General features: G+C 38.9%; 1 long non-coding RNA gene across 1 annotated transcript; it reads left to right on the top strand.

The window, feature by feature from the left end:
- Positions 1 to 15,157: 15,157 nt before the first annotated feature.
- Positions 15,158 to 57,483, top strand: LOC311599465. Its single transcript, XR_014779903.1, has 3 exons — positions 15,158 to 15,220; positions 17,831 to 18,100; positions 57,167 to 57,483. It is a non-coding gene; the product is annotated as an uncharacterized lncRNA (long non-coding RNA).
- Positions 57,484 to 63,908: the final 6,425 nt, after the last annotated feature.

Genomic DNA, 63,908 nt, shown 5'->3' with positions numbered 1-63,908 from the left:
GGTATAGTTACTAACTCACTCTATGGTATTACATGTGGCACCCAAAGCCAATACTTCTCCTCCTGGGTATCATTTCTCTGGGTTAGGTCTGTAGGTTGCTCTTCTAAGCCAAACCAGAGAACCCATGCCCCCAGGAGCTTCCTCAGCTTCCTCACTTGCATAGTCTGTTTCTTCCCCTGTCGACAAGGGAACAGGATACTCAGGCTTTTGAAAAAGCAAGTATATCAGACTTAACGCAGGGACCGTTTCCTGCCATTTTCCAAGTGCTGACATCAGTTGGAGTTAGTGAGAGCGGAGGGATAATTTTAGCTCAAAGCACCATGTACCTTGGAGGGTGTGTCAGAGGGGGGGCAGGGTTAGGAGTATTGGGGAAATATTTTATCCAAGCACCATGGAACAGCAGATAACTGGGGTGTGTTTCTGCTATTTATCACTTAACATTTTTTTTCATGAAATAGAGCAATATTTTATTTTTATACTTGTATCTTCTAAGAGAAATCATTTATTTTATTTTACTATTTTAACAGTTTTTTCTTTTTGTTATTTTTCCTTTTTAAATATACATTTATATTATTACACATAAATACAATAAACCACCAACAGCAAGAAAACCCATCAAACAATCAGGAATTATAAAAATGTCACTACATTTAATGTGACATGTGATTTTAGTTCTTGGTGCTTATTAAGTTTTATTCTAATAAGCTGGCTTATTTCTTATAGTTGCCTATCAGGTTTTCTTTTTTTGCATAAGGAAGCAAAGTGTATTCTGGTTACTCATACTAAATAATTACAGAGGTTAAAACAGAGCCTTCTTTTCCTAACTGCTTGAGAGCATTGTATACCAAGCAGTATATACAAGGTATGCCAATACATACCTGTTTGCTCATCCATACATCCAGCCACATCCTACACTTTATTTCTAATGTCTCTTTCAATCATACAACAAATTATTCAGTCAACTTCTGTCTTCCCAATAAATAACCAAGCTTGTAGGTGTTTTTACTAAATTCGTTTTTGCTCTGTTTCAGCATTGTAATCTAGCCAATGCAGAGAAACATAATATCTTGTGTTTCAAGTGATAAATGATAACTTGCAATGGGAAAATATGAAAAAATACTTATTTGAATATATTATAGAAGAACATTTAGCAAGTAAGAATTTATTAAGTAGAATTTAAATCATGCGTTCAGTTCCTTTCAACTATACAATTGTGTAATCAATCAGCATTAGACCACAAATGGTTCCCATGTTTTATGCACTGTCTTAAAATTCATGGACTCAAGACAATTTATTAATTTCTCCTCTTATGGATCAAAATTTTGGTGTCAAGGCTAACAATTAAATGCATGTTCCTAGCCTCAAATATTTTCTTCTACATGTCTTCTAAAAGTTTTATGCTATAAGTGTGTGAGTCATTTTGAGACAGTTTCCATGTAAATTGCACTGTTCCAATAGAGGTTTCACCTATCTATGGATTTCTGAGTGGATAACTCCATGCTCTAACACCCTTTATTGAAAAGCTTATCAATCCTTCTCTAAATGGCTTTTGTATTTTTCAAAATTCACTGGTAATATCTCTGTGTTCATTTCTAACTCATTTGTTTTTGTGTTTGTTTTTGTCAGTACTGTGTTCTCTTCCTTTGCACAGCAGCAGCAGGGAGAGAGAAGCCTCACGCTATCACCCGTTGTTCTTAAATTTTGAACAAAGACATTGGAAAAGAACATAGATTATTGGCTATAGGTAAAATCCTTACCAAATGAACACACATAGTTTGCCAGAATATAAAGTGGTGTATTCCTCAATCTCAGGACCTGAGGGGACAGAAGCAACAGGGTTAGGGCCTTAAAGCTTTTGCTACGTACAGAGGCCAAGTCCAGTGAGGCCATCTTTAGCTTCTTGCAACTGAAAGAAAGAGTAAATAGATAGATAGATAGATAGATAGTGTGTGTCTGTGTGTGTGTGTGTGTGTGTGTGTGAGAGAGAGAGAGAGAGAGAGAGAGAGAGAGAGAGAGAGAGAGAGAGAGAGAATGCATTGTTCTTGTTCTAGAATCTGACAACCAAAACCACACCACTTGGGAAAATAGCACAGGAACAACAGGATCCTTTCATACAAACTAAAATGTTCTTAAAATTGTTAGCATAAGAATTCCAGCAAACCTGTAATTTGATTGTGATAAGATAATCAGCTAATGTCAATTACAGTGGGATTCAAATGTTAGAATTGCATCCTAAGAATCGTAAAGGATGCCAGGCGGTAGTGGCACAGGCCTTTAATCCCAGTACTCAGAGGCAGAGGTAGGTCAATCATTGGGAGTTAGAGGTCAGTTTGGTCTACTGAGACTGTTCAGGACAACCAGAGCTATACAGAAAAACCTTACTTCAAAAAACAAAAACACTCAGAGGAAGGGTAGCAGGCTACCAAGAAGAGACTTGATACCCTATGAGTATATCCAGGGGGAGGAGGTCCCCCTCAGTCAGCGTCATAAGGGAGGGGAGTAAGGGAAAAATGGGAGGGAGGGAGGAATGAGAGGATACAAGGGATGAAATAACAATTGAGATATAATATGAATAAATTAATAAAATATATTTAAAAACACAACAAAACAACAATAAAAAAAGAAACAACCCCCCCAAAATTGTAAAGCAAACATCATGATAAAGTTTTAACATCAATTATAAAGTTTCTTATAGTTTAAAAAAAAGATGAAAGGGGGGGAAGACAATTTGACTTAAGTAGTAAAAGTTATATGAAAGTCCTTAGTAGACATTGTAATGTGTCACCCTCGTTGGGTAGGTATCAACAGGAGTCAGGGATGACAGCATGGAAGGAGTGGGCTTAAAGATAGGCCTTCCTCATGCTGCAGTACGAAAGATAAATTAAAAAACAAATTTACAAAACAATAACAAAGGACTAAATTGATATCAAAGCAGTAGAAACAGAAAGAAAAGTGTAGAACTGACTAATCAGTAAGAAAAAAGCATAGTAAATGAAAGTTTCCAGAAATTTGCCAAAGATAGAAATTACAAGTTAAAGAAGTTGGTCAAAGCAGGTATAGATAATGCTATAGAAATTTACACTAGGATGTGTCATAATCAAATAGCTTAAAACTAAGAAGACAATACTTTTTTTTAAAAGGAGACAATACTTTTTAAAATATTCATACTTATTCTATGTGTGTGAGTGTTTTGCCTGCATGACCTTTTGTGCACCATGTGAATGCCTGAAGTCCAAGGAACCAGAAAAAAAGCTTTGGATCCCCAAGAGGAAAAGATGGTTTTAAGCCTCTGTATTGGTGTTAAAAACTGAACCTAGATCCCCTGTAAGACCAGAAAGTGCTCTTAACCATGGAACCATCTCACCAGCCCCCATGAAACAGTATTTGTAAAACCACAGGTAAGTATTACATTTTGTATTAAGGAAGAAAATATTGAATTAAATAAACTTATCCTTAGAAACAACTGAGGCCAGAATGAAGATATAATCTTTTCAATGCTAAATTAAAAAAAAAAATACTGATAACATTAAGGCCAAAACCTGTGAAATCATCCTTCAGGTTTCTTCCAGTTGATTTAGGACAAATAATATCTTTGTAGGGGCCCAAATAAAATGGGGGGGGGGGGAAATGGTTAAACAAGCTAGGAATAGCATTTGCGGTCCAGTTTCTAAATGTTGAGTAATTTCAGGCTTAATAGAAGTCCTGCTTGTGATGTCTGAAATGCTGGACCAGCTGGGAATGGAAGCTTTCTTCGAAGCTGTCTTGGGCGCTGTCCTGTTCTGATGGAGAATGGAACTGCTGTACTGTCTTCTCCAGTGTGTCGCCCAGATTAGTCCATTGGCACCAGATCTGACCTCCAGTGACTTAAGTTAACTTGACATGCTTTTAGATTATTTTTTTTTTTTTGTGAAGTTTGTGCAATTTGTGAGCTGGTATCCACTACAGTTTTAACCTATTACCTTTAACTTTTCTCTTCTTTTTCATACTGGGTAGGCCTTTCTGTCTGTTTGTTTGTTTGTTTTAATTCATTTACTTTACATCCCGATTGTAGCCCCTTCCCACTCTTCTCTTCCTGTCACACCCTCTCTCCTTTATCCTCTCCCCTCTCTTGCCTCCTCTAGTCCTCAGAAAAGGGGAGGCCTCCTCCTCTATTGTCTGACCTCAGCTTATCAAGTCTCATCTGGACTGCCTGCATCCTCTCTCTCTCTGCGCTCTGGGAAGGCCGCCCCACCAGGGGGAAGTGACCAATGACTGGGCACCAGAGTCCATGTCAGAGGTAACCTCTACTGCCCATACTATGAGACTACAAGAAACTATGTTGTCTAAAACAAGTTAAGTCAGAAAGTAGTTTGGGGTATTTTGAATGATGAGCATGTTACCTTATCCATATAAGTAATTTTTTTCCCTCAGAATTATAATAATTTTATTACACTGAATATTTCATTTAGTTCTTGAAAGTATTTTGTGGGATATGATGCATACTTTGCTTAGTCATGTAGCAATTAGAAGCAGCAACCTATTCTGTAGACACTTTGCAAGATTGTTTTCCTTGCAGGAGCCAACACAGTTGAGGCATGAACAGAACTGTAAGATAACTGACCTTCTGCTCTGTCTTCCAGCATAGTTAAAACCGGTTACTACAGCCTAGAAAAGCTTGACCTTGATGTTTGCTGTAACGTTTTAAAGGACCTCATTTTAGTGCTCTTGGTTGGTCGGCTCATTGGGTGTCTGTAATCACAGTCTAATACAATTATAGTAATTTTAGCTGTGTCAATTGTATGAATTTGGCTTTCATAAAAAATCACAACTCTAAATTACTTTGACAGTGATGAATTCTAATTATACATCAAATAGCTTTTGCTCACTTGTTGAGTAGTATAATCTCTTATGTTAACACCAGACGTTATCTGACGAAAGCTACATGAATTATGTAGATTGCCTATAGTGATTTTCTTGAAAATGGCCAATTATTAAGGGGTATTTAGCCACCTCTAGGGAGCTGTTTACAAGTGCCACAAAATCTCTTCTGCAAAAACTTGATTTTGCTTCACCAAAGTAACTATGGGCTTTAGCGTGGCTCACTTCAGCCTAGTCCTATAGCAGTCTGAGACAGACAGATGCCAAGTGATAGATTTTATAGTCTTCATTCGGGAATGAATGAGTCTAATGCCCTGGACTGTAACTAGAAATGTTAAGCCCTATAAAACACCCACAGACTAATGCTCATAGCTATTTATCAGTAAGCAGCATCAAATTTCTTCAGAAGTAATCAGAGTACATGTAAGTATATATCAGTGATTTCATAGCAATGACAAAACACCTAAACTTTCACAGATCTAATACTGTGTAGGAAAAATAAGAAGAAGAAGTTTGGTCTTGTTTCATTGAGTATTTTCAAATAGCACAAAACTTACATGTATCTCAATCCAAAAAGAGAGAAATATTTAAATGTATATTCAACACTGTAAATATACTGAGAAAATTCTGATATCTGCTGTAGTTCAATGCCTGCTTCAGAGATGCTTCAGATCCACTCTTGTTTAAATGCTTCCTTTGGCGACGGGGTTTTGTACTGATGCAGAGCTTCCTATCAGGGATGGCTTGCTCTCTAATTACCAGTCTCCAGACCTGATTTTCTGTGTTCTTCTTTTCATAAATGTAAAAAAGAATTTCATGTTAATTTCTGCCGCATACGCACGCGCACACACACACACACACACACACACACACTTGGAATAAGATTGTAAATGTGAGCCAATGAATTCATACGTTTTAATATTCAGGTGTTTCAGCATGGTAGTGTAATGGTTAATTTTAACTGTCAAATTAATGAGGTTTAGAATTACTATGGAAACAGATCTGTGGGGATCTGTGTGAAAATTGTCCGGCATAATGTTACAGGAAGACCTACGCTAGGTGTTGGCTGTAGCATTCCCTGAGGTAGCATCCCAGACTGAATAAAAAGGAGAAGAGAGGAGCTAGTGAGCATCACGGCCCTCTGCTTCCTGACTACGAAGGGATGCGACCAGCGTGTAGCTGCCACAGCTCTCTGACAGGATGCATACCACTCTTGGACCTGGGAGCCAAAACAAACCCTTCCTTTTTAAAGTTGCTATTGTCATAGAACTAGACAAGTAACCAACATAAGTGAAGAACAAAGTTAAAAAAAAAAACTTAAAGCCATTCACTTAAATTTCATTTAACAAATGAATAATGAGTGAAAAGTCTATAAATATAACACTTTGTCATCGAGTTCATGAAGCATTGTTCACATGCTCTCAGAACAGACAGTTGCAACAAATGACAGTGACATTTATCAAATACTAAACTAATTTTATTGTAGATTGTGCTTGGGAGGAATAATAAATAAATTATTAGACTAGGACATTCTTGACTTTTTCTGGTAATAGTTCATGAAAGAGACAGTAAGTTGCTTAAGCAAAGGAGAAAAATGTGCATTAAACTAAAAAGAAATGTTAATTTATTGAATATAGATTGGCAAACTAAGAAGCCATTTCATCCAATTTATATAAAAACAGAAATAATCACTTACTTAATTGAGTGTGCCACCACTAATTGTACATTTTTGAAGTACCTTTTTAGCTACTGTGGGTAAAAGACTATTTCAACTGTGACTTAAAACAGGATACTTAGTATTGCTTGCAATCACACCAGTAGCTTCTCTGGCTCTGTCTCTGTTGGTTTTGGCTGGTTTTACTGGGACATCTGTGTTAAGCTATTGGATGAGATGGAGATTGCTGATTATTGGATATTGGCTAGAAGTTGACTGAGGCAAGGCAGGTGACTAGGTCAGATGACATTTATGTTCCCACAGGCTTCCCTGGGCTTCTAAGACTGAGAGATCAGAAGGTAAAATGTAGCTAAGAACTAGGAAAAGAACTGGACACCATCACTTACCCTGTACTAAGTTCTCCAATGCAACACATTAGAATACATCAGATTCCAGAAGAATGAAAAGAGACGCTCCTTCTAGAGAGGGAAAGCTGCAGAGACACATGATAAGAGGCACAGACTCGAGGGGTGGTAGCAAGCTAAAGCCATTTTGCAATCAGTCTGCCTAAAGGCCAAGGGTTACAGGTGCACTCCTGGTCTGTGGAAGCCAATCAAAATAAACCCAGGGAATGTGTGGGACAAAAAAAACTGTATCTGGATAATTCATGAGGTTTGACGATGAAAAGAAAACACGGGGACAAGATCAAAACAGTAAAATGAATACAACGAAACATAAGGAAAAGGAGGGCTTCAGCGGTGGTGTGAGAGAAGGCGCAATACAAATTTGAGTTTTAGAACTTATCAATCCTCATACCTCATGTGGTGTTGTAAGTGTGCTTTGTCAGAAATGTAGGCATTCATATGTTGCCTTTCCAAAATGTCAGAATTTATTGAATAAGGTTAAATTCACAAGCTATATTGGCTTGCTTGGGTGAAATTTGCCAAAGATTTCCAGATTTCCCTTGATAGCTGGCAGTTGGCAAACACGGCTTCTCTTATTCCAGTCTTAACGACTAATACTGACTGTCAGAGCGCAATATCACACAGAAATATCAATATATGTATATTTGTAAGTTACATCATTTTCATAACAGGCTTTTAAAGGCCATATAGAGGTAAAGGGGTTTAAAGAGGCTTACACTGAAAACAGAGGCAAAAGGCAGATGAAGACATACAATCTCTGCATGGGTTAGATATAGAATATTATTGAGCCCAGTCTCAGGGGTGAATCAAGCTATGTAAAGGAGGCTTAGGATCATGGAGGCAGCAGAGGTAAAGTGTAGAATCTAACCCAAATGGACAAATGGGTGGCCTGCAATTTGAATAGGCCACATCGTTAACGTGGAACAAACAGAGCTGAGTCTTTTGGGACAGTCAGGAGTTCTGTGCCTGTCTGTCCCTTGGCATATACACTGAGTTATGTAAGATGACAAAAGACTGTAGCCGCAGTGTTAGGTTTCTTCCTCTTTGTAGGGTTCGGATCACTCTTTCCCTGGTGTGATCTGTTTTTATGAATTCTTGTGCCTGATTTTCATGCTATGATTTTAATACATCCAGGGGTCCATGTAGAAATAGATACATTTATAGTATGACACTTTTAACTTTTAGGAACAAGTTATTTGTCAAGTCTATGCATCATGGGTGATGCTGGACAGGCGTTGTGTATCTGTGAAAATGCCTCTGTATTGTCAAAATGCTGATTGTAAAATAGTTCTCCCTGCACGGTTGAGGCCCCATGAGATTTCTCTTTATTTAACGTGTCTATTAGTGTGGCCCTTGTTCAGGTCTTGTTTATAACAATAATTAAAGAAATATGAGATCATGAATTTGAAAGAAAAAAAGGGGAGAAAATACAAGGGAAAGGTTGAGGGAAGAAAGGAAAGAGAAAATGATATAATTATATTTAAATTCAAAACTAAGAAATGGAGTCATCTAGTGAAAGACACTGCACTGTTCTGTCCAGTATAAAGAACTAACAATAGGGTAAAGCTTGATATCAACATGTGACAAAACAGAATTAAACCTATTATCAGAGTAAAGGGCAAACATCCTGACTCTAGCAGCACCTACAGACTAGATATGGCCACTTACGCCCAGTATGGCAAGCACAACAGTAAGTACTGGTGAAATCAGAGAAAAGAAGTTTAATCAATGTGCATCCTGGAAAGAGAAAGCAATAAAGAGAACTAAGTGGCATCAAGTCCGTTTGAGTTATAAACATTAGCAATAAGTTTAAGAGGAGGATTTGGGGCAATGAGCAAGAGATTAAAAATAATAATTCAGTCCTTGTCAAGTATGCTTGCTGTCTCAGTTCTGGTTTTGAGAGCTGATCAACCAGCAGTCATTACTGCTGGAGAAGAGAAATTGACTTTAATCATTCAAAGTGCAGCCTCTCTTCCTGGACAATTGTCCTTGGCTAGGTGTGGTCTGTTCTGTGTTGTGCTACTGCTCCTGAAATGGAAGTGGCTGCAAGTTAAGGATTGTGACTGTAGAACTTTGGGGTGCTTTATATGTGTGTTGGGGGATAGCGGTTCTGGAGGAAGACATTGTAGAGTTGACAGTATGATGTCTTGGTTACTCTCATCATTTTATCTTCTACCACAAAAAGAAAGGATATAGGCTAAGTATCAACAGTTTCCGGGTGGATATTTCTTCAATGATTAATACTCATATGTGCGGGGGGGTAAGCAGGTGACTGCAAAGTAAAGTAAACAAATACGAATTCATGGTTTAGATGCAAACTTTACTCTGCTTTTTGTTATCTTATGGGCCCAACTGAGGAGTCAGTGCTTTGTAGCAAATTAGTTTATAAGTGCTTATTATGTGTATATGAGAAAATGAGTGGCCTCTCGAAAATCAACTTTACATGATTGTTAGGCTTATTAATTTCGAGGAAGCAGAAAACTAGAGGATCTGATTATGTCCTTCTGGAATGTTCTAAAGTTGAAAAAACAAACAAACAAACAAAAAAATACCCCTGTATTGTGGTCATCTCTTCACGCACAGGGATTCATCTTTAATAGAGCGATCAGAGGAAGTCCATAACTTCTATTTCTTTCCCCGCCACTGGTCACACAACTAACGGTCATGGTAGGCAAATTTTAACCAATAGTTTGGAAGCCAATATGCCAGGCTCCTCTGTCTTCATTCCCCGCTAGTTTGACCTCTATGGCAACCTGGATTGCTTTCTATGTCTTTCTTCACACACAGTAGCAGAGACATTCCCACTGAATTCAAGCTGACCACATTTGTACTCCCCATTTTCTGTATTTGCTCACATATGAATTCTTCTGCTAATTGATGCAGATTTCGATTCCAAGGAGGTCTTTGTTAGTATGTCTGAACAAAAAGACTTGGCTTATGTCTGTCCAGAAATAACATTTGCTCTCGTTAAACTCAAACTTAAGGTTCATCAACGATTTCACGGCCCCCATATTCTGCTGTAGCTGAAAGGCTATGTCAAAAGGAAAAGTACTTCCTAATATAGTTACAAGTTTGGAGACACATGTCTTGAGCTTAAAGCATTACAGCTTAGGCATCTCCATTGACTTGGAAGCTGACTTAGGAAATGTACACTTCATGTACACTGTAACACTTTGCTTCTGAGAAAGGAGGCTGTTCACCTTTTCCCTGGGATAGAACAGGTGAAAGCTAGTGTTTAGATGTTTCTTGGACTCTGACCCAGGCACCACTTTGCTCGGCAACTTCTTTTTGGTATTCTTTAGTTTTAATAAACTGTAGCTGCAAGTCTATGAACTTTCACTGCGTTGTGAGTCCTGTGAATTTGGAACTCTAAGGGTGCCATGAGAGAATGCTGAACTTGTAATTGGCACCAGAAGCAAAGTCAGTCTTGCAGACTGTGTACACTCAAACTTCTACAATAAAGGAGGAAACCAGGAGATGGTGACCTTTATAAAGGTCACGCAGCAAATTAATGGCAAAGCCACAATGAGAAACGGGGCTTGTCTTCTCCATGTTTAAAGGTTTCTTCCTGCGTCTGTGGCTCTTCGTTCTGCTTCCCAACATTTGCCCAGCGGATCCCACTGAGTGCCCAGAGCCCAGTCCACATTAACTTACTTTAGCCTCACAAAGTCCATATACAATTTGTGCAAGGATTATCCTCCTTTTATAATGACAAAACTGAGGCCGGAAAAACTTAAGTCAACTTTCCTGGGTATGGGTTTAAAATGACGGAGCAAAGATCCATATTCAGGGGTTTGATTCAACATGAAGTCTTCTATAATTCACCAATTGTATTATTTTCAATTATAATAGTTCACTCTTGAAGTGGGTCAATTTAATTTCTTTCACTTCACAGGGTTGTTCATATAGATAATGTGACAAACAGTTACATTATTAGGTCTTTTGTACACGACAAAGTCTTTATAAAGAGGTTATATTAATCAGCAAAGAAGAGATTTCAAGTATAGGTGAAAAGCATTATAGGTCTTCCACATGACTGAGATCACAGGTTTTCTTCATTTGTTTTGTGTTGTTTCCTCATCTTTCTGCTCCTCTTTTGTATCTCATCTTCACCTGTCCTGCTTTGTCTTAGTCTCATTCCTCATTTCCATCATCACTTTCAATATTACTCAAATTGATTAGACTAATCTATATGTCCTGTATTTCCTAAGAACTGAGTTAAGGCCCAGTTTCTGTGAATGGACAGTTGGTTGGGATTTTCTTACATAGAACTTATTATGTGTTCTTTATAAGCATGACACGTTGTACAGAAAGCATGGATATTTTGGCTAAGGATATTTGGAATACTAAGTCTGGAAATAAGAAAACAATGAAAAAAGTCAGTACAAATATAATTTTGGTAAGTATCATTTATCATTGACTTCAATCTGAAATCAAAGGGTAGATTTGACTACAGAATTCTTTATATTGTTTAAATTTTCTATATGAAACCTCTCTTTTGCTTGAAAATACTTATTTTCCTTTTTAAAAGTCTTGATTATGTGTTAGACATAAAGAGATTGACATTTAATGGGGTTGGGGGAAGAACACATTTCCTTGCTACTCATTTGCTTTATCTAGAAATAGCAGGATTCTTAGGGATGAATAAGACATAAGCAATAGGGAATGTATAATGATGTGGTTTTTACTTGTTATATTTTTATTTCATTGCAAAGTCACATTCATCTGACACCAAGAAGAAAGTACAATAAGAGTAAGGTTCCTTCTAGTTTGTTTCTGCTTTAGGAATGAAAAAATTAAGCATTAGAGTTCATGCTTTCTCACATCATAAATCTATTTGGTACTTCAAAATTCAAATGCAGTTCTTTCCTTCTGACACAATGTCCCAGTGTTTCAGTAAGATCCTCAGTGGGCATGCTGTTCTTCAAATGTATTTTTTCTTAAATCCAGACTCCTTGACTATACTATCCTTGGATAGATGTGAGTTTGAGGAGTCAGATGACTTTCTGAAATACAATGTATGATATATTGTGTATATACTCACTCCCAAAATGCACTCATAAGATAATCTACCATATATATATATATATATATATATATATATATATATATATATATATATATATTACTACTACTACTACTACTACTACTACTACTACTACTACTAATAATAATAATAATAATAATAATAGCGGTCTGAATCTTCTACCTTAAGAGGAAGTGTGCCTGTGGCCTTTTCTAGTTGGCCAGGTATTGATTGCTATGGGCCATTAGTTTGGATAGTTGCTGTTTCACTGTTAATCTTTGTTGTCAACTTGATGAACACTAGGGTCATTTAAGAGATGGGCTTCTGGGCATACTGCTCAGAGATTATCATGGCTAGGTTAATAGAGGTGGGTAGACCAATCCACTGTAGGTGGCACCATCTCCTGGGCTTGGATCTGGGACTGTAGAAAGAAAGAGCTAGCTAAGCACAGGCATCAACCACTCTGCTTCTGGACTGCGGAAGACCAGCTGCTTAGGTCCCTGTCATAATGGACTGTGCCCTTGATCTGAGCAGCAGAATAATTCTTCACTTTTTTAAAAAAATTACTTTTCTTTTTTAATATATTTTATTAATTTATTCGTATTACATCTCAATTGTTTTCCCATCCCTTGTATCCTCGCATTCCTCCCTCCCTCTGATTTTCCCCTTACTCCCTTCCCCTATGACTGTGAATGAGGGGGACTTCTTCCCCCTGTGTATGCTCATAGGTATAAAGTCTCTTCCTGGTAGCCTGCTATCCTTCCTTTGAGTGCCACCAGACCTCCCCATCCAGGGGATGTGGTCAAATATGGGGCAAATGGATTGAACTAGAAATGATCATAATGAGTGCGTTAACTCAGAAGCAAAAAGAGTCAAATGGTGTATACTCACTTATATCTGGACACTAGCCCAAGGGGCATGTCCCATGAAAGTCTTCACTTACCAGGAAAGTGGGAGAGAGGGGAGGACTCTAAATTCACTTTTCATCATGCTCTTCTCCCCATCCCTCCTAACCTCTCAGTCCCACCCTCCCTCCTTCTCCCCCCACCCTATCCCTCAAAAAAGGGAGACCCCTCCTTCCCATCCATCCCAGCTCATTTAGTCACATCTGGACTGGGTGTGTCCTCTTCCCCTGTGGCCTGGCAGGGCAGTCCTTCAGGTTGAAGTGATCAAAAAACAGCTAACTGAGTCCATGTCAGAGACAGTACCTGCTCCCCTTACTAGGGGATCCACATGAAATCTGAGCTGCCCATTAGCCCTGTGAAGCGGGGGACTAGGTCCTGTCAAATTGGTGCTTCAGTCTCCATGAGACCTTTTGGCTCTGGTTAGTTGGCTCTGATGGTCTTCTTATGAAGCTCCTGTCACTTCCAGGTTCTTTTCTCCTTCCCCCAACTTTTGCACAAGACTCCCTATGCACTGCCCAATGTTTGGCTGTGAGTCTCGGCATCTGTTTCGATCTGCTGCTGTGTAGAGCTACTCAGAGGAAAACTCTGCTAGGTTCCTGTCTGCAAGCCTAGTGTCAGGGGTTGGGCTTCTCCCATGGGGTAGGCCTTAGTTTGAGCCAGGCATTGGTTGGACATTCCCTCAATCTCCGCTCTATCTGCTGTACGTTATCCCTGCACATCTTGTAGGCAGGGTAAGTTTTGCTTTGAAGTTTTTGTGAGTGGGTTGGTGTTCCCCTCCCTCTACTAGGAGTCTCGTCTTGTTAGGGAGTTCCCTCTTCAGACTCTACAGCTCCTGCTACTAGGAGTATTTGCTAGAACCCCCCTCATGTCCTCTCAGGAGCCTACTCTGACTTAGGTCTTCCCTCTCCCCACTCGCACTTCCTCTTTTCTCTACAGGTTTTTTGGCTTACTGCTCCCGTTCTCCCCGGGCCTGATCTCTACCCTCATGCCTCTCTGGATTCCCTCTCCTACCTTGTTCCCTCTCTTCCACCATTACCTCTGTCTATTCTATTTCCCATTCTGAGTGGGATTTAAGTAAGATCCTCCCTTGGATCCTCCTTTTTAACTTATATTCTTTGGGTGTATGATCGTAGTATATTTATCCTGAACCATATGGCTAATATCCACTTATATGTGAGTACATACCATGTGTTTCTTTCTAGTTCTGGGTTATCTCAGTTGAGATGATATTTTCTAGTTCTATCCATTTGTCTGCAAATTTCATAATTTCTTTATTTTTGATAGCTGAGTAGTCTTCCATTATGTAGATGTACCACAGTTTCTTTGTCTATTCTTCAGTTGAGGGACAACTAGGTTGTTTGCTGATCCTGGCGTGTGTGTGTGTGTGTGTGTGTGTGTGTGTGTGTGTGTGTGTGTGTGTATCCCTTTGTCAGATACAGGGTTGGTGAAGATCATTTCCCAATCTGTAGACTGTCATTTTGTTTTATTGATAGTGTCCCTGGCTTTACAGAGACTTTTCAGTATCAAAGGGTCTCATTCTTTAATTGTTCATCTTAGAGCCTGAGCTGTTCTGTTCAGAAATTTGTCTCCTGTGCCAATGAGTTCAAGGCTCTTCCCCACTTTCTCTTCTAATAAAAGAGAAGTTCTTCACTCTTAAATTGCTTTTGTTGGATATTACATTTCAGGCACTGGAAGGGAAACCAAAGCAGCTGTGCTCAGGACTAGAGAGGATTCGAAGTCCATAGCTTAGTGTTTTCTCCACACTGCCTAAATCTCTGTCTCATTCTTCAGTGGCCAGTCTGACCCTCTTCTCAACCATTCCTTTCCACCAAAATTTCCTGTCATAACAGCCAGAGAATGTTGTTTCTCTGCACACTTCATTTTACGAGTGAGCTGTTGAGTTTTGGCCTTCACCTGTGAACACTGCCCACCCCTGCTTCTTTACTGAGCATTCCCATGCTTAGCTCAGAGATTTCTGCTCTTCCTTGCTACTTATCCCAGGTCAACTTGAAAGTCTAAGGGTGTTGCTGGGACCCAGGCCCAGGACCCTTGGGGCAGTGGTGAGCTGACACAGACTCAACCACACAGACTCTGGGAGTCAGGCAAGAGGCAAAAGCAGACTAATTTATTGCGGAAATAGGACATTCCTTTATTCCCGCTGCTCCCCTGCCCCCGCCCCCAGTGTCCCATTGGCTCCCAAACTTTGAGCTGCTGCTGTGACTCCTCCTCCTTGGTTCCTATCTTGAGGTCACTAGTCTCTGGGCAGTCAGACTCTGGGCATGCCTGGGCATGGCCAGGCAGGTCTCAGGCCGACTTTCCATGAAAGGCTCTCTTCTATGCATGTGTGTGCCAGGTAGGCCTTATTCCTGCTCAGGGCAGATCTCTTGCCTCCTATATAAGGGGACAATCCTTTTACAATTTAACCTTTAATTTTTCTATCTTATTAACTCAAGTAAATAAGTAACTACAGTACTAGCTGTGTCCTTCTCATTACTCCATCACGGTGTATTACCAGAAAGCATCAAACTGCTAGTATTTTTAGAGTTGGTCAAAAGATGGCAAAAAATGACTAACTTTTGAGTGTGACATCTGGGCTGCCACAAATAAAGATTGTAGTTACATTGTAATATGACTGAGAAGGAAATCTGAAGTGGATTCTATGATATAGATAATGTTTTGGCATTGGGTGGGTAAGTCCTTGAGAATATAGTTGTAAAAATCTTTTATCCTTAATGTTGTAATATTTATGTATTTAATGTCTTTTGAAAATATTTTGACCTCACTTCTCCATTTTTAGTTATTTAAGAGCCCTTTGAGGTTTTAAATTTGATTTCCCTGGTTAATGGTGCAGTCAGTATCCTTTCTTTCTAACATTTTAACCATTTGAATTCCTCAAAGCCAGTTTGTACTCTGTGTGCTATGGTCCATGATAGAATCTTCTTTAAAACTGTGGGAGGAAGGGCACTAAGGAGTTTGGGAGATTGCATGATAGGGGATTGTGGGAATACAAGGAGTCACCCAGGGTGGGAGGTCATTGCCTTGTCCCATTCCCATGCCATCTCTGTAGACTGATTAATGATGCATTTCTCTCTTATTCCAAGCCTGACAATTGTCAGGGGCCTGACCCCTTGTGCTCCTGGATGATTTATTTAAAGCATGACTTTTCTTTATCAATCATCAGAGCCAGAAGGTCAAAGAGATTGCAGGCCTAGACCCTGACCCCTTTCCAGAGGGAGCAGCACCTTGGGCAGAATATTGAGTATGACGATAACCTCATCTTGCTTAAATTATTAACACAAATATCAAAATGGAATTAGTGTTCTTTTATTCCTCTGTACAGATGCACTTGGTTTCTTTCATCTTCCCTTCCTGTCTAGCACTGCCAGCACTGGCCTGTCTTAAACTTCTTAGATTAAGCTTGCTAATTCTAAGTCTCCATTTTTTTCTTTCTCTTATACAAGTTTTTCTACTTCTCCAAGTCTCTCCCTATTTATTTATTTATTTATTTATTTATTTATTTATTTATTTATTTATTTTGTACCACACCATCCCCATGAGGTGTTCAAGCCATTTTAACATAATACTTACATCACACTGAAGTCATTCACAGTGAGATTGACATTCCTAGTTCCCTTCTTGTTCAGAATTTTATTCACATCAACCCTCTACCCACTTACATCTTACCTCTCATGTCTGTTCTCCTGTGGTTCATCCTTGATTTCCCAATCCTATTTGCACAAGGAGTTTCTATATGTCATAGATAGTTTCCCTGATTTTGATGAAAAGGAGCTTATAAGAAAAAAGAATATATAAAGCAGACTGAATATGAGATGTCTCCATCTTGTATTTACTGTCTTCCAAGCCCTGCTAACCATTCCTGATATGAGTTTCTCTTCCCATCCTCTATTTTGTACTGTTTAACCTCCCAATTAGAGTTTATTTCTAATGTAAATCAATTATCTGAAGTAACTTTTTGACTTCTCTATTCATCTAAATCCGTGAAGCCATTTTTTTGGAGACAACTCTTCCTTAATATGAACTTCTCAGCCTTTCTTACATACTTATTACTGTTGTTTTTAATAATAATTTATTTTCTTCAATAAACCATCTTTATTTTTCCTTAAATCTTTCAGTGCTACAAATGTATCTCCCCAAGAAGCCTGGATCAGACAAACTGTTAGGAAATCTAATATTATATATTTATCTAGAATGAATATCTGCATTCAATTATATATATCCCCTTCTTTTAAGATAATTTATGTCTCTACTTTTATATTTCACTGGAACTCCACTACTCAGCTAGTAAAAACAAAGTTATCATGCAATTTTTAGGCAAATATATGGAACTAGAAAAAGTCATCCTGAGTGAGGTAACATAAACCCAGAAAGACATACCTGATATATGCTCACTTATAAGAGGATATTAGCCATAATGTACAGGATAACTATGCTACAATCCATAGACCCAAAGAAGTCAAGGAGGGCCCAAGGGAGGATGCTTGAGTCTCACTCAGAAGAGGAAATAAAGCAGTCCTCTGAAGTAGACGGAGGGAGGGAACTGGGTGTGAGAGGCGGTGGGGAGGGTAATGGGGTGGAGATCAGGTGTGGAGAGAGGGGAGAGGACTGGGAGAGAGAATAATTGGTGAGGGGGCATCTTTGGAAGAGGGGAGGATCCTGAGAGGCTATGGGGGTAGCCTTGGCTGAGACTCCTAGCAGCAGGGGGTAAAGAGCCTGAAGTCACTGACTCCTGTAGCCAGATGGGACTTCCAATGGTGGGAAGGGGACACCAACCCACCCATAAAAACCTTCGACCTAAAATTTGTCTTGTCTAAAAGAAGTGTAGGAATTAAGCTGGGGCAAATATTGAGGGAATGGCAAATCAATGACTGGCCCAACTTGAGACCCACTTCATGAGAGAGAGTCAACCCCTGACACTATTAATGATGCTCTGCTTTGCTTGCAGATAGGTGCCTAGCATAACTGTCTTCTGAGAGGTGTCATCCAGCAGCTGATGGAAACGGATGCAGAGGCCCACAGCCAAACAACAGGAGGAGCTTGGGTAGTTTTGTGGAAGAGTGGGAGGAAGGATAAAGGGATCTGGAGAGGTCAAGGATACCAAACAACACAAAAAGACCTCCAGAGTAAACTAACATGGGTCCATGGGGACACCATCAACCAAAGAGCAAGCATGAACTGGACCTAGACCTCCTACACATGTGTAACAGATGAGCAGGTTGGTCAACATGTGGGTCACGTAACAATGGGAGTAGGGACTGTCTCTGACTCTGTTGTCTGCCTTTGGATCCCTTTCCCCTAGCTGGGCTGTCTTGCCTGGCCTCAGTGGGAAAGGATGCACTTAACCCTACTGTGACTTGATGTGCCAGGGTGGAGAGAGGGGAATTGTGGGAGGGCTGTATGAGGGTAGGACTGAGAAGAGAGGAGGGAGGGGCACGGCATCAGATCATAAAGTGATTTTTAAAATGAACATATGTTTAAAAAAATAAAAATAAAAAACCTTATAAGTGATACACTAATTTTTTCTCTCTAGAACTCTATACCACTAAGATTGCCTCACCTTGGCTTTGTTTCCTAAGCCTTCATCTCAGCTTTGTATCCTGGAGTTTTTCTCTGGATACTGCTTCTTCTTCAATAGCAAGTCCTTGACACCAATTCCCTTCTGATTGCTGGCATTTGTTCTATGGCATTAAGCGGTATTTCACTTCTTGGACTGCCAGCCTTTGTTGCATCCTGTCCTCATCTTTGCTTCTTTTGAGATCAGTTCATGGCTAAGAGATTGTCTCTGATAAATTTTACAACAGCTCTTCCACAGAATCTGTTTATTATGTCCCATGTCTCCTGCTTCTCCATATATCTACTCTCCATTCTGCAAGTTAAAATATACTGAATGTGAATCAGAAATGCTAAATTATCAATGATCGCAAGATGATTAAAAACACATCTACTTCCTTTGACCTCACAGTCCAGTGGAAAAGATCTCTAGATAGGTGAGTGACAGAACTGAAAGGAAGTCTTCACTGGTTCTGGATAGTGCTGTACTAGTTCCCTTTTCCTCCAATACATTTTGCAATGTCTTATGCTATTATAGTAAACATATGTAATATATATACTATATACATGTATATATGTATACCTGTCTTTGAGGGAATATTCTCCTGTGACTGCTTCCTGTAAGTGTGATATGTTTCATGCTTCTATTTCTTTTCATACTCCTTAGAACATTGCCTGTGTCATTCATTGAGTTCTCTCATTACTAACAAGTCTTTGAATCTGGTCTTTGAAATCTTAGAATCTGTTTCCATTCTCTCTACCAACTTTCTCCCTCTGACTCTCAATCTGCCAAGTTCAGTACACTCTCTCACCAGTTGGTTTGGAATTCTTTCCAGGGTCTTATAGGGTGGGTATGCCATGGCCCCTGATACTTATGCTTCTATTTTAAGGGATATCTCCAACCATCCAGTAATACACTTCCTTTTCCAAAAACACATAATAGGCTTATCTTTTCCCCACATAGTGAGGCTGCATGGTCAACACAAAACAGTTTGAACCTACTATGTTAGAATTTTCTCCCTTGTTATTCTGTGCATGCATGTCTTGGGGGAAAGTAGGGTGCTGCTGAACAATAGCCAAGGAAGCTAATTAAAACTTCCAAGCCTGCCAACAATACTGTCCAGTCAGTCAGAAACCCTGTCTTTTTTCCTCTCATCATTACTTGTCCTGGTGGTCCTGAGGCCAGAATACAGACCAAATCAGGGCATGGTAAGCCCTTGCAGATTAATCTAATATGAAACTTACTTAGACGCTTTGATAGTTATTTGTCAATCAGACACATTAAGGTTATCTGAGAAGGAGAAACCTCAATTGAGAACACAACATTAGATCCAGACGGCTTAGGAGCCCCACAAAGACACCATCAAGGCTGGCAGATCTGGACCCAGGGGGACCTGCACAAACTGTTGTACCAACCAAGGACAATGCATGCAGTAAACCTAGACCCCTGATCTGATCTAGCCAATGGACAGCTCATTTTCCACGCTTATGGGGAGAGAGGGGACTGCCTCTGACATGAACTCTGGTGTCCCCAACCATCAGATTGTCCTTGAAGCACGTCTGTGGAGTATTTTCATGACTAACAACTGATGTGGGAGAGTCCAGCCTACTATGGGCAGTGACACTCGTAGATATATGGTCCTGGGTTGTATGAAAAACGAAAGTTTAGCAAGCCATGAGGACAAATCCTTCTGAATGGCCTCTGCTTCAATTTCTGCCTCTACATCCCCACCATGCGAGACTATAAGCTATAAGCTAAAATAAACCCTTTCTGCCCCAAGTTGTTGCTGGCTATGGTGTTTAGCACAGCAACACAAAGCACACTGGGCCAGCAGCTATGATTTCTTGATACGCTATTCTTAAGTTGACTTTTTTCTCTTTAATCCTTCTAATAAATTAACCTTGTTTTTCAGAAGAGAAGCATTTAAATTCTAATTTGTAGAGATACTATATGATTTTAGAAACAAAGAAATTAAAAAAGGCTACTGCGTGGTCTAGCCTTTGTGTGTATGTGTGTTGGGGTCAGGGATGATTAAACCTGTGTTCGACTGGTGCCCCTCACTTCCTGTCTTCTTTTGTTTTTTGTTTGGATTGCAGGCTTTGCTGTGTTCTGAAGTGCTATGCTCTGCATTAGGAAGCCTGTGGGTGGTAGGCTGTTCATGACTGTGGCAGTGAAGGCTCCATCATGCTGTTGACTGCTTTGGCTTAGACAGTAGGAAACATCTGGTCCTTTTCTGATATTTATCAAGACAAGACCACGTTTCCTTTAAAAACAGTTTAGCATGAACAATACATTACGCAATAGCAGAGGAATTTTATAGCGCATATAGAAAACAATAATGTGATTCTTACAGATAGAAATTACTTCGGAAAATGTTCATTAGAAAGTTACTTACATTCTTAAAACATCCGTGTGTCTATTTATAGTATGTTTACTAAGATTACAGGCCACCTGATTTTTGTTTTATTTTACTTTTGTCATACAGCCAACTTCTCTCTCCAGTGAATATTTATGCGTTGAAGCAAAGGTAGAAGCCAACTGTCTCCAGCCACATACCCTGCCATCTTTATAGATGACCGATATTGGTCCTATTGATGAGGCTGGATGCTTTGAAGGATGTTCCCTGTGTTGACCTTGTGTGCTCTGCCTCTGCTGTACAGGCTCCTTTAAGTAGAGAGATATTCTCACTCTCCTTCCACTCTACCATTATATTCCATTTTAACCTACTTGAAAATAATATTCCAAGAGCATTAAAATCTAGACTGATCTAGACTGCAGTACTTGTTTCTCTTATATGAGTCAGAAAAGCATTCTGGGATGGTGAGGGTGTTAGTATTGGCTTTTTAACCTTTAAAGTTCAAGTGTATTCACAAGCCAGACTCAAATGAACTTGGGTAAAAAGACTTTGAAACCTAAAAAAAGATTAATGAATAGAATCTACTTTTTCTACTTCAAAACTCAACTCCCATCAGTCCCAGTCTTTCATATAAACAGTTTTTAAGGGGGATAGTTCTTTCAGGCTTTCCACTGTCATATAAGCCTGTGATGGATGTCTAGATGCTGCCTTGCTTCCGACCTGTATATCAGAAAATTGAACTCAATAAGTTATAGTTATGGTTTCAGAGTTAGCAAATATATCAACCCCTTATGCTTGGACCAAAGTAAGACATTACTAATCAATCTTGAGGTTCTCTCCTGCTGTGCTAGAAGGGTTTTATAATCCTTCCCAATGGCCCTGCAGATTTCTTATTGATTGAGTTGATATGACATTAAATCTATTTGCTTTCCTAGGTTTAGGCTTTTCTGAATATAACAGATAGAACAATCACTCGGGTAAAGCAAACCATTAGTCACTTTCTAAAAGGAAAGCTGAAAACCTCCTTTGTGTAATACATGACTCCTTGAGGAGGGCATGCCTGCGTGTGTGTGTGTGTGTGTGTGTGTGTGTGGTCTGAGACTTCCCTTATCTCTCTTTTGCAGCAGTGGCTACAAACATTATCTCACCTGGTTTGAATAAACTTGAATAGACTTCTCAACGGACCTTGGTCAGATCTTTACAACTGATCTATTTCCAACCATTATGTAACCTCCACTGTCCAGGAAAAGCCACCTCTCTCCTCTTGGTATTTCCCTGATCCTTCAGTGTCTTGATCCTTGAGTATGTCAATCATTTAATCATCTAATCTCGTGTTTCCTCTCTCTGGTGATTACCATCCTCACTTTCTCAGGTTGTTGTCTTTTTTTTTTTCTTCTGCATAAACAACAAATAAAGTTTTCCACCGATTCTGCTCCTGACTTATTTTAGCATGCCCTCTAGCCATAGCACTTCTTAAAAGACTGTGGCCTTTTCATCCATTTCTTCTTAGTGCCTTACAAAGATTTAGAACTGCTCAGAATCTGCCAAATGTTTTCCTCCCCACTTGGTTTACTCAGGAGTGGTCTAGACACATTCCCTTTCTTTGGCTTACCTGGTGTTATCTGAATGAAAATGGCTTCTCTGCTGCTTTTCTTTGTGTTTCCATGGGTGACAGTTTATTTACCTCCTGGGTTCTTATTCTTGACATGCTTCTCCTTAGGAACTTAAATTTTAAAAATCTCTCTTCTTTCTTTATGACTTTTAAAATAATTTCAGCCCCACAGGCTTCTCTCCTTAATGCTGGTTTTGTGTTTTCAGGTGATTTTGTGGGTGGATGTGTGTGCACAAGTGTGCGTGGAAGCATGTGTGCATGTGTTTATATGTGTGCATGTGCTTATATGTGTGTTATTCCTTAGTAACATACTCCCTATGCTTTTGAGATAGGTTCTTTCACTAGCCTCAGGCTCCTGAATGCAGCTAGACTGACTGGACAGCAAGTGCTGGAATAACCACCTGTCTATACCTCTTTAAAGCTGTCACTACAACCACATGCAAGTACAGCTTTTATTAAATGTGAGGTTTGGGGGAAGTTCAATCTCAGGTCTTTGTGCTTGCAAGGTGAACACAATGGCAGTGGAGCTATCTTTTTAGCCCCCAAGGAAACATTTTTCAGTCTGAATTTTCATCTACTAGATGTCTTCATACCAAATCTAGGTGCTATTTTTAAAGTATGTTTCTTGGGGCCATTTCGTCTAATCCACAGTTCTATGTAATCTTGTAAAACTATTACCATCTCAAAACAAAAATTTTAGGTTCTTATATTCTAATTTTGTATCCATCTTTTATAGTCTTTCTTTTTTATTTTATTTTATTTTATTAATTTATTCTTGTTACATCTCAGTGGACATAGTCTTTCTTAATAAAGCCATTATGAGCAATGTTTGTAATCTTAAAACATGTGTCCTTGTTGAAAACTACTGTAATGTTTGTTATTCTTTTTTCTTTGATGAGAAACTGAGTCTCTGATCTGACAGCTCAGTTTATTTAGGAGGCAAGCTAAACCTACCTGCAAAGCAAATGTCACCAGGTAATTAGTAAATCTCAAGATTTATTGCTTTTCTTTCTTCTGACGCTTTATTTTACTGCTTTAATTTCTGTACTGATTCTCTCTCCTTTTATTTCTGCCCTTTATGTTTCTATTTAACTTTTATCGGCCAAATAAAACAATTCTAGCACTTAAGTTAAAGCAAAGGTGTGGCCAAATAAGGAACTAAGCCAAAAGAAGAAGGAGGAGGAGGAGGAGGAGGAGGAGGAGGAGGAGGAGAAGGAGGAGAAGAAGAAGAAGAAGGAGAAGAAGGAGAAGAAGAAGTTGTTCTTGTTGTTGTTGAAGGATGCCTTGGAAGATGCCTAAGGGATGTACAAAAGAACAAGAATGACAGTTAAAGTCATGGGATGCTAAAAGAAGGATGCAAGAAGAGAGATGCTATAAGTGCAAGAGAGACAGTGCATAAAGAGCATCAAGAAGTTGTGCTCAAGTGTAGGAAGAAAGTCAGGAAAAAGTTGTTGTAGTGCAATATCAAGAAGGAAGGTTTTATAGAAAGAAATTAAATGAAAGAAAAAGAAGTCACCAATAGTCCCAAGTATTCCCGAGTGTGACATGGTTTTCACTGTGACCTTGGTGAGTGTTCTTTTGTTGGTGTGCTGAAGTTTCAATACAGATTAGCACATTGGTTGGAGATTAGAATTGAAAGGATAGAGATGAATAAATATGAAAGATGCTTTTGGCAGTTTGTCTGGGCTGCAGGGGATGAGAGGATATCTTCTTCTTTAGACAGCTTCAAGGCTGTTGAAAGCATTCATGTTCAATGGAGAAAGAAGTAAAATTATCCTTGTGTAAAGTTCTCCAATAGACAGTAGAGGAGGAGGTGAAAAAGTACAACCGAGAGCTTTGACCATAGCAAGGAGAAGGACCACAAATTCTGATTGGAAAGTAGAGCATAGGGGTGGGTGAGGAGAGAGGGAGAGTGTATTTGGTGACATAGTACACACATGTAGAGATTTAAATGTCAAGTACTGACAACAGGGAAGAATGAAAAATAGGAAATGCAGAGTAACATGAAACTCTAAAGCCATAACTGTCCAGTGAATATTCTAAAAAAAAAAAATCATGAAGAATTTGAAAACGATTGTTGGCATGCTGGAATAGCAAACAAGCAAGGAGAAAAACCAATAATGAATTTATTTATGACTAGTGTTCCAAAAGACTTGGGTAATCAAAGTATAGGAGTATACATATGTTTAGAATGCTGCTAAAGCACTATTTGAATGTTTGGCTTGTTAAAAGTAAAATGAAAAGAACAAAATAAAAAAAAGGAAGTGGGGGAGGATCTGTAAATGAAAGGCACATCCTGGGAGACTCAAGGCTGGACTCAATACTGGTCCCTACCCGAGAGGACAGCCCTCTCCATCTGGACCCACTTTCCAAAATTATTGGAGGTGTAGACCATCCAAATGTCATCTACCACATACTGCCATATTTCTACACAAAACCCTAGTTTCCTCAGCTGGTTTGGTAACACAGTACGCATGTTCGTATGTATAGCCTTGCTTGTCCTAGGCATTAAGAAAGCTCAGAAAGCATTTGTTAAATGAATAAAAGAAAACAGGAAGGACAGACAGGATAAAAACAAGGACACTTAAGGACAGTGCACTAGTTTTTTTTCTGATCACAGATTGTCCAAAATACGTCTTGCTGAGTCCATTTCCTTTTCTTGTTATGTTTAAAAGTTAGTGGAAGGTGTTTTGGTCTTTTATTGATCAAAAGATTGAAACATTAGATTAGGCCATGCAAACTAGCAAAACAAATGTGTTAGCTGCTCATTAAGCATGCATTTGTTCCTTCTTTTTTATTCACAACATGAGGCAGAAATTTGTGAAAATTTTCAGCAATTATGATTCAATTCAGCAGGCCAGTCTGCAAATGAGTCACCCGCTTGTCTGGGCACTGAGAGGCCATTATTCATGTGGCTGTGTCCTGTGGCTCTGCCTGCAGCTGACCATGAATGGTAGCAAACGTCTGATTTTCCAATTCCGTTTTAATTTCCTACTTTAAGAAGAAAACAATTTAAAGTAATAGGGTAAACTGCATTGAACATCAGCGCTGATGGTGGCTTTGCAAGTTAACTGTTATTCCTATTACAGTAATAATTAGTACTTTAATAATTACTAATTGCTACCATCTACTAGAATATGATTTTTTTTCATTCTAGCTCTGAATCTATAAAGAACCAGAACAAATGACTTGCCTATTCTTAATTTTTGCAGCAAGGTCTTAATGCCATCCAGTCAGGTATGCCTCTCAGAGTTTGGACTTTAGCGATCCTTCTGCAGTTTATGGTACTTTGTGATGAGTCAAGCACATGGTGAAAAGTTGAGAAGTAAGAGAAGTAAGCAACCATGAACTAGGTCTTGAAGTGTTGCTTCAAGGGCTGCACCAAATCAATATGTGTTGTTTTGTAAGTGAATTGAGTGAGTTTTCACACGAGAGGCTAATGGCACAATGGAGCCAAGGAACATCATGTCCTGTGAGCAAAAATTGAGTTTCTTCTTTTTTGTCCTCTTTGAGAACCAGTCATCATAAAAATCATCCTCACTCATCAGTCGTCATCTTCCTCCTCCTCCCCATCCTTACTGTGATCCACTCAGGTACTTCAGATCATGGCTGACACCAAGAGATGATGTTATATATCTCCTTACCTATACAGAGATTAAAATATATTGCAATATACTTTTTAAAAATTCTTTGAGAATGTTGTACACTGGATCTTGGTATCTTGGTCAAGTTTATTCTCCCTCCTTTCCACAATTTCTCCTAGACCCTCTCTGTCTTCTCTACCCAGCCATCAACTTCACGTCTTCCTTGAGAAGGGACTATTCCAAGCAGCTGTCCTGGTCCTTTGATTCTTGGAAAATTATAATTTTTTTTGTTTACTTAGAAAGTACTCTGTAAAGGCCTTGTAACAAATATATTTTGATATGTAATCCCGAAGGGACAAAAATTTCCCATTGCTCTCTTTTTCTCCTTGGATTTGTTTTGAGAGAGAGTCTTGTCTTTCAGCTTGGCTTTCCAGCAGCCATGTAGCCCAGGCTGGCCTCCAAGTCCTGCATTAACAAACAGGTGGACAGCAACACACTTGTCCCTCTCTTCTTCTTACCTTCTTCCTTATTGGTTTTCTCAAATTGGGTTTAAATAATGTGATGTAATAAAGAGAGAAGTCGTTTGAATTCCAAGTGCTCCATTTTAAACCCTGTATACACTGCCTCTTCTCCTGATTCTCCAGAAGGAATAGACATCATCTTGTTTAATTCTTCTCAGATTTGGTTTCCTCATCTGTAATGAGTGATGGTTATCAAGCATGATAACTCATTCCATATTTGTGTCTTTGAAATCTGCAGAGCACGTTTAAGGCTTGCCAGCAAGTAAATAATTGGCAAGGCTGGAAAACCTGCACTTTGAGGGCAGCATTAAGCAAATGATATTGAGTTGGGTCAAGGCTTGTACAATGCTCAATCCTTGCAGGACTAGAACTAGTTCATCTTTCTTCATACACCATCCTGCTGCTCAGCAGCAGCACACTCTGCTTTGGCTAATCTCCCTGACATGCAGTCTGCTCATCTGAATGGAGCATATCAGTGTCACCCCACAACACTGTGGTGAAGGCCAGTAAATTGTGATGTACGGTGGCAGCTTTTCTTCTTCCTTCTGTTGAGAAGCCTGGAGCTCAAAGAACTAAAATAAGGATCCTTTTAAAAAGTATTTTAAGACAACTCATAAGGGAGAAAAGTAAGCTGACTTTTCAGAATTCCAAAGAGAAGTTGACACCACAATTATGTTAGTGGAATTTTGAGTTTTAAGGTCTGTAGTGGAAAACATCACTGGACCACAAAAGTACAAGGGGGCCTGCTGACTCTGTGTGACCCAACATGCCACCTGATATTACACAGGGATAGCAAGCGTCCTCTAGATAGTCACACAAATAAGGAAACATAGGAGGCGTGAGCAGATCATTACACAAACACTTATTCTCTCTCTTTCACAGATCACAGAATCACACACGAACTTACATTTGCCATAAATCATTTTAAGTCACAAAAGAAAATAGGAAGACATTTTTGATGTTTTAGATAGGAGTAAAATAATGATTGCTCTAAAAGTAATTTTATTATCCCCTTATACTTTTCCCCTAAATACCAAAGTACCCAAATATCACCAAGTTCTAAAATCAAACATAAAGTAATTTTTATTTAAAAAAAATGGTAATAGGCTAGAAAAATCACTCAGTAGTTAAAAAACACTCACCATTCATGCCTGGTTTACCTGAGAATAATGAGATAACTGACTCCACAATTTTTTTCAAGTCTCCACATAAATGACTTGGCATAAATGATCACAAATGACCACACCACACCACACCACACCACCACTCCAGACCAGTGTAATATGCACAGCGCCACACCACCACACTACCATACTACTACTACTACTACTACTACTACTACTACTACTACACACACACACACACACACACACACTCATCATCATCTGCATCCACATGGAGGAAGCAGAGAAGCTGGTCACACTGCATCTGCATTGAGGATGCTGAGAATGACAAACGGTGTGCTTAGCTCTCACTCTCTTTTTCATTCCTGCAGGACCTCAGCTCAGGGAATGGCACCATCCACAGTGAAGGTGGATCTTCCCACCTCAATTCACCTATCCAGAGAACCCTTTACAAGCATGGTCAGAAGCCGGTCCCTGAGGTGATTCTAGGTTTCCCCAATTTGACAATCAATACTGACCATTATAGGGACATCTTGTGCCGGGGAAAAGAACAATGTTAGAGTTGCACAAAGAATTAAGAGCACAAACAGAGAAAGGGCTAACGCCATTAAGCCAGACCTGCTGGCTGTTCTATACAAGTGAAGCAAACACTAAGGTATGGCCTGGGAAAGAGCTTTAATTTTAGACAGAGAAGGGGGAGGCAAATTCTTTATGAGGCATGCATCCTTCAAAACGTACAGAAATACAACATCAGACAAGCTTTCCTGCATTTATTGCATATAGGAATGGTCAGGTTTTGAAACAGGGAACAGTACTCATGACACAGTACTTAAGTCTAGCTCAGAACTTTGCACTGATCACCAGGAACTCTGTGTACATCTGGAAGGGCAGAGTCAACTGGAGCAGCAGACAACAGCATGCTGCTGATCAACAGTGCATGAGAGGGCCAAACGCCTTCTGTTTGAATACATCTATGAGTTTGAGCATAGGCTAGCCCACACAACTCCAATCCCCTGCAAAGCATCACTGCTCGTCATATGAAATACAAGGAAGTGAACCAGAAATTATGTATCAGCCAGTTACATGCTCAGTCTTTTCCAGTTTCCCATCTGCCTTCATTGTGTCTCTGTAGACTTGAGACCCTTACACTGGACCTCATCCTGTTGTAAGGTCATCTTTGTTTTCATGAAATGCTTGCTTATTTTCCTTTTGTTTCTTGTAAATTATTTCCATCTCATCTGTTGCAAAAGCAAAATAATCCTTGCTAGACCATCCCCATTACAGGCCCGTTAGTGTTTAGGGAGGCGGCCCAGAAGAGGGGCTCTCTTTGCCTCAGGAGTTTTCTAAAAGGTACTTCCTCAAGGACAAAGTTACTCTTTTTTCCTCTGTCCCTGGTAATTCTTTTACAAAAGCACAAGGGAGCCTGCAGTCCTAGCACCAGGGAGGCTGATGCAGGGAGAACTGGTGCGCAAGGCTATCCTTACTTGCACAGTGAATTTGAGGCCAGCCTAGGCTACATGAGACTGTCTCAGAAAGTTAAACATGCTAAACAAACTGACACCACCACCAACAAAGAACATGAGTGAAAGTTGTCGGAAGCATATAGTATGATTTAAACGTACCAGATACTGTATTTTAATGTGAGGTGACTATGGAAGGATGCTACATTAAAAAAACAACAACAACAACAACAAAAAAACAACCAAACAAACAAACAAAAAACCCATAATGTTGCCTCATACCTATACTGGCTGGCTTTGTGTGTCAGCGTGATACAAGCTGCAGTCATCAGAGCAAAAAGAGCCTCAATTGAGAGATTATCTTTATGAGATCCAACTGAAAGGCATTTTCTCAATTAGCGATCAACGGGGGAGGGCCCAGCCTATTGTGGGTGGTTCCATCCCTGGGCTGGTGGTCCTGGCTTCTATAAGAAAGCAGGCTGAGCAAGCCATGTAAAAGCAAGTTAGTGAGCAGCACCCATCCCTTGCTCTGTGTAGCTCCTGCCTCCGGATTCCAGCCCTGACTGTCCAGTGATGAACTGTGATCTGCAAGTGTAAACTAAATAAAACCTTTTTGCCCCAACTTAATCTTTGGTTGTGGTGCTTTTGTTGCAGTTATAGAAACTCTAATGTAGACGATACACAACATAGATTCCCTGAGACTGGGGTGGGTGGAGCTACAGTGGAGAACAGGGCACTCTACAGTGTAGAGAGAATGCATGTAGAAAGTGTTCTCCTGGTGCTCAACAGAAATGAACTAATTTTTTCCTTAAGGTCTCGTTCCCAAAGAAAAACAAGAAATACTCTGTTTGGGATGCAAATACATCTCTAAGGTGCTGTTATTGCTGCTAAAGTTTTAGTGCATTTTAACCTTTTGTTTAGTTATAGACTTTACTCCAAAATTTGCATATGTAGTTTGAAAGACTTTCAGCGTTCCTCTGAATTTTACTGATCGTTTGCCACCTCATAATTTCCTTGTGACTCACATTTTTGGTTCTTAATTCAAATGAGCTTTGCCAGTGTTCCCAGCTTCCTGATAGAATAATTATGTATTCCGCATCTTAGTGTGCTTTCTGGTGATAAATTATATTATAATTGTCCCTGCCAGAGCTGCTTTAGTTAAATGCCCGGTAGCATTTTCATTACCCAAGTCATTTTCCTCCCCAAGGCTTTGCAACTCTACCCTTCTAAAGTCTATTTTTTTGTCATTCAGTGGCTAATAGAATATTCATATTGGAGAAAGGCAAAACAGATCTACCTAATATCTGGACGCAACCCCAGTAGATTCCTTTGATTAAAATTCCTATAAAGAAAAGGGAGAAAGTTTTTTTTTTTTTACCACTTTTAAAGAAAAAACAAAAACAACAAAAGGTTTTGTTGCCCATACAGGTTGTTGATTTGAAAAACAAGGTGAGGCATAGAATGTATTTGACGCAAAGGGAATGTTTTCTCCCTCACATACAAAGGGAAAATCACTAGCCTCCTGTTGGTTGTTTTCAAGATAGTTCAATGGAGTTAGAAAAAGGATTAAGAGACCAAGTTGAGATCTTGGAGGATGGACTGCTCATCAAAGCAGGTTGTGTTAGAGGCTGTCAGCACCGCACGATGAGAGCATGACAGTTTTGTAGAAAACAAAATTGAGCGCACACAAAGGAACACATAGAAGTAGAAGCAGTTCCTGGCATGTTATGAGATAACGGTCGAGAGTGACAGATCTGTATTTATGGGAAATCTATTTGTTTTATATAACATGGACTAGAAAAAATTCTGTCGGTACAGAACGTATAGACACATGCTAACATGTACATATAATAAAGCCAGCAGATTATGCAAAAAACAGAGTCCCTCAAATTCTTTTCATATGTAGAAAGCACCAAATCTATATTTCTATCCACATATAATAACAAAACTTCAAGCTGAAATATATCACAAATAAAGTATGTTTGCTGTCTGACAACTTAAATATCGGTAATTAAAATAAATTAAACTTGAATGAAATAAACACATTAACATAATTTTTTTTAGTGTTTCCATATCACTGAGTCTTTCTTTGGTGACACAATGCTATGATGCATACACTGTTACAGAATTTGAAATAAGGTATTTGTTTTCTATGTAACACAAATCATTCTTTCTTTGGAATTTTGATTTTCTCATCCATAACATGAATGAAGTACCAGCTCTGGAGGGTCATTATGGCAATTACATGTCTATAAAATAATTAATGTCTAGTATGTCCTTAATATAGTTATGTATCATAAATGGAAATGTTTCCCATAAAGTCGAATATTTACTGCTCCAATTTAAGAAGCATGTTGTTTAGAAAGAGAAGGAAAGGCTGTGACTTCTTGGGTGGTATTTCTGACAGTGCAGAGAGTGAAAACGGAGAGTGAGTACTGAGTGCCTAGGCTTGCCTGGATCCACACTGCATGCAGCCCCTGTGAGATTCTTTTAATTTTCTTTTATAATACAGTGTCTTATTTTGTATTCAGAATAAATATCAGTTATAGTCTATTGATATGGTATCAAATATTTTAAAGAATTTGATTTTTTCAAGCCTATAAGTTTTATCTCTTTGATTCTCAAATATTGGTGTCTGTAGGCTTCTCTTCCTGACTTCCCCTGACTTTCAGTGCTTTGAATAGAAAATTGGATCTAATTTCATGATGCAACAAAAATGTCTCATATATGAGTCCATATCAATAGCACACAGGCAGATTTTATACAATATGCTTCACAATGAAATGATTTTCATCTATTATTCCCCTGTGGGTTTCTTCTCTTTCTTTTTCTTTTTCTTTTCTTTCTTTCTTTTTGTTTGTTTGTTTGTTCGTTTGTTTTTTGTCATAGGTCTTTTGCTTAAGCTAGATATACAAAACCTTGAAATTTTCCCTTAAGCATGCAGAAACTGAGCATTGTCCCCTTAAGCGTTCCTAAATATTTTCTCCAGGCTGGCTGATAATTCATTATAGAAAAAGTTTTAACCTCCACTGTAATACTATAGATACAAATTTATAAGCATTTATTTGTGTGGGAGAATGACCATTACTGTGGGTAGAATTAAGTCTGTAAAATAAATTTCAGGAATAGGTGAAGTGAGCTTTCAAATAAGCGTGTGGTTTGGGACTTCAGAGTGGTAAGATAGAACATCATTGCCAAAGGAAGGAGAGACTGTGTAGAGAACTGAGCGACAAGGGTTCAACGTTGTCACGTGGTATAGCAACACTGACTGTGTAGAGAACTGAGAGACAAGGGTTCAACGTTGTCACGTGGTATAGCAACACTGGACTGATGAGAACTGGGGTGAGTCATACGTAGAATGTGGGCTAGAGTCCAAAGTGCTTTGAGTCATTGATGGTGGGAAGGAGACTCAGTTGAAAGGTAAAATCTATATGTATCCATCAATATGTATAAAATCTATATGTATCAATGAAGGAAGAAGGACTCTAGGGAATGAAGATAAAGAGGAAATAGAATTGGTACATGCAGAGGAAATAGAGCACAGAAAATCTTTTCTTCATGGGAAGCTGTTTGAGCAATTATTAGTCTAATGAAAGACGTTTAAATGAGAGAGAATATTGACAAGAGGCTTAGTTTACGTAGGAAAAAGTGTATAGTTACATGCAGGAAGCAAACAAACAGTACCTTGAAGACCAGAAGACAGTTTTCTTCCAAATTCACAGCACTGGAAAAAGGAAACAAAAATAAGAATAATAATGCCAAGGAAATTTGTGTGGAAGAAAACTGAAAGTCAAGAGTACTTTGCTATGTGGCTTTGATCACAGGAGACAGGGGAAGGAGGGTGCAAGTCCATTGGGCAGCCTTTAGAAAGCTCAGTGCAGAGTCATTTCTGGGGTCTAATATAACTGGGCTGCATGAAGCTGGGTCTCTATATGTAGACTTGCAAGCATTTCCAAATGATTGCAATGCTCAGCAGCGATTAGCTGTGTCTACTACTGGGGTTGGCGTACTAGACCAGGCACCTTTTGCACACCTGCTGAGACTGAGCCATTAAGGAGGAACCCTTTCACTTGAAGGTAAAAAGTGCCAATCTTCTCTGCATACTAGCTTGTCTTCCATACTTATTTTAACACATTTTCCCTTTTTATGATTCTATTACTTTTAATGTATTTTCTATAACTTTGAAATTTTTGTCATTTTCACTTTTTCCACTTCAATCTTGCACATTTAAAAACCTCTCTATTTTTCCTGTTCATAAGTTCTTTTTCACTTGCGTTAGCCAAGGTAGCAATGTAACTGATGGCAGAAAACAAGGCAGCTTTCATAAATATTCTTAACCTAAATTTGCAGAAGGATGGGATGGTTCTGGAGGAGGCTTGCCACAGCCACTGCCAAAGAAGTGAATCTTGCAAGATTCCATACAGAACCCCACTTTTTCCTTTACCCTGAGAGCTATTGCTTAGGTTTCTTTTCATATCATCCTGACAAAATACTCAAACAAAGCAGTGTAAAGGAGAAAGGATTTATTGTGGCTCCTATTTCAAGCATATAGCCCATCGTGGCAAGAAGGTCAACGTGGCAGGAACATGAAGCAGGTAGTCACATGGCATTCACAATCAGGAAGCAGGGAACTATTAATCTATGCTGATGCTCAATTTGTTTTCCTCTTTTATATGGCTAGGGAATGGTGCCACCCACAGTGGGCGGGTCTTCCCACCTCTATTGAACCAAACTGGCATGATCAAGAGACACATCTCCAAGAGATTCTAGATCTCATCAATGACAACATTATTCATAACAGACACTAGCTTAGGCTCTTCTCAGAATATGTAGTTATACTTTTTCTAAGAATGAGCAAAGTATTAGCAGTCAGTACATGACTTCTTTTGCCAGTGGAAATATCTGGGATACTCTGTTTGGGGTTCATTTAATCGCATGTGAAAAGGCAACCTTAGGTAGCTTAAAGTGAACAGAAAAGCATTGCAACAATAACAAGTAGCACTAGGACCCTCATAAACGACCAAAGTCTGAAACGGATAATTTCAAAATTCTCTAGACTCCCACTCTCAGGTTTTAACACAACAGAGAATTAATCCAGATGTCTAAATAGGCATTACTTATTAACTTGTGCAGCCTTTTAAATCAAAGGAACAAAACACACAGTATCTGACCCCTCTGACCACTCCACAGGCTTGCTCTGAACCTTGTCTGGCACTTTCCATTCATTCTTTCCAAGATTTTATAAAATAAATAATGGAGAATGTATTTCTTAAAAATCTCTATATTTTGTAGTTAAGTATGTTGATTTTTTTTATTTTGAAATAGAATATATAGTGTGTTTCAAATATCAAATCAAGATACACTCCAGAAAATGCTGCCAGTATACTTTAGGGAAAGAAAAAAGTCCTGTCAGAAAAGTCACAAGAGCAGTAATGCATTCAGTTACATTACTAGTTTTGCATGTATTTTGAATATGAAACAAAGTGTGTTGTGCCCCCACCTCACACAAAAGAGAAAATGTTAGTGACAGAAGGATCTGCAGTGACCATTATCCCAAATTACATACCTCTTCACTTCGTCCACTGTTAACTATAAACCATGATGTTTCATTTCTAAATTAAACCACATATATATGTTCAAAAATATTTTTAATTACAGTAGTCATTAATGTGACATAAAAGAACATTTTTCTTTTTCATGCACTTTACACTTTTTCTGTCTCACTGATTGAAAAATGTGAAATTATAGCTTACAAGACTTTTATCATATGATTTCAGTCTTTAGCAGAACACTAATAACACTAAAACTCAGTACTTTTTGACAATGAAAATGGTGACGAGTTTCATGAAATAAACAGGAAAGATAAGTGCAGATTTTATGAACCTTTATTTTAGGTATGTAATTGTGGTACTGTGGCATGCTGACTCACATATGACACAGGTCCTTTCTAGAAAATGTTGCCAAAGAATGCGTGAAAACCTCATTAACACATTCATCTCTGCGAAGGAGGGTTGCAGGTGTTACAACATAGGGAAGATGCTGAGCAAAAGAAAGAGAGTGAAAACCCATAGTGTAGGAGGCCAACAGCAGCACAGGGAAGACTAGACACTGAGGAGCACACGATGTATAGGCTGACATGTCAACAAGGGACACAAAAATAAAGACTTTAACAGCCTCTTTCTGTCTCTATTTCCTGGCCACCGTGACATAAGCAGCACTCTTTGCCAAGTGTTCCTACCATGCTGTTCTGTCTTGCCACATGACCCAAAGCAATGGAGCCAAGTGGTCATGGGTCTGAACTTCTGAAACCATCTGCCACAGTAAACCTGACATTCCCCACAGTTGACTGATGAACTGAGAGGTTTTCATCACAGTGGGCAAGAGATAACTAGCACGCCAGCAGACAGCTCATTGGGTGAGAACAAGGTTTCTTGGTACCAAAGATGACACTTGGAAGTCAGTGTAGTATGCAACAGGAATGATGCTACTTCTGAGGCAGACACCAAGAATCCCCACAATATGTCTAATCCCACCTAGAAGCATTCCCACACAGACCTAATGCTCTAGATTTAGACTTTCCACAGAAGTATACTTCTAATTTTACTGAATCACCAAAATCATTCTCTCTCTCTCTCTCTCTCTCTCTCTCTCTCTCTCTCTCTCTCTCTCTCTCACACACACACACACACACATACACGTGTGCATGCACGAATCAAAGGGGGATTATGAAAATTCAACCGTGTTACTTGAAAATTCCTAGTCCTTATTTTTGTTTACTTCTATAGTTAATTACAGTCTGAAGAAATAACTAATCTGTCTGCACCAATGATAAGCATGAAAAGACAGTCTCACAAAACAAAGATGAAACTAAGTTAATCCATTTTGAGATGTAATAGGATCTGTCAAGTACTGTTGATAAATGTAAATTGAGAATCCCCATGTACCAATATATGTGCCTAAAAAATGTTAGGTTTTAAATGTATGGTATTGAAAGCTTTCATAAGTTATGACAAAATAAACACTTATTTAAAAAATTAAACTTCAGGCTACATGAAATTTCAAAATATTGAGCTAATGGAATCCCTGCAGTTCACCTCACAGAATATTTAATATATTAATTATAAGTAATTCAAAATAAAACTGGGAATATCAAATTCTTTAACAACCTCACGACTGCAGGGAAATGGAAAGTAAACATCTTTGTATATTAATCTTGGTATTCAAGAGGAAAATCATCTGTAGTTGACTTAATGTGGTATCAGAAAAATATTAAGATCACCTTGTTTTGAAGTCCATTTGGCTATGATTTTTATCCAGCCAGTGTCAGAACATGCTCATTTCTCATAAGCCAAAGAGGCAGATACATCTGTATCTGTAGAATTTAGAAAACTGATAGGGCAATTGTAGCCTCTTTATAGAACTTTGTGACATGAACAACTAAATCGAGCTTTCAGTACTCAACTTTCTAAAAGCTTATTTTGCAAACATAAAAGTTTGACTTAAGGAGTTGGGGAGATAACCTTGTTAATAAAGTGTTGGCTATTCAGATAGCAAGAAGCCAAGTGGGATCATCTCAGAGGCCACTGGAAAGCAGCAGCCTATCTAGAACACAGCACAGAAATGCCCCAGGAGCTTGCTGGCCAGCCAGTTTAACCAAACCAGCAAGGACTAGGTTCAACAAGAGACCCTGCCTCAAACAATAAGATGGAACAAGAGCAAAGAAGACATCCAACATTGACTTCTGGCTTCCACACCTACACATACACACACATACACACACACACACACACACACACACACACACACACACACACACACACGCCACTCCAACACACATACAATACAGAGTTTAACTTAACCTCTCTTCTCAATGGAAAAGGAAAAGCTGCAGGCTGTGATTGCTCTCAGTATCAAGGGGGTTCCTTTGGCTTTCTGTTTCCGTTGCTCTGTGGAGAATTAGCTTAGGAAAGAACTACGCATGGTGAGGACCTAGACCCTCTGCTCAGATGTAGTAGATAAGCAGCACAGTTTCTTTCTGGGACCCTTAATATGGGCAGTAGAGGCTACCTCTGACATGGACTCTGGTGCCCACTCATGGATCACTTCCCCCTGACAGGGTGGCCTTGCCAGGCCACAGAAGAAGAGGATGCAGGCAGTCCAGATGAAACTTGATAGGCTGCCGTCATATGGTGAGGACAGGAGTTCCCTTTCTGTCAGAGGTCTAGAGGAGGGGAATAGGGTAGAAGAGGGAGGGAGGGTAGGAAAGGGAGGATACAAGTGAGGAGATAACAATCAGAATGTAATCTGAGTAAATTATAATAATAAAAAACTTTAATATCAAAACAAAATGCATGTGGAGCCATACATCTCCACTGGTTACCTGTGGGTGGTGGCCATTCTTGGACTCACTACTGCTACCTTATTTCTGGTCTGCTGGAGCCTAAATATAGCTCTATTAATTCAACAAATTAAAGATTTGAAGAGGAAGACTGTGGGATCTTCAGTAATTTTTAAAGTATAGTAAAGTAAATATGTAAAGTAAGAATTTAATGTTCATAGTAATAAAGGTTTACTGTAGACTAGTTCTTTAGAATAAATCTGGATAAGAATTAGTTTTTACCATTTGATGCATGCTATTTCCCCAAAGTAAACATTCAAGTGGTTTTAGTACTGACAGAATTTAACTCACTCAAGTTCTGTTTCTTCATCTTTATAAATGATGTATAATATACATATAACCTATATAACACTCAATTTATGTATTACACCATATATATGTAAATATATATATATATATATATATATATATATATATATATATATATATATATCTCACAAGAATAACGTACTGGAGAGATACGGTCTGCTCTCCTAACAACCTTGAAAACTGACCCAATCACAACTATATTCTTAATGTATTCCTGGATCAAATGTCTATACTTCCCTGTTTAACTAGGTACTCTCTGAATCTATTGTGTCAATTACAGTGTTTATTAAAGGGCAAGTATTAAGATGAGTAACTTTGAAACTTAAAATATACTACTGAAAATCAACAGTAACCCATGCATTTTGGAAAGTGGATTAGTAAGAGACTTTTCCCTAGAAGGAGTAGTTTCAATATTAACATTTTTAAAACTCTAGGGGATAAGATACTAAAACAAGAAAGTCCCTTATTTTGTTTTATTATCATTTCTAAGTTCTTGATAGGCACAGTAAACAGCATCTACTCCCCTAGTTTTCCAAGCCACCGCTGAGTGGCTATTTCACTGTGATACATAAAATCAAGCTACTTTAAGACAATAGTCACAGTCCGAACAGCTCAGGAAAGGTGATCTTGGCTTGAGAACTTACTCACGCCCCCTATAATGTCTAAACTACAGGTAAACCAAATCCTGCATATGATTGCAATATTTGTAAAGATTCTACTCTGCTATGGAGAACACTGACAGATATCAAAAAAAGGCCAGAAAGAATGAGATGCCTTCCAACTCTCTTTCACACACTTTTCCTTCCTGAGTCCTGACATTTGGAGTTCTTATGTAAGTTCAAAATGTAAAACTCTGAAAGAGTATGGATGGAGAGATGGTAATTTGTGTCTTACGTATGTTAATTTTACTTCACCCACAAAAATATTTCTGTTGAACTTTAGGATTTGAAAATAATAGCAATTATTTAGCTGTTCCATCCTGAATCCACATTGCTTCTAGGAGCTTGAACTTCTCTTCACCTGCTGAATGAAGTCTCTATGTTGTTAACTGAATTGTCATATCCGTCCTTTCTGATGCTTGTTTTAGACGTGCTTACATGCTAAGGAATGATGGCAGAAAAATATTAAATCTCTTTTGTTTTCTGTGATTTAATCACTATGTAACTATGAGAGCAGAAGGCAAAATACAGTAAAAACACTACAACTCCTAAGAGAACAAAAATGGCCTTTGATTTGAAGTGTAGGGTTTCAGGAATATTTGTTGGTACCATGGGCTGTACTAACATGCTAAGTAGGAAGAGAAAACATTGTGTGTTCAAACCAACGCTGCAAAAAAAATCAAATGATACAACAGTGAGTTTTGCTAGAGACAACTTTATTTAATGGCATATTTGTTTTAATTAAATTTTCTTGTCGATGCCGCCACCGAGCAGCAGGAAAGACACTAACACCGGGAACTCTTCTTGCCGCAGTTTATTCAGGAACTTTGACTACCGGAGTGACCCCAGGAAAAGCTCCCACAGAACTTTTATAGTGTGCCTGGTCCTATCAGAGACTGCCACGTTGTCGCTCTTAGTTGGTGCGTTCGAATCACGCCACCTCACGCTATGCCTTCAGGCATGTGCATAAGGGGCTTACTCAAAGGCGCATTGCGCATGCGCATAAGGGGCGCATTGTGCCGGGGAAGAGCAGGGGGCGCTGCTATCTGTGGCTTTCCACATTTTCTGTTGTCACTTTTCATATAATCTTCCACATAAGGGGTCATGACTCAGTTTAATGATCCAAGTGCTTTGGTACCAAGTCTGTTACCACTCTTTGATAGTCTCATTATTGTGGGCGCAACCTTCTTTAGGGAACAGTAGTTTTATATAGATACAATAGTTATTAATTCAAGATTTTAGCACTTCAGTAATATGAGAAACAAAACCAGCCACCACCCACAAAATAATATTTGGTTCTTGGTGACACTGATCACTCAAATCAGTGAGTCAACCAAGTTTGGAATTTCTCTGCTCTGCACTTTAAGACTGTTTAGAATTCCCTTTTTCTATTGTATCCAAAAGCATGCAAACTGACATATTTCTTATGATCCTAAATATACCATGTTTAAACATGTTTCATTTTGAGTATGCATGTAAAATGGTAATATTTACAGCTGTAAGACGAATGAATGTACTCATAAATTAGGAAATGCTACTCAGCGGGAAGGACATTGCGCTGAGGACCATCACGGTATGGCAGCAGATCTTCACACAGAATTCTTCCCAGTAATAAGAACTGGTCTAATGGTTCTGTAAGCTACATTTACATTAGTGTCTTCAACCCATAAAGAGACTCTTGAATGCTATCTTCATGGTGCCTTCAGAATTTCCTTCATTAATTCATTCCATATTCCATCAGTTATTCACAGATGCGAAACACTTTTCTCTAGTTGATGCAAAGTGCAAGGATCTATTCATTCTAACAACACAACTGAAAGGTACTTACTATATCCCCCCCACATACACCTCTATTACTTCATCTCTAAGGTTCCTTTACTGGCACTGTGTTGTTGCACATTTACAACAACAGTTCTAAAAATGAAAGAGACAAAACGCAAAGTTAAATATTGCAAGGAAATACTTATGGCTAAATGAGTTATATATATTTATAATAATCATGAAGCTAATGCTAAATTTTAAAAAACCAAATTGGGCTTTGTATAAAAGACTACTATGCCCTCAAATTTTTGCTATTTAACTTAAACAGTTTCTAATAAATTACCTTGCTTTAGAGAATGAAGGAATGAACATTGCTGTTCAGAAATGATGAACTGCTGATCTTTTTTTTGTTTTTGTTTTTGTTTTACTTTAATACATTTCCTTCTACAGAACTTGTTGCAAAAAACCACCAGAATAAACAGCATCAGGTTTCATTTGTGGCACCTTTGTGGTTATCACAGCTTGTTTTTAAGCACCAAATTAAAAGTAGGCATTGCCACAGAGAGTTTCTTTGCCCATGAGAAACACAACAAAATTGAATTCTGGCAGAAAGGCATTTGACGCAAACCGACTAGCAGATGCTAACTGACTTGTTTGTTTTTGGAGGTGCATTGAAATCACAGCCCATCTGATCTTTCTATTTCTGCAGCATTAAAAAAAAAGTGTTTTCTATTCATGAACATTTCAGTTTGGTTACGAGCTCACTTCCTCCATATTACTTTTGCCACATCTACTTTGAATTTAATGTAATTACTCTTGGTGATTCATGGGATCTAAAAATAATAGTAAACACAGCTAGCCAAATATAATTTCCTAATAAGCTTTCATTTGTGTTTATGTAGAACTGCAAATGCAGGCCCATAGTTTTACAGAAATGGTTCTATTATGAAAAACAAGTTATTTTTAACTTATCAAGTGAGAATACGCAAACACATCAGACAGTCTCCCAAACTAACACACCCAAGTGTAGTTTCTGTTTGGACACACTTGGCCATGGCAGCGGAGAGACTGTTCCCTGTCATTTGACATTCTTGTGTGAAGAGTTACCATGAATCCCAACATGGCTGGAGCACAGCTGAGCAGATGTTTTGAGGGGATTATTTTGCTCACGCAGGATGATAATCTTCAAAGTGAGGAACACCCTGTGCACAAGGCCGTCTGGCCTCAGAAGGGTTAGGAATTGGGTAAAGGAACAGAGGTGGTACGTTATAAATCCACACCTTGCACCCATTTCTCTCAGTAACTCATCCCACAGTCTTTCCCTGTCACTATCTGACTTTCTCTTGTAACTTAAAATGTAAAGCCGGGGGCCGAAGGAAGACATGCATATGAAACAGTTGGTCAGAGTGACAAGCCAACCGTGATTGTGTACCTGAACGAAGGGTCTGAGAGAGTGTACATGTATGCATAAGTTCAGAGAACATGCTGAGATGACTAAGCATAGATAAACACAATTAAGGATGTCACTAATATTTTATAGAGGGAGGCTTCACTTTCCTCCATCTTTTCTTCATACTGTGATCCCAATGCCTCCTGTGAAGGAAAAATAGAAGCAGTTCACCTAGGTGGAGTATTAGAAAATAACATGGCCAATTAAAGGCAACATTTTCCAAAGCATGTTAGACTTAGACTCACCAGTTAGTTGCCCTGTGGCTTTACTTTCAATGGAGTAAGTAGTGCAAGGTGGGGAAGAGTTGAGCCACATCAGGACCTTGTCTCTAAGAACTTGCTGTGCTCTCATCTCTGACTACTGAATTTCAGTACCCTGAGCACCACCGGGATCTTAAGCTCATTCCTCATGAAAGTGTGTTCAGAGTTCGTGGAGGAAGATCATGTGACCTGGTAACAGAGGATTCTAACTTTGAACCATTCTTGGCAGGGCTTCTCTCCCTGAAGAAGTTCTTTCTCCCCAAGAGAATGTTCTCTGTCTTACAAAGAATTGTAATGTGGCAGTCACTCTCCAACTATCAGCAATAGATCTGTGTGTTGCCGGGTATGTTATGTATGTGACCTGAAAGAGACATAGATCTGGCTTTTGCAATTTGAATAGGAAAAACAAGGTCATATATGACTGACTTGCCTGTTTCTGGAAAGCAGAAGAAACTCAAATAGTAGATCCTAAGTCACCCAGGGACATGGGACTTTTAGGCGAGCATTTCAGTGCTTCCCCAGTTGATGGCATTCTGTAATCTCATGCAGCAGAAGTTTTGGTGTTTCAGATTTGTAGCCAGTGCAATTATTTACAAGTTTAATTTTCATATTTAAAAATCTGCCCTTGAGTTTTGATTATTATGGAGATGATGGCTCTATTCCTGCCTGATTTCAAATTCACTAGTTGTCCTCACTGAAATTACCTGTACACTTAAACATTGAAGTGGAGAAAAATAATATATGAATAATTTAAGACCACTTTAAGATAAGTAACAATTATCTAAATATTTAATAATTTTGTGTATTTCTACTTCTTTTTTTTTTTTTTTTTTTTGGTCCTCACAGAGAAGCAATCACTAATTATTAAAATTCCTGTAAGTGACTCTTCGGTAAATTAATCTGTGAATTCATAATCAACCGTTATACAAAATTATGTTATCCAAGGGTGCTGTATTAAAAAGAAGTAAGATTTTGTATGATGCAACATTTGTGAGAGAAAAGCCGGCAGCCTTGGGAAAGAATACTCACAAAGCCCTCTGTGTTATGGAAAGAAAGAAGCAAATACTAGCAGATAGCAGGCCGCTCCTTAAAAATGCATTCACCAGGCACTGCGGGGCATCCCATAATTTCCTCCTCCTGGACAAGGTGGCGATGTATAGAGAAGCTAATGAATGCAGAAACAAATTGAACCTCTTTGCTTGGCATATTTTGTTCCACCTCTTTTAGCTCTAAGGGGAAATAAACACAGCTTTTAAACCTTTCACATGATTAGACTTCCAAACAATTTTAGAATTTGTTATTTCTTAAATGAACCCTGAGTATTTGTAGCACAAATGTGCACTGTAGTCATAATTCTCACTGTTATCTTAGTCGAAATACTGAAAACTCCTGTGAGCTCATGAGACATGCCACATGTCTTACGAATTTGAAAACCTAACAGTTACAGTGGTCGTCACCAGGATGTGCTTTAAATACTATTTGTGTTACAAAATGAGTGAATCATGTGAGGAACATGTTGTCTCTGTTTACAAACATGGAAAAAAGAAACTTAACATATTCTATAGCACTTGATTTCACACTTACACATGCATAAAAGATAAATCTATGTGGACGACTATCAGACGAACATAGACAGCTTAGGAAAAACGAAACAGAATGAATTGGCCTCTTCCCTTCTGTCTACAAAATGGGAATTGTTACCAAAACACTGTATAACTGCAAGTTGCTGATAGTCACAACTAATGAAGACATCTACATTATAATTAAGATTACCTACCTGATAATACTATACAATATAAAGACAAGTCCCACTGAACCGCATCAAGATGATCCCAAATGCACCTAACTGATAAATCCAGCATACCACATACATACCCCTGACGCTGGCAGGAATCGGAAGCAGAAAGACTATGGAAAGCTCTTCCTTAGAGTCTTATCCCTTGTATGTCGCATTTCATTTGAATGCCTAGACATGTCTTTAAGTCGCATATTTTCTGCTGAAAACAGTAGGTTCCTTTTGGCTGAGGGATAACACAAAATGAGATCCAAATCTAATAATCATGAAATTACCATATTGTCTGTGTTGCATCAGTAAACATACATCAAGGCCACCAAAGCAGGAATCCTATTCCCATTTTGGCTCTTGAGGATAATATAGACACACAGATATCTTCTTGGAATAACATTAATATTAAAACTGGGATCATGTGAAACTCTGGCAATTCAGGGGGAGATAGAATGGCCATAAACTTTTGCTGAATTGAAACAGCCTATTTTCTGTCCCCAGTCCCCTGGGATCAACTCCCTCAGAAACCATCCATCAGATAAGCAAGCCATTCTGTCTCTGAATTGTCCCACTTATAGCCCCACACTAATCATTAATAAAGTTCACTTTCACACCTCTAAGTATTTCCACCTAGGTAATAAGCTATGGAGCTGTTGTAGATAAAGGCTTAAAAAGTGTGAGATTTTATTAATGATACAGACTCATTGCTAATGAGACTTAACTAAGAAAGTTTTGATGATTTTGAAGCATTCCTTAAAATAAGCTGCCTCCACAGGAGCTAATAACTTCTTTAGCAGCTGAACCAGGTTAATAGTCTGCTATCCTCACTAGTAGCTGGACTTAAATAAAAGGTAAATGGGGTAGAAATAGAAGAGTGCTCTGAAGAAAATTTCCTTTAGGGGCTTTCATTGTGTAGGCCTAGTAGGAAGCATTAAGCTTCCAACAATAAGGTTGTATTTCACTGAATATTTTTGCAAAATTCTTCTGTGGATGCTGCGTGTTGTTCTGCTTGTATGTGACTGCTTGAGAGAGGTTAAGCTCTGAAGGACAACCTGCCATCCATTGGGAACGTGCTGCAGCCGCATCTCCAACAATGCCTATGCAGTCAGACCAACATGTGTAAGATGCTATTGCTGATGTTGGTTTAAATGCAACATGTTGGACCATGGTTAGTGTATGATTCAATTAGCATTTATAGAAAGCCATTATGTGGCAAGCATTTTCATGCAAACTTTTTTATTTGATTGTAATAGCAATCTGTGAGGAATGGATGGGTTTTCAGATGGGGGACAGAGAGGCCGAGATAGTGACTTTCTTAATATCATTTAGTGGATAATGATGGAAGGTTGGTCAATCAAGGCTGACTGATTCAAAATGAGCTTTTTCCATTCCATTTCTGAATATCTCTTAATCTTCTATCTTTGATGTTTGGCTGAGAAGACAGTTTCCAGAAAGGCAGGATGCCCTTTCCCACGAGTGTAATATAAGAATCTTTGTATGAAGCCAAGGTTGAATATTTTTAGTTTACTTCAAGCATTTTAAATATTTTCTCAAGGAGAAGGATGAGCAGATGCTGTCATTCTTCTTTTCTCTGCTATCCCTACTTAACAAGTGTGTGGAGGAAATGATGTAGTAGTGAGGTAGGGCACTCCCTACTGCCCTTCACAAAGAAGTCTCATTGTATCCAATTTGTTTATGTCTTCAAGTTTTAAATGACCTAAATTCATTTGTCTTTCCAATTTTTTAAGACTGAAAATTTGGCTCCAGAGTCAGGTCACATCAACCCAGTCTCCCATTGTTTCTGTTAGATTCCAAGAGCCAATAAGTTATTTGACTATACAGCTATTTGAGGTGCGGGTAACAGACAAAATCCCTGAGCCATGTGCAGCTGTGGCTGCCACTGGCATCAATATTTCACACATGGAATTTAAAAACATCCACAATGTAGAAGAAGTGACTCCAGACACCTTTAAAGAGGCCACACTCTTTCTCATCATGTTTCCCTCAGCTAGTCTGCAGAGCCTGCGGTCCTTCCTGGTTCTTACGCATTGCTCTTTATCGTAGCACCATCTGGCAACTACAGCTTCAGCGATGGATGCATTTGGTGGGTTGGGAAGCTTTCTGTAAAGCAGAACTCTAGCCAACTCCACACCAGAACTTATCCTGGAGAAACAAACTCTTGAAAAGAGGTTTAATAAAATGTTTTTTTTTAATGTTAAGTAAAATGTATTTCAGTGTTAATTGCTTGAAGTGTCTCAAGGAGTACTCAGAGGAGTGAAAAATTTAACACAGAGATAGAACTGTAATTTATAACGCCTCTTGACTCTTGTTCATGAAGAATTCACTGGAAAAAAATATGGAGAGATGAAGCAGTTCTACAGACTTCCTTAGGATAGAGATCTGCACTTGGAACTCTGTGTTGAGGAAGCAGAAAAGCAAGTAAAGCTGCACAAGGGTCATTTTGTTATATTGTTGCTTTAGTGAGACAGCTCAAAGGGATGCCACGGTCTCTTCTCTTTCCATCCAGGATGGACAGGATGGACATAAACTGTACAAGTGTGGTCTGCACGATCACTGTGGTGAAGGACCCAAACTGTGGATTTGTCAAAACCTATGGATCTCTACTCCAGAAAGTCATTCGTACATTATGTAATTTACTTTTAAAAGTTCAGATTTAGGAACAGGACAAATGGAGTAGAAATTGTAGAAAATGTATATAGCTCTTATAAATGAATAATACAACACTGGAGGAGGTATAAAAGGGGGGAAAATGTAACCTAACCTACTTCAGAAGGCAGTACTCTGAAAAAAGACAAATTACAAATAATATGTTTTATGCACTGAATTTGTTCCTCACACAGGAATGGATTCATATTTTAGCAATGATTTTCTCTGCACACTGGTATTGAGAAATGAAATATGTGCTGGAGGACTAAGAAAACCAGTTTTCTCAGTGCCTGAAATGTAAAAAATTTACAAATGTGGGGAGAGGGGTGCCTGAAACAAAACCTGCAGCGTTATACTAGGACCACAACTGCCACTGTGAACTGAAGCAGGAGAGAGATTCCAGGGAGCATGCTCAGGTTCTCGAGGTCTGTTGAGTGCTAGGGACTTTAAGCAGTGACCCTCTGGAAACAATAAATGGAGTTACCACTCAGATCTTGGTTTGTAGAACCATTCTTTTTTTTTTTCTTTTTTTAAAATATATTTTATTAATTTATTCATATTACATCTCCATTGTTATTCCATCCCTTGTATCCTCCTATTCCTCCTTCCCTCCCATTTTCCTCTTACTCCCCTCTCCTATGACTGTGACTGAGGGGGACCTCCTCCCCCTGTATATGCTTATAGGGTATGAAGTCTCTTCTTGGTAGCCTGCTATCCTTCTTCTGAGTGCCACCAGGCCTCCCCATCCAGGAGACATAGTCAAATATGGGGCACCAGAGTTCGTGTGAAAGTCAGACCCCACTCTCTACTCAACTGTGAAGAATGTCCTGTCCATTGGCTAGATCTGGGTAGGGGTTTGAAGTTTACTGCCCATATTGTCCTTGGCTGGTCCCATAGTTTGAGCAGGACCCCTGGGCCCAGATCTGCCCGTCATAATATTTAATGGCAAACCTATCAGAATTACACCTGACTTCTCAGCAGAGACCATAAAAGCCAGAAGGGCCTGGACAGAGATCCTGCAAACCCTAAGAGACCACAGATGCCAGGCCAGACTACTTTACCCAGCAAAACTATCAATAACCATTGACAGAGAAAACAAAATATTCCATGAAAAAAACAAATTCAAACAGTACCTATCCACAAATCCAGCTTCACAGAAGGTACTAGAAGGAAAACTCCACCCCAAAGGGACAAGCTACAACCAAAACTACAAAGGTAATAGATAATTACACCATCGCAAAAACACAAACACACAAACGCTCTATTTGAACCAACATCAAAATCAAGACTCTTAAGTCAGTGGTCATTAATATCTCTCAACATCAATGGTCTCAATTCTCCAATAGAAAGACACAGACTAACTGAATGGATGTAGAACCGTTCTAATGAATGACGTCAGGGTGGCTCTTGGAAGCACAGTTGATTTCAAACTAGAACAGAAAATAAGCAAGATGAAAAATCTATACTTCTTTGCTGTGACAGAGTAACATGCTTTTCAAATATAGGTGGGAAAATGTCAAAAACAAAAAACAAACAAACAAGCAAGCAACAAAACAAAAACAACAACAAAAACCCAAAAACCAAAAAACAAAAACAAAAACAAAACACAGAAGAACCAACAAGAAAAGATCTCATTGATAAAGAACATGAATAAAGGGAAGCCACAGGAGATTTCAGGAGATAGGCCTGGGAAGTGCCATCATCTGCGACATAAAGAAAGTTGGGCAAAATTATAGTCAGAAGAGTAAAGCCAATATCCATAAGCCATAATGAGGTAAATAAACATTTGACTAATAAAGGGCTTCCTGACTGTATTGGTTGGCTGCTTTCTAGTTGTTGTGTTAAAATAGCTGACAAAACTTACTTAAATAAGAGTGAAAAGGTTTGTTTTGACTAACAGTTTAAAGGTATAATGCATCATTGTCTGGGAGGTAAAATGGTAGGCGCTTGAGGGCAGCTGAGAACACTATAGCTACAACCTGGAAATAAAACAAGGAATGTTTATGCTTAGCCTCCCCCCCCCCCACACACATATTTTTTTTTTTTAATGTTCAGTACAAGACTTCAAAATATGGAATGGACCCACCAGCATTAAGGGTAGGTTTTTCCACGTCACTTAATTTAATCTAGATTATAATGCTAAAACTTCTCATCTTGATACTCAAACACATCACTTTCCTCTCATGTCTTTCTACTCTTTGTCTTCATAGGCTCATGGTCACTCCATAGTGTAAATGCAGCCAATCAATTTCAAGTACCCCTACTCTTAAATAATTTAACTCCATTTTAAAGACCAAAGTCCAGGTTTCACCTGAGACTAGAGGAAATATCTTAAGTGTGAGTCCCTATAAAACCAAAAGCAAGTTAAATACTTTGCTATATAATAAAGCAGCATAGCAAGATTTGATGGCTAGTTAGTTTATATTGAGAATTTGTCACAAATTATAATCACTGGGCAAGAAAATCTTAATAAAGAGATATCTACATAAGGTTGGCCGGCAGACATAACTGTAGGAGATTGTCTTGACTACCGATTGATTCAGGAACACCCACCCTGAATATTAGAGGGTAGCATTTCACATACATACTGTGGATGGACTGTGTGTAAGATAGACGAATACACGCAGCAAGCAATCAAACAAGGATGATTTATTCTTACTATTTTGTGTAGAGCAGGATGGTCTTGAACTCACAGCGATCTACCTGCCTCTGCTTCCCCCAGTGCTAGGATTACAGGTGAGCACTATTGTGCCTGGCTTATTCTCACTTTTGACTCAATGCTATTCACTAAATATGTTGTGACTGCATGCTTGAGTTTCTGCCTTGGCTTTTCCCAAGATGATGGACTGTAACTTGGAACTGTAAGCAAAGAAATTTTTTTCTTCAAAGTTGCTCATTGCCAGGATGTGTTTTTTCGCCATCACAACAGAAATAAACTAGGACACAAAGTAGGACCGATATTTAGAAGGAAAACACCCAATTCTTTCATTTCATCAGCATCTGGGGATCATGATGGATTTGTTGGGTTGAGTCACCCATCTTCTCCAGCTACACCAAATGAAGCACACAGGTCTCTCTTTGAACTATGGTAGTCCATTTTTGCAGCTTTCCCAGGTAGAAGTTCAATGGTCTTTACATGGGCAGCATCCTGGGGCCTCCTTTGCAACTTGGGCTTTACCTGCACAAGTTCTACAGCCTCCATGCCAGGGCACTGACATTTCCACACACTGAGTGTTTTCAGCTGTTCTCTGGTGTGTAAAACTTCACAAAGCCATTAATCTTGTGTATTTCATGCCTAAAACAGCAATACCGTATGGACTATGCTGACAAGTTCTGTTTCTAGCTCAAGATAGAGCCTGGTCCTTTGGATGACAGTTATATTGGCTCTTGGGTTCTTACCCCAAGGAAACAATTTCCCAGTCTGTTGTTTCTTAGTGGTTTCTAAACCTTGCCAGGTTGACAGTCAAGATTAATCAGCACATTAACCAACCTTTAGAATATTAATATACCTACTTAAAATATTATAGGCTCATTTCAAGGATATCTGTAGGAGAATAGACGGCCTTCTTTTAGAACAAGATTCCAATGAGTAAATAAAAGCACCATTAGAAAAGTATAGTAAAAATTATTTCATTCAAGATTGATTGATGGACACTAAAATTAGTGCATGAAAGTTTGCATAGAAACAGAATTGGAAAATGTCTCTTCTATAGTATTCATTATTTATAAAAATCAAAATACAAGAATATTGGAGTAGAGAGAGACCTGATATCCTGTACTTATAAAGTAATTTAGGATAATATAAGTAATAATTGGACATATTGATATCACATACCTATTATGATACACTGAGGACATATCCCATAATAAAAAATGGTTGTCAAGATAAATGGTATTAAATAATTATCTAGTAATAAAATTCAGACATCACTAAAATAGTGGATTCTGCATTAGCTATGTAAAGAGAATGTATGCATGCATATGATATGTAAATGCATTAAATGTATCCATTTGGCAAAACTCTTATAATAATCTCAGTTCTTTACTCCTTAATCTTTTAAAAAATATTTTTATTAATTTATTCATATTACATCTCAATGGATATCCCATCCCTTGTATCCTCCCATTCCTCCCTCCCTCCCCTTTTCCCCTTACTCCCCTCCCCTATGATTGTTCCTGAGGGGGACTTCCTCCCCCTTTATATGCTCATAGGGTATCAAGTCTCTTCTTGGTAGCCTGCTATTAACCACTCTCCTTTATGGTGTTCACTGGCTCACACTCAGAAAACACTTCTGGGTGGGAAAGAGTACCAACAAAAAACAACTAAAGAAGTTTGTTTTTATCATGTCAGCCTTCCATGTATCCACTGACTATGCAGTTTTCCTGCAGCTCTTGAAAATATTGGTTAGGGTTAGGGTTAGGGTTAGGGTTAGGGTTAGGGTTAGGGTTAGGGTTAGGCAGAATCCAAATGTAAAAATGTTTTACAAATCAATTTCATATATACTAGATGAACTTGGTAAGAGGAAGGCTCTCTGAAATACTGTTTTCTAAGTAACCATGAATAGGAATCCACCTACTATAACAGTTCTGTTTGGCTACTTGTTTCATATTTTATGCCATCTGGATTATTTGTTGTTACTTGAAATTCATTCCCCAATGATGGACATATATATTTTTTTTTAAATCAATCATTATAATATGGGACTATGGGCTTTTGATTCAAAGTAATGAAGCAATTCTTTCCAACTGTGCTTTCAAATATCTACAAATGAGTCTGGTGCCCAGAATGCATCTGGGTTTAATGTGGGTTGATGTCTGTAAGTCTGAATTTTATGTATATTGAGCCACAGCTCAACTGAAGCCCAGCCAGCACTTCATGGCACTTCTTGAAACAAGTGTCTCACGATGCTATGACTGGTGCTTAACTCCTACACACTTCAGAGATCCTTGTTCGATGGTCTGTGACTGCTGGTTTTCTTCAGAGCAAGTTTTCCATCGCATCCACAAAGCATGCAAAAGCACTAACTCCAATATTGGCATCAAACTTAAAATGTGTGTCCACCTTAGTCTGGATAATGCAACAAGTTTGGTTCCCATTCTCCAAGACCAAGAAACCAGGCTATTATTTAGGACCAAAGGAATACGTTATTAAATCACTTCAGAAAAAAAAGAGTAAATGCAATTAAGTTATGCATAAAATTATACAAAGGCAAATAGGCTCATTTTTATTTGAATGTCTTAGCACGGATACCATATGATAACATTGAAGTCAGGGTTTTGTGTTTTGTTTTAAAATGTTTCAGGCAGCTAGGCTTAAATGATTATTTAGAACTCTAATAGTGAATTTACCAGAAGGCTCTTACAGCTCATTATTTAACATGAATGAAACTCCCTACAACTGTTGCCACATGTCCCAGGAGGATGTTTTTCTCTAAGATATATTAACCGCCGACAGTGTGATGCTCTGCAAATCCTTCCAATATGATGTGTCATAGAGTCTGCCTCTTTGTCATATCAGCTCCTGCATCCTATGGCCATTCAGATCTTCACTGGACTCTTTCCTGGGTTGGATCAACTCCACCCACGCCATCTCAGCGGCTCACAAGGCTCACAAGCACACCACGGGAAAGGTCTGCCCTGGTACGCAGCATTTACTCTCATGGTCTTGTCTAGTGGCTTCTTAAACGCCTCATTTGGTTTACACGCTCACTTTAGCTTCTCTCTTGCCTGTTTTGACTGTGTGAGTTTCTAACATCTAGCTAAGTGTACTGTACCTGGAAAATCTAACAGTATTAAATATGCTCACAAATGAAAATAAATGAATTGCCATAGAACTTACATTTTAAGCAATGAAGCTGCAATTTGTGTGGCTCCTAAATTCTACTCGTTGCCCCCCCACCCCCCAAAAAATTCAAGGTTTTAGCAATAGCCTTGATAGTGTCTTTCAGTCAGATGTTTGAATCTTCTATAAACTTGGGTAATTTGTCCTTTCTCTACTTCTCCCAAACTGTGATAGTTTTAACATAATACAGGGAAAAAATTCTTTAGCACAATTTTCCCCATAGACTTCACTACTGAAGTGGGTAAAATGAAATTGAAACTAAAAATAGAGTTATATGATAAACAAATATATCTTTGAAGATACTTTATCTGAAAACAATAGTGGGTATTTTTTTAAGTGTAGTGTTAAATTCTAGTTTCTTATTTTGTGAGCTCCCTATTACATTCTTGTTTTGTAATACACTTCATGAACATATAGGCATACGGAAACACTGTTGTGTCTTAACATGGTCATTGTGCATCTCTGTGCTGGGTGGTTGCAGGCACCTCAAGAGGAACGTCTGAATTGGGAGAACTAGCTCACTGCGGGGGCGGGTGTTTAAATGTTAGGTTCAAACAGGTCCCTTGTTTCAGCTCAGTATCTCCTTTCTCATCTATTGCCTTGTAAAAAGCATTTTCCACATGCTTTCCCTACCACAAATATCAAGATTTTGCTCCTTCCATTGTGCCTAACATGCTCAGGACCCATGAGCCAAAACAAACTTTTCTTGTGGTTTCTGCGAAGCACTTGGACCAGCATGTTCCAAGCTAATTAGTAACAACACCAGATTCCTGGTGACAGTCCCCAGGTCTACGTTTGTTACCCAATGACCACAGAGCAAGGTGAATACACCCTCATCCAAGTTCAGTGCTGCATAGAAAGTGTCTTCATCATGAACATCACTTTCCAGATAAGTGTCTCTCCAGAACATGCTAGGACTCCATTCCTTACTACCTTGAAGTTTATAAGCCCATGAGCCAGGCTCCAGCAGTTATCAGAGTGCCCGGTGTTACTTTGGAAAAGAAGCCATGGCCCCTTTCCTCCCTCAGCAATTACAAAGCTCCAAGATGGGGAGTCTTCTACAATGTAAGCAATCAAGGTGATGAAGCAGAACATCCCAACCAACATGGGATGGCCATGAAAAGTAAGCCAGAGACTGGGGAATTTTGTCACGAGGCTTTGCTAACTTATACATACTGCTGATAGCTTCAGGATAAGTGTGTGGTTCTGGAGAATTTACTTGTTTGGCAAAGCGCAAGATGTGGAAGCTTGAGGAATTTAGTTTGGAGTCCTGCATCTAAATAAAAAGCTATGGGCATGTCGGAAATCTCAGGGCTGGGGGAGCAGGTATAGAGATGAAGGATCCCTGGAACTTAGAAATTATAAATTTAAATAAACTGCTGGATTTAATTATTAATAAATAAAAATTTAATGTAGTTTTAATTTTTAGTGCAAAACTTTTAAGAAAAGTATATGGTATCATATTTAATTTTTAAAAATATTGTGTCTGATACATTAAAATTGTATCCTATGATTAAAAAGATATTTCAATTCAACATGTATTTTTAAATTTTAATTTATTATAACTTATCCAGATTACATATCGAGTGTTATCCCTACCTTGTATCTTCCCATTTCTACCCTCCCTCCATTGCCCTATTCCCCTCCCCTTGACCTCTGACAGAAGGGGACCTCCTCCCCCACCATATGACCACAGTCTATCAGGTTATCATCTGGGTAGCCTGCTTCCTCTTCCCCTGTGTTCCGGCTGGGCCTCCGCACCAAAAGGAAGTGATCAAATTGGGGGCATCATGTCAGAGGCAGTCCCCGCTCTCCTCAAAACTGTGGAGAGTAAGAAGTCCACTGGCTAGATCTGAATAGGGGGGTCTAGGTTGACTGCATGCATTGTCCTTGGTTGGTGCAACAGTTTGTGCAGGGCCCCCCTGGGTCCAGATCAGTTGGCCTTGATGGTCTCCTTGTGGGGCTCCTGAACCCTCTGGGTCCTTCCAACCCCACACCCCGCCCCGTTCTTCCATACCACTCCCAGTGCTCCACTCAGAGTCTGGCAGAGACCCAGCATCTGTCCTGATCCTCCGCTGGATGCAGCCTCTCAGAGGCCATCTAGGCTGGACATGTTCTGTTGACAGCATCCTTTGCCTTACAGAAGCTTTTCAGTCTCATGAGGTCCCATTTATTAATTGTTCCTCTTAGAGCCTGAATTACTGATGCTCTGTTCAGCAAGTTGTCTCCTGTGCCGCCAATGAGTTCAAGGCTCTTCCCTACTTCTTCTTCTAACAGATTTAGTGTGTCTGATTTTATGTTGAGGTCTTTAATCCACTTGGACTTTTGTTTTGTTCAGGGTGACAAATATGGATCTATTTGCATTTTTAACTATTATGCAGCAATTTTCCCAGATAGTTACTTGCACAGGCTTATCATTATTACTTTTGTCTGGTAATGGGAATCAAAGGCGTAGTTTACTTTTCAGCTTGGAAACAGTCACCTACCTATTAGGAGCATTTGGGTGAAAGCTACATTTCCGCACTCTCCAAAACATATCTTTACTTACTATTCTTGTATAATTTTATATCTAATTTATATCTAGAGAATAATTATACATATGAAATGCATATAAATCCAACTTAATAGGTAAGTGTTGCTGCATGTACAGAAAGTGAGTAATTAATAGCCACTAAATGACAATTAAGAGTGAGTCAAAGACAGAATCTACCTTTGTGCTTTGTATTGAATATTGGCACCAATGGATAATGAATTCTTCCTTCAACAGGGAAGTAACACATGCCTTTCTTTTTCACTACCCTGAATGACAAATTAATAAAAAAAAAAGTGCTGGATAAACCACTAACAATAGGTACTCTTTTGAAATAAAGTGACAGAATGAAAGATTGTTGGCACATTATCTAGAGTTATGGAAAATTTTGCAGATTGAATTATTCCCTACTCATGCCTCTCAAAAATAAATCATTAGTCCTAATAGCTGGCAGACTCCAAGCTTTCTTTAAGACAGAAAGCCCATTATTTTGCCAATGGGAACAATAATGCATTTTTTTTTTTACATTTGGGCTTTCCAAAAATAAACATTTGGTTTATTGAATCTTCCTTCCATTTAAGTTAGAGGATTCTCTTATTTTTCCTAAGTGTTAAAGTTTAAATTTCTAACATGTTGTATTTGTGAATTAATAAATTAAATGAAGTTGTGTGTGTTGATATAAGAGTGCATATAATATTCTATTATAAATTATATTATTGTAATGCACTTGGAGTAATATCAAGATTTCTTCCACAAAACTTACGAATATGTGATGCAACCTCTTAAATTACTTAAAGTCTACATGCTATTCTGATGGAATACTGTGTATGATTAAGAAGGCTTTTTTATTACTGATAATTCAATGTATACAATTAAATATGGCCATATCTATCCCTCATTACCTTCCTTCAACTTTTCCTATATCTCCTCTCAACTTTATGCTTGTGTTTTTTTTTTTACATTTTTTCTTTCATAACCTCTTAAGCCTAGTTAGAGCTGCCCATATGCACACACCTATGAGACCATCCGAGAGTGTGGGAAACCTACCAGTGGGCATTTCCTCCACAAAGACTGATGCTCTCTCCTCCAGCAACCATTTACAGACAATAGCACCATAGTAAGGAGTGGGAGCTGGAAATCACCTACCCAATATATGCTGCTATATGGGTAGGATTTTGAAGTCAATTAATCAAAGTATGTCTTTAGTTAGATGCCACTGTTAACCTAAGGGACAAGGTAGATTGGTGAATGGACCACAAATATTATTACTGCAATACACTCAGGAGATAAATTATCCTGTTAAGCCTGACACATTCCTCTCTGAAACTGGATAGTTTCTTTTCTGAAAGGCAGTGCAATGCAGAATAGTCATGGTTACCCGTAACTGCTGGGATCTGTAATACTGCATCCACAGTAATTACTTACTTGCCTAAGAGCAGTGAAGAATATTTCTTTTTAACAAATTAATTAGTTCATCCTTCAATTCATTGTACTTTATCTCCTTCAAGTGACAAGTACACATGAGTAATATATATTTATTTGCTATTTAATCAGTCTTCTGTAATCAGGAGCAATGCTCCAACATTGAAATAATATTTTTATGTTAATAAGACTGTGTCTCTGGTGGGACTAACCAAATGTCCCGTTTCCAGAAAATGCATCTACTGCTATTTAAAATACATCTAATGAGGGTAACACTCCACATAGAATGTTTATAAGCTGAATTTGAAAAAATGCCTAAAATGTGCCCTGTTTGATCAGTTGGTTTCAAGCTTTAGCTCAAGATTTTAGATAAACTGTTATGTCTCCCAAAATAAAGAGTATGGCAAGAGCTCATTACTGCACAGTGCCACGAATTTCCCTAAGAGCTACACAATTGGTACACTACTTATTTAATCTTTACATAAGGATCTATGTTGTTATAGTGCTTAGGGAAAATGTGGATTTAAATGTTTTCCCTTAAACAATTTTTTTCATAAAACTGTGCTATTTGCCATTTTCTGTTTGTTGCTAGGTTTTTAAGTAAAAGAAGCCATATTTTTGCCTAAACATGTCTCTAAAGATGCTTCTGTGGAAGGGCCAAAGGACAACTGTCTGATTGGAAAGAAGGGTTGGGCAGGGATGGACATTGCATCCACAGGGCTCTAAATCAAACTAAAGAACACAATTTCAGAATCTAAAGCACATTTCTCATCACATTCAGAAAGCTTCAGTAATTTGTGCAAAGCCAAATCATACCCAGTCTCTTTCTTAATTCTGAAACCTGTGTGTTTATGTCCTTGACAAGATGCAAAGGGTATGTTGCCTTAGAAAACAAGTTTCTAAAGATCTTTGATATTCTGATATCTTATTAATTTCTGTATTGCACTAGATTCATATTTCTTCTCTGTGCTCTTCTCCTTATAACTCAGGACTGTCTATGGGACCATCCATCGCATGACCAACCCACCTTGTTCACAGAAGCTTTTCTCTGAATTTGGCTCTACAGCTTGAGGAGATACAAATAAATCTGAACTCTACAGGTCATCCTGAAAAACAGATTATCTGTGTCAAACTGTTGAGCCCTCCAGATTTCAAACCATTCCTTTGCCCTTCACTGGCTACCCTACCCAATTCTTTTACCACCACATGTTGAATTGCCCTTTGTGGGTTGGCATGTCCTTCTCCTGGCCTCAAGAGACTCCAAATATAATCAGAAAGGCCAAAGTGAAATTGATGCAAAAATGAAAGATCCCATTCCTCATTCCCAGGAGGGATGACTTGAATAAAGAAGGATTATGTTTGCTCACATTGTGCTTGCTTTCTTAAACACCTCTCCTCATTCCAATAGCAACAGTGATCTGTGTCATCTATACTTGAGAAAAAGAGAAAGAATGTTTTTCATAACTATGAAGGCAACGGAAGGGAGAATGAGATACATCTGGTGTGGTACCCTTCACATAATCCACCTTACAGATACAAAGCATGTTCCAATACTCACCGTGAGAGCACCAGAGTGGGCCTAGGCTTGCATACAAGGGAGTGGGTGGTGGGACTTTCACTATTTCCCATTTATTCAGTACATTAGTTTTGGTGCTTACTTGTTATCTTCCACAGTCTCCCCTCCCAACAGTGATGGAACATGCTATTTGAGCTATTGCTTTCCACAATTCTGTCATGTGTACACCCTGTGACTTCATGAAGACTTAGTAAGTAAGTATTCCTTTATGCCACGTTATGCCACGCCAAGTTGATGCTTGTGCTTCTAAAACTTGTGGCAACGGTGATTTGTTTCTATATATTGAACCCCTAGAGGTGACATGAACTGGTCTGAAATTCATGAGCAAAATCTGTGGAAGTTGTGTTGTGGTTAGGACTTCAAAAGTCACACATGTTGAAACTACATATTTTATGCTTCAAAGGTTAATTTTGGCTGACATAAATTGGGTTACAGTATTCTCAAATCAGTGTGAACCTGGTTTTCACAGAGTTTCAATGAAAACAATGTTCCAGCATTACATTGCATTCACCGGAACAGGTCACTTTTCCATCATTCTGTTTGTAGAATCTACTCTTTGGAGTCTTTCATTAACTGCAATCTTATTTCAGATATTGATCTTGCTGACCTGTCTGTGTTATTTACCAAATTCCATGTTATAATATGTGAAGCCTATGCTTGTAAAGGGAGAAAAAGCAAAGAAAATATCAAGGTGCAAATTCGGGGGTAACTATCTCTAGAAACGCTATGAGTTGCCCGCCTAGGCTCAGTCTGTCACACGTAATACAGGACAGCCCGAGCCCAGTAGTCCTCTCTACGGGTTGTCATGTCCTCTCCACGGGTTGTCATGCTGGCCTGTGAGACGTCATCTGGGCACTGTTTTTAAAACCTGTGGGTTTCAAATGGGTTAGAATGTGGGTTAAAATGGCCACAACCCAGGAGCGTAAAACAGCGGAACTTTGTTCTCTCACAATTTTATGAGCAGAACTTCACACCGAGAGCCGTATTCTTTCCGAAGGCACACAGGATGGGGTTTCCCTCACCTCATCCAGGGTATGGTAGCTGTGGGTGATCTGTTGTGACCTCATGCACAGAAGCACAGCACCCCTTCTCGCACTGTCTCCCCATCGAATTCTCCTTTCATTGTCCACAAAATCATTCTGGACACCAGGCACTGGCTGTGCCCATCCTAACCCATTTGACTCATTCCTTGACTGTGTTAATCTCCAAATGCCTTATTTCCAGGTAAGTTTTGATAATCTGAATAGACATGGGTCTTCAGGAGATACAGCTTAATCCAGTAAACCTGAGAACAGTCAACAGCCAGTTACTAATTAGTACCCTGTTAGTGGGGTTAAACTAGCCTTCTGTCAAGGGATATGAGATCTAACCATTAAATTCCTTCTTTGAAATCATCTTATAATGATGCCCTATCATTATAAGCCAAAATAAAGGTAATACTTTACCTAGTAATAATAATAATAATAATAATAATAATAATAATAATAATAAACATTGTTGTTTAGTATGACAAAGCTTAATATTCACCAACTTCACATTCATAATTATCAGCTGCATGACTTATTAGCACTGTTGGCTACAGAAAATGTTCAGACTGTGATTACAAACATGCAAATTCAGATCAGAGCATTGTACAATATTAAATAAATTGCAAAAAAATAAAAATAAAAATCTTCCAGAAAAATTCTGACCTAAGTTCAGCTAAAGGAAAAGTATTATTCCTCAGAAATGTGATTCACACACTATAGTGCCATAGGATAGCAGTGTCAACTGTGGGGCTCACAGGGTTATGCCTATCACATGTGTTCACAAAGTCAGCTTCTGACTTTTAAAACTTGAGTTCATAGATCAGCACGTTTATGTAGTTTGGGCTTTTCAGTGATGTAAGGGATGGGTACCTCTGCTTTGTAGTTTGAAAATTCAGAATTTTAAAACCTGGCTCAGTTCTCAGCAAGACAGCCTTACTATTCCATTCTCTCATCTCCATGATGCCGAGTTCTCCTACACAGCATGTCTCCTTCTTCCTCCCATCAGTCCCCAAACTCCAGAAAGCAGAGCTGTGCACCTGCTGGCTGGCTCTCCGTCTCCCATCAGGATGTGAAAATGCCTATAACATTGTGTTGTGAGCATTTTTTTTTCCTGATCATTGAACACCATAGGGACAGACTGCCTGACCTCCATATTTTCTGTCTAACTTTGGGTTGCTTATTGGTTCTAGGCAAGAATTTTATGTGAAAATAAGGTTATTTATAATACTTTCCCCAAAATACTATGAACCTGAGAGAAACCACATTAGAAAATATGGTTAGACTATCCCCTTACCCCATACATAGTGATTATTAACTAATGGGATGCTGGTATTAACAGAATAATCACATCATAATTCAAAGTGAACAATGAAGAGCTCTAGGAAGACACCATGCTTGGTTTCTCATGATGAACATACTTGAAATGAGAAGTGACCCAGCTTTTATGAGTGGCTGGCGGAAGTGAGTAGAAAGGGACTCAGTGAATATAGACGTACTTCAACTAAATTTCAAGCTCAGTGTCATTTCATAGTGAGAGACAGTCCTTCAAATAACTTCTTCCATGATGATAAACATTACGACAAAAGCGTGACACCTAAGCAAAGACCTACTAGAACATCTCTGAACTTGTGAGTTCGGTTTGCAGAGCATCCCAGCAGTGCTGTGACATTGGGGTTTTAGTCCTTAAAAAATGATTTCTGTTATGTTTTGAGATTATAATTGCATCCTATCTTGATTCCCTTTCAAAACTTTGTATATACCACTTTCCTGCTCTTTGAAACACACACACACACACACACACACACACACACACGTACATATATATGGCAAGTGATGAATATAAAAAGCTTAAGAACTCAATTCTTTATGTATATCATGAATTTTATGTCCATATATGTCCAACTTGCTCAGGCTTATAAGGTTATTTATATGGTTTCAGGGTGTGTGTGTGTGTGATTTGGTAGTGATTAACCATCTGGTGTGCTCTTTCCTAGGAAGACTTTCTCCCCCTCTCAGCATTTCTTAGTTGCCTGTTTGGTCCTTGTGTACTGCTGAGGCCTCATGTACTTTCTCTATCCATGTTAGCATCTGCTCCTGCCCATCATATGTGTGCCCGCATCCCAGGTTTCTTTCTTAAAGAGTTATGCTTTTATTTACCCAGCTAGACTGTTGACAATGAGATATAATGGCATCTCAGGCAGAAAAGCATAAATGTCTCTTAAGCTGTTTCTGAGAACTCTCTAAAATTAGTCCTCAGCTCTCTTTTGATTTTACTTGTGAAGAGGTACAAGCCAGGACTTTGAATTTATGAAATATATTCTAATTAAATAACGCATCATTTGTGGTTCAGAGTTCTATTATCTCAAAGAAAAATTAAGCTCTGAAAGTCCACAGTAGACATAAAGAATCGAGTTCTTAAGTTTTTGATATTCATCACTTGCCTTTCATGAGCTCACTAATGGATGGCCTGCTCTGAATGCTGAAAAATCAAGCTTCTGTTTCCTCTGGCTCCCATTTGTAATAGATGGGGAAAAGCTGAAAAATGGCTGCATCAGCAACCAGCCATGGCTGCCATGGTGACTAGAAGTGCCTACCTTCAGATGGCAATGATGCAGGTCCCTAACTCACCTAAACAAACCTGTAATCAGTGTTCAGTGAAGTGCCCTTGCAAGTCAGAGGACACAGCTTACTCTATGGATTGTTTCCCACTTCACACCATTGGCTTTGGGTAATATGCAGATAATTTAGCTATGGTCAGCAGTTCAACTTTATTATTTGGAAAAAGAACAACAAAGGATAAATTTAAAAGGAAAATCTGGGCTTTCTGTAATGAAGTATATTAATATAGGATCAGCTTGGGTCAGAGTAGTCACTGATCATTAAATGTGAATTTTGATAGAAAAGGAAGAATATTACAACAGTTTCCTTCAATTATTCTTCCCACATCCATTCTTGATGCAATAAAGAAGACATTCAATTTAACACACATTCTCTCAGCTTTAAGAGAAAAGTATAGGTAAAATTTTAAAATAGCAAAAATTTCATGCCCCAATTAACCTAACGGCCATATGAGGTCCTTCCAATACTCAAAATTTAAAACTCAGCAAGTAAATTTAGTTATTGACCAAACCCATCTTTTAATTACAGGCACTCCATAGCCTTAGTACTGGAATTTTAATAAGACATGACAAAATAAAGATATGTTCTTTAGCAGGAATAATTAATCCAACATTGATTTATTTCTCCAACCTGTGTTGTTTACCATTGCACTGAATGCTTGACAGAAGGCACGGGGATTCAGCATAAGGTTCCTTACCTGGTATACATCAAAGATTTTACTCTTAAATTGATTCAATAAAAGCATTTTGTAAGACGTTTGCTATTTTTATTGGTATGCTATAAAAATGAGCATATTAATACAAGTGCCCTCAGAGGCTGTCATCAGGACCACTCGAGCTAACGCGAGTGCTGGGACCTGACTTTGGGTTCTCTACCTGTATATATATATACCTGTATAGACCTGTACAGACCTGTAGCCACTGAGCAATCTCTTCAGCCCCAACAGCTTAGTAACAAGGAAGGCACAATGGAGGTGAGGTGGGAGGTAGAACACATGAATCCTTCCCCTGGGAAGGGGAAATAGAACAGATATCACAGGTGGACTGCGAACATGGAAACAGTGGAGATCAGGTGGGGAGAATGGAGGGAAAGGACTGGGAGAAATAGCTGGAATGGAAGGGAATCTCGGGATGAGCTAGAAACCAAGTGCAATGGAAACTCCCAGGATTCTACGAGGGTGACCCTAGTAAGACTCCTAGGAATGGATGATACGGAGCCTGCACAGGCATCTCCTGTAACCAGGCAAGATTTTCAGTGGAGGAATTGGGACACCAACTGAGCCACAAAACCTTTGACCTACGATTTGCCCTGCCCGCAAAATGATGCAGAAATTGTGGGATTGGCCAACCAGTGAGTGTTCCAGCTTGAGACCCATGCCAAGAGAGGGAGCCTAGCCCTGACACTGCCAGGAGGGCCAGGAGGGCCGGGAGCCAGAGGATGGATAAGGATAGAGCCAAACAGAAGCCCCCAAAACAAAACAAAAACCAAAGGCAATGATACGATTACTAATGATATTCTGCTATTGCTGTACCTGTAGACAGGAGCCTATCACAATCATCATCAGAGAGGCTTTGTCCAGCAAGTGATGGAAACAAATGCAGAGATCCACAGGCAAACATTAAGCAGAGCTTGGGGAATTCTACAGAAGAGGAGGGAGGATTGCATGAGCCGGATCCCTCCTAGGGTCAAGGACACCACAAGAAAGTCCACCTAACAACCTATCCTGGGCTCACAGGGGCTCACAGAAACCAACCGGACAACCTGGAGCCTGCATGGGTCTGACCTAGGCCCTTTGCATGTATGGTATGGCTGTATAGCTTGGTCTTCTTGTGGGACTCTTTTGGAACCCTTTTTTCCTACTGGGTTGTTTGTTCAGCCTTAATATGAAAGGAGGTGCCTAGTCTTACTGCAACTTGATACTCCATGTTTGGCTGATATCCCTGGGAGGGCTGCCCTCTTCTGAAAGGAAAATGATAAGGAGTGAGGAGTGTGGGGGTTGGGGAAGGTGGGGGTAGTGGAGGGGCTGGGAGGAGAGGAGAGCGGGAAAACTGTGGTGGGGGTGCAATAAATGGGAGAAGAATAAATAAATTTTAAAAATCTATTCTAGAAATAACACAATTAAATTCAAACCATTTAATCATGAGAAGTAAATGCAAAGTAAACAGTTTAATGAAGCTGAGTAGCTCATATTGCTCTGAAATTGGCTTGTCTTTAAAGCAATAATCTAGAAGATAATCCACTAATTATTGAGTGTTAACCTAACAATACGAATCACTTTAGCTGACTTCTCCACAGTCTTGCATTTTATAATTGTTTGTGTGAAGACAGCAACTTGCCTTTAATATCTTTCATTATTTAAGTGTGAAATTAAAACGTTCAAAGGCTCTTTAAACATCCAAGCATAACGTCTGTAAGAGTCCAATGCACTTTATTCCAATAATTTTTCTGAAACACACGATTGCATATAACACTCATCTAGTTTCCTTGGAAGGAAGAGTTTATCTTGAG

The sequence above is a fragment of the Acomys minous genome, assembly GCF_964271855.1.
Source record: "Acomys minous genome assembly, chromosome: 6".
NCBI classification, from domain to species: Eukaryota; Metazoa; Chordata; class Mammalia; order Rodentia; family Muridae; genus Acomys; species Acomys minous.
The sequence above is the reverse complement of the archived record's forward strand: the minus strand, read 5'-3'. Positions and strand labels throughout refer to the sequence as shown.